The sequence below is a fragment of the Perca fluviatilis genome, chromosome 3 (genome assembly GCF_010015445.1).
Source record: "Perca fluviatilis chromosome 3, GENO_Pfluv_1.0, whole genome shotgun sequence".
Lineage (NCBI taxonomy): Eukaryota > Metazoa > Chordata > Actinopteri > Perciformes > Percidae > Perca > Perca fluviatilis.
In genome coordinates, this window is record NC_053114.1 from 36,464,046 (window position 1) to 36,536,134 (window position 72,089).

The window sequence follows — 72,089 nt, forward strand, 5'->3', positions numbered from 1 at the left end:
AAAAAACACTTTATTTTTCTCATACTGGCTGCTGCACTCTGTCTGAGACGCTCTGTTGGAGCGCCTGTATCTTTAAGCCCCCCTCCTGAAAAGCCCAGTCTGCTCTGATTGGTCAGCATTCCGCATCTCCGCATCTGTGCTCTGCTGTTGCTGTCTCTCTATAGTCCATTGCAGCAGGAGACTGACTGCAAAAATCACCAATAAAGGCTTCTAAACCAAACACTACAAAACTGGACATGTTCCAGCATAAATGTGACCCACAATTTGGTAGAAATTAAAATTAGTAGCGAAGATTACAGCTTTCCCTGGCATAGCATGTAGCTACATTTGGCAGGGTATGTAATGCAAACACTGCAGTAGATTCCTGCCTGGAGGTAAATTTACGAATCCCACTATGGACACGCCAAGACCCGCCCTACGAAGCAGCTTGATTGGTTGGAGTTAGGCATTTCACCTCGTGTGGTTAAGGTTAGGATAGCCGATTGGTCAGGGGATAGGACCTGTACAAATGGGGTTACGTTACCTTGCGTAAGCATCGACGCCTGGCTGCGATATTTATTTTCCCACTGTGGCTACGCCAAGACCCGCCCTTCAATAGCATTCACACACTACTATTGGCCAGGCGTCTATGCTTACATGTACAGGTCCTATCCCCTGACAAATCCCCTAACCCTAACCTTAACCACTCAAGGTAAAATGCCTAACCCCAACCAATCGAGCTGCTTTGTAGGGCGGGTCTTGGCTTGGCCATGGTGGGATTCGTAATTTTGCGGCCTGGCCAATAAATGCTATTGACGGGCGGGTCTTGGACCGGCTCGGTATGACATCATACGAAACCAAGATTCCTCATATCACTAACGTCACCCATCGTGGACATGCTCTTACATCCTAGCAGGTTCTTTGTGTCACATTACGTTTTTTGGCAAACATTGGTGATGCGGAACATATAAGTAAAGCCACTGTATAGCAAAGCGAAGTCAGAAGAGTGTGACTCGCTCTGAAACATCTTTTAAATGTTTTTGTAGTGTTCCCTGGACACAAACCAGTAAGAGCCATTAAAAATGAGTTCCACAATATTGCAGGTGAATGATGTAATGACTCTGAGTGAACCTACTCTGAGTTGATTGAACCAACTCAAATCAGCTGTTCTGGAACTGAAAAGTCAGAGTTTCCCATCTCAGGGTAAATCAACTCAGAGTTCAGGGTTAGACTCAGAGTTTGTTAAACCTCCTTCTTGAAACGGGCCCCTTCACATTTGAACTTTCACGAAACAGTGTGCTTGCATTACAGAGCAGGAGGTACAAAGTAATATCAAAAGCCAACTGTATCCAATTAAAAAGAAGCTGTTATTTTAAAATAACAGCTTCTTTTATATTATAGTACTATATACTTCTTTTACTATAGACCCTGGTACTTCCTGCTGACAGTGAAGAAGAGGTGACTCCGAAGCTGTTACATCACAGATTATTTTAGTGGGAGAATATAGTCTATATGATTAATCAGTATGTGGATGTTCACTTCAACGGAATGTACCGTCTTAGATTATAGCAAAAAACTTACATATTTCAAAGCAGATGTGTAATGTTAAATAAAGAAAGTCTGACATTTGCAGACAAATATGACACAACTGCAAAGCTTTGCTTATGTATTCTCAGGGCCGGTAGCATTGATTTTCATGTTTATTCTGACCTATTATTTTCTCTCTGGAGAGCTGAATGTGACATGTTAATGAAAAGACTCTTTTTGTGTGCTTACCGCACAACCAGGGGTACGGTAAGCATCAAATCCCCCAATTCTCCATTTATTCATGTCTTTATTTGTGAAATTCTGGTTTCTGGCTATTTTGTATTGATAGTACAGTTGGTGTTAGAAATCAACAGTGTGCTTTGTTATAATAATGGGCCTTTTTTATTCCATTTCATTTTGACATATAGCAGGGAAAGCACATGTGTAATTAATAGCATTATGGCTATATGTTCCATTCAAGGTTGCATGTTCCAAGGTATTGGCATTGTGCCTGCTGTTTCACTAACATGGCTAACTGGTAGAGCTGCTCGATTATGGAAAAAAATCACAATCCCAATTATTGTGGTCAATATTACAATCACTATTATTTAACATGATTACTCATTGACTTTTGGAAATATGTTACATTTATTGAACTTAAAAAACATTGAAACAGTTAAACAAATCAAAAGTGAAAACACCTTGAACTGTGAAATTTCCCTTAATACATTTCCTTTTGAACTTTTTGAATTGCTCTTCAGACACAAGACAAAATAAGAGTTTATTTGCAAAATAATTGTTTTTCTTGATTACGTTGTTTTTGTGATCATTAAGAGCCAAAATCAAAATTTGATTAATTGCAAAACCCTACTAACTGGGACCCTTTAAAAAGGTACAGTGGGTAGTTTCTGTCTCCCCATGAGGAATTCTAAGTAATTACAACAAAATTGTCAGTGCATCCACATGATACAAGCCTTCCGTGTTCGTGCACCACCACCACCCCTCATCCGTGCAGTTGCTAGTAACCAAGGAGGACACGGAGAATTAAAAAAAACATGATGGACTCTTTAGAGGAGGTAATTATCTTCGCTCGAATTTCTGCGCGCGAAAGTCGCCGTCCGACACAATTTTTTTAACAAAGCCTAAATTCAGAGAGATCTTTGTGAAGCTGATAGTCTTAATTAGCTTTGTATCAACTCATGTCCATTATTATAAAAAAAATTATGCACTAAAGCTTAAATGTAACACAGCCATTACGAATGTTATTAATTGCACATTTCCTGCTATGCAAAGTCAAAATATCTGCTGTAAAAAGAGTTATACTATAGATTTGGGGATTTTTTTTATAAGAAACATTCCCCACTTTAAAGGAGATCTGTTTAAAGTTCAACTAATCATCTCTTCTGGTATTCACACAGTATAGTGAATGTCTTATTACAATACAAACTTGTGTACTAATTAATTTAAGTACAATTTACAATAAAAACAACTTGCTATTTCTTGGTTATGTTTCTTAAAAGTAACCAGTAACATATTTCCTTCAACACTATTTCAATGTTTTTCTGCAGCCAGTTTTACTTTCTATTTTATGACTTGCTTTTTACACAAACCTTTCACCAGTAAACCATAAACTACTGTTACTTGTTTTGTTTTTTTCCCCACGCATACAATACATCTACCTATTACCTGATAAGATAGTCTTATGGTGGACTTGGATCCGCGGTGTACACCTATTCTCCCCCAGTGCTGTGAAGTAGTTCTACTCAAAAATAATATGTCTGAGTTGCTTGTCTAGAAATAATTTGCAGTCGCCGCATAAAACGTAACACTTCTACAATCTTGTTTTTGACCCAGAAACTGAGAAGAAAACGGAGAACTGTATTGGCAGAATTGTACACAGACTGCATGCACACAGTAAGCCTTTGCAGTATTAGTGGTGACGTGCACATGTATAGCAGGTGGCCAGGGATACAAAGGAGTATTTGGTATTTCCATAGACAAAATTATTGTGAGATACTCTAGGATTTGTAATATTGGGGCAGCTGACATTGGAAGGATCCCCCATTTAATCCCATTGGGACTGGTTCTGTAGCTGTCGATGGCAGTTAGGTTAACACTATGACTCAGTGTTTTTAATGCAGCATCAATACAATGCATAATGTCTCGTTCAAAACAGTCCAAATGAAAGGTTTATAAGGTAATCTTTTATTTTGGCACCAGATGTTGCCCTTATGACCAATTACTTTAGTTTGCCCAAACTTAATAATACGTTAATAATAGACCTGTTAGGTCAGAAAACACTCAGTCCATTTTGGAAATGTCATAGGCTGTTGTAAAAACACTGCTGACACAGTAAAACTGACTTGCATTTTGGTATGAGTACTTAGTAGCCTATAGTAGCATAAAACACGTGTATTATCATGAAAGTGGAAAAAAGGAAATATCGTCAAATACAATTAGGAAAACAAGAGCCGGATGTATGTTTTCTCAGTTAATTCTGAGCACCACCATCTCTGCACATTAGCTGTGGTACTTTCTCATATTTTCTTTGGTCCTCATTTTTTCATAATTACAAAATAGTTTAATGCAATAGCATAAACTATATTTTTGCATCTGACCATTATTTTTTATAGGGGGTCTGAAACAGGGCTGTAAGCAGGGGAGATTTCTAACTGATATCACGATAGAAATGGTTAAATGTTACAAATCCCTGCCATCTAGAGCACAAGGTACATAAAATTGTGAGCAACCTGTATTTCGAATGAATTTGAGATACATTATATCTGAATGATTACACTGTCCTACTGTAGAAAAAAGAAGTGCAGCTGAATATACAGAAAGAGTAGTAGAAGTGCACTACAAGTAAACATGTACAAATTGATAACTGTTGATGATTACCACTAAATAGCTTCTATCATTTGGGCTATTTAGCTACATGTAGACCTAGACATAAAGAAATGCAGAGATAAGCTGCGGAAAAAGTTAGAATGTCTTGACTTTGAGAACCTCATCTATGGTGGTGGTCTGAAAACTAAAAATGTTTTCAGGCAGAACATGAAGTGAATTTTAGAGGTGATGCAAAAGTCAAGACAAAGATGTTAGTGTCGCAAGTTTGCCTTGAGGTGAAGACGTGTCTGCCCAAGATTTACATTTTTCAATTATTCTGGGGTATTATGACTCCAATTCATGAACAGACAGAAAAAGAGAGAAAGACTGGAGGATAACAACAAAAAGGACGAGCTTGTGGTAGTTCTGGGTCAGATTCACACACAGACACACAACTGGGCTGTAGCCTACATTAATTGCTAGCTACAGCTAACATCTAGTCCGACCATGTTTGAGGTAAATAAACATATGGACTTCAGAAACATTTGAGAGGTGAAACAAAGCTGGCAGGTGTATTCCCAGGAAATTAAACGTCTTGCATCATCATATAGGCTGCTGTTAGCATTAGCGTTTGATGATGCAAGTGAAAATAGAAGAAATATAAAGTTATACTTGCATATCCGGTCACTGAATATGCAATAACAGCCATAAAACAAAGAACATATGATATAGATGAGCCTATACGTTACTTATTAAAAGCATGCTGTCATTTCCCATTGACATATCTAGAATTACTTTAAAATTGGTGCTCAGACAAAACAGAAAAGAATGATGTGGTAATGTATTCAAAGAATAAAATTCACATAAACATGCAAACAACAACAACAACAACAACAAACTCCTGTAATTGTAATTATCGTGCTAATATGTCACATGGACTTACATGCAGTGTTTTCATGGGAGTGGCTTACTGTGTTTGGGGAGTGGCTGCCGTGTTCACACATTTTGCCTTGTTCATCATCACTACGACAGGCAGAGCCGAGGGCTGAGCTCGATCACTCAGTGCACTACATCATATCCACTAATTGCACCATCTGTGGAGTTTTGTTTTTCCTTGTTTTACAAACCCTCCAATCGCTGTACTTAGCAGATGGGCTCGTGCGGCCAGCTAGCTTACTCAAACTGCTCCACCAACTAGTTTTCTAAGTTGGAGAAAAAAAAAACTCCTGCGGAGGACACGGACGCACAGAGTACGGTACTGTTTTGACGTGCGGGCTTACTTCGTGGTTATCATTACCACTTTGTTACAGTTTTCTTTTATTTTTTCTTCTTTTTTCTGCGTCTGAAGGGGGAGGAAAAGGAGGTGGACCCACACGCTCAGTCGCCGGGTCTCGTGGCTTCTTTGTATACAGGAGCAGCTGTGTGTAAATGCATGGGCAACACAGCGTCTACTGCTGCTTGACGGACAGCCTATTCGGCTCAGTCCAACCTTCATGTGGGCTTCCTCAGAGATGAAGCTGCCGAACCAGGTGTAGAAGAGGAATATCGAAACTTTACCGGAGCCTTCCCCACCCCCCCACCCCCCAAAAACGCAGTGTCTCATTCACCCCAACAAAGCTTGGGTCAGTTTTACCGCCTCTCTTTCTCCGTCTCTCTCTTTCTCCGTCTCTCTCTGTGTGCGCTGGGATTGTAATCGGCAGAAACAAATTGATCTCCGTGCAGAGTAGGCTACAGCTAACAGCTGCGCGGCTCCCTCACACACCATGGATGTACGATTTTATCCGACTGCTGGTGGGAATTCTATTCCAGGAGAACCACCAAACCTGGATTTTGCCCACTGTTTGGGCTACTATAACTTCAATAAGGTGAGAAACCCCTCTTGTGTTGTGCTGTAGTCTAGTTGTGTGACCACCCTGGTGCTGAAACCATGAGTGCGACGTAACTCCGGGCTGCTCCAGTCCTAATGACTGACAATCTATCTAAAATTAAGTTGAATTAAAACCAACGATTTTCATTGTCTTGTGAGCTGCCTCCACTTGTTTCCCTCTGACTTAAGCCACTAATGATGACTGTCTTTGTGGAGTTGCTTAATTAATACTTCCCTCTCCTGCCACAAACTTTGCTGTTGTGTGTTAATAATGGAAATGAGAGCAGTGTAGCAAGTGTAGTGGAACAGTGGTACTTTTGTCCAGCTCAGACCGGCCACACTGCACTGCTAAACTCTCACCAGAGTGATGTGATCCACAGTCATGGGCGCTGTTGGCTATACAGTTACATGTTCCTAAACATCAGTGACACATTAGAATGTGATGAAAGTATTACACAGTGTATCAAGTGTCAAATAAAATGCCCTGCGGGGCTGTGATCGTGTTACAAGACCCAAATAAAGAAGTTAAATACCACGTTTTACAAACACGTGTTTACCCTTTGGCATGTCAATTTGTTAGTGAGTTACTTTTTTTTTTTTTTTTTCCATTCCCACTCATTACAACTTTATATAACTAGCTTCAGCACATCAGGGTTGCTGTTAATAGCTCTTGGAGATAGTGCTGGAAATTAACTTTACAGCTCTGCATAGAAACACAACCATACAGAAAGAGACATAGACAGCACACTTGTTATCTGTTCAGAATGAATGCATTCATTGTCACCATTGCGCTGTTGTGCACTTATCTCAAACATGGCATCAGTAAACCCCTGACTGTCATACCCAGAGAGGCAGCCACATGTACAACGCAGTTTTATCGACTTGCTCCTAGGTTAAACAGCCCATTTTTAAGCATTGTTTCACAAGTCGATTTATTCACTTCCCCACATCTGTATACAAGCAGCCCTGTTTCTAAGCTGTGAATAAGACCATTGCTGAGGTATGACAAGTTTATTAACACTCTCTAACATGAGGCAGAGGTTATGTTAAAACACAGATGATAGTTTGTGATATTTTGTCAGTGATGTAACACTTGAACTATCTGGCCCATAATCTATCAGGAGCGTGACTCCCTTGTACCACTGCAAGAGGGAACATCACTGTGACAGACTAATGACACAACCGCAGCGTGCTGTTTTTACAAAGTTTAAACAATGGCAGCGCCTACATCCCCCATCTTTCTCTGTCTCACACACACACACACACACCCACACACACACACCACCCCCTTTCAAATTATTCAGCCCTATAGTGCTGTTTGCCCTTGCAATCTGATGCTGCTCAAAACAGTTACCAGGTTTGTCTCACTGTTTCATCAGCTCTTTGTCATGTGGCCAAGTTGTCATTTGTGCCCAATTTCATCATGTCTTCATCAGCCTTGATACATTTTAACTAGATTGCTTTGAATTGGTGTAAGAGTCGAAGTGCGATTTTATTCCTGCTCATAAATTCCCCAGGTCAGGGGAAATTTTCCATCTGTAACAGTAATTGGCCACAATGCAAAAGGAGAAAGAGGGAGGGTTGTGAGAAGGTAGTATCGCCACCAGTTATGAGAGAGAGAGAGAGAGAAGAAAAGCACATAAAGCATGCTTTTTATGCTAATTACAATGCCTTTCCATGGCGAACACTCTTTCGCATGCATCTTCCAAATAAGCCTCCAGTTTAGTTGAATCAGCTCGCTGAAAGGTAGCACAATGCAGAGCGGTTAGTCATCCATAAGATGTGGCATTTTTTCAAGTCTCACAGAACTGAGACATTACATCTTTAATCTATTTATAAGCAGTAACAGCCCCTTCTGCAAACAGCAAAACTTCCACTAGATTAAAAATCTCCAAATTGCTGGCACAGGACATGTTCAATTTTAATGACAACAGAGACAGAAGGGCCCAGAGGCACTTTGACACATCAGAGATTCTTTTAAATTTACAGAAAAATCCAAACGAGTGGCACAAACTTAATTAGGTGCTGCAGTCATGACTAATGAAGCTGCCTGTTTCTTTTGGCACGGAGATGAAGGAGAAACAGCAGTGCTGAAGAGAAACATGCCACAACTTCACACAGCTGAATAATACAAAATAAATGCAAGAAAAATCACTTGATGTAATCTGGTAGAATTAAACACAACACTATCCTTACAGCACATGTAAAGGTTTATTGGTGTGAGTTTTTTTACCATTTAAATGAAGAGTTTTCAGGTGGGGGACAGGGCTGTCACAGCAGGGTCCGCGTCTCTTAAACTAGCTTTACTTAAGCTTGAACACTTATCAGCTATGCTTAAGGGCACTGCCAAGACCCCTACTTTTTTTAAATTTGGTTAATACTTCAAGTTGCATGGTTTTTAATGTATCTGTAATTATGACTCTTGGCTTTACTGTTTTTTTGGCTCGTTTAAGAACACCTGGTTGTAGTCAGTAAAATGTATAAGAGAACAGAAAGGAAAACATCAAATGAATACATGGGCATCTAGTGCTCATTTGTCCAGTTTCTTATTTTGGTGATGCCAGTGATGCGAGACAGTTAAAGTTATGTGGTTTTTCTGGGCAAACTCCTCAAGTCATGCACAGCATCAACCAAAGACAAGGAGCTGTTTGGATTTGACTGGTTTTGGTATTTGTAAAAGTCAAATGTGATTGACTTTAATGGTTTCATGAAAGGGTCTCAGTGTTATTCTCATATTTATGACCATCTGGTCTATTTTTTTCTTTTAAGGTTTAATAATGTTTCAGATACAGTAACCATTTAGTGTGGGCTTTAATTACCTCCAGGCGCAGAGAGACTAAAATTACCAACAGATGTTAAATACAAACTCTTCACCTGCACTGGTGCTAACACTTGAGGTTTATTTGCAAAACTAATACCAGCACCACTAAGACATCAGAATTCTTTGAATTACATCAGTGTTTTAATGGCACACAATGCAGTAAGTAGACAATCGGCAAACATAGCACATTGTAGATGGAAAGGTACAAACTGAAATCATCCTGTGTGACCTACTGTATTATTGTTGATGTTAAGCGCTGTAAGTGGACATACAACTTTTGTTAAATCATTTCAACATGCAAGGACGAGTTATTGTCAAGTTTCTAATCAATGTATTATTGCAAAAAAACGTTGTGTGTGTGTGTATATATGTATGTATGTATGTATGTATGTATGTATATATATATATATATATATATATATATATAAGCCGCAAACAGGCTGCACATCACCAACCGTGCCGTGCTTTTGTTGAAAACTTCTCGTGCCATGTTCAGCAAGCAATCATGTTGTGGTTGTAATCATTATTGGCTGACTTCTTTTATTATAACAATGTTTAATAGTTTCGTTGGTTGCGTGGTAAACAAATGCACCAGTTGCTCTCCTGGGGTATTTCTGACAAAGTAGCTGCTCAAGGTGTTTTTGCATTTACCACAGTGACCACGCTTGTTGCCAAATCAACCAGGTCTAAATTTTAACGATTACAACTTCAAGCACTTTATAATAAGCCAAATCCTCTACTGCTACACATAGTTTAGCTTTTTTTTTTTTTTACTGTTTTAAACTGAACAACTTATCAGAGGATTTTATTAAGCCTGTAAAATAGGTGAAACAGAAGCCTGCTCATGTTTCACGTGGGCCCTACTGACCCATGCATATGTAGGGAAACTAAAAACAACAAAGATTTAAAGAACTGAGGGAAGGACCTTAAGTAATGTACTTCCACAACAACAAACCCCTGGGCAATAACTTGTTATTGTGTCCAAACCATGGTGGGCCAGGACTCTTTGTCTTTGCTGTCTTTTCTGCTTCATCAGGAGGGAAGGGGTTAACACTCTGCTCAACCAGGGGGGCCTTGTGCATCTCTCCAGTGTACACAGCTGGTGCCATTTCATCACACACATTCTAAACATATCCAAACACAGCTTTGTGTGTGTGTGTGTGTGTGTGTGTGTGTGTGTGTGTGTGTGTGTGTGTGTGTGTGTGTGTGTGTGTGTGTGTGTGTGTGTGTGTGTGTGTGTGTGTGTGTGTGTGTGTGTGTTGAGGGGTGGGGTGTAACCTCAGTGGCTGTCTGCTTTGTCAAACTCAGCAGTTGATGGATATGACTTCAAGGTGCGTGTTAAATGTTTAAAATGTCCACGAGGGTGAATAGCTGATGTTTTTTGTGGAGTCTTTTAATTGTAGCTTGTCAGGAGATGTAGTTCAACAGATTTATTAAACACCTAATTTTCCCACTGAGATTAGACGGTGTTATTTTTAGACCGCCTGCTTGAAGACACACTCTACTTGGAGTTCCTGCCTCCAAGAATGACTGCTCTGTCTGACAATCTGCACTACACATATGTCTCCACAGGGCAGATGTTAACATTTTGTTAATGTACAGCTCTCCACTGAACAAAGCGGATGATAGCATACACTGAGGAGGTATCAATAGAGACATATTGGTGGAAACTACATAATGTTTATAAAAACGGACTTGTAAGGGGTTCACAGGGATCATTTCTAAAGAAGCGACCCAAAGAAGAGCTATAGCAGCCTTGTATTAAACTATGAGCCTAATAGTTTCTGATTCTTGTGGCACCACATTATCACAGCTGTCACTCTCGCTTTATTTTGTTGATCACGTTGAGATGAGGACATAATGGCACACACACACACACACACACACACACACACACACACACACACACACACACACACACAAAATCCCATTGAGTTTCATTTCAACTTGTTTTACCAGTACAATCTGATGATCTGAACCAACAGTCTGAACCTGTGGGGACATAAGACCAGGTTGGCTGCTTTGTTTATGAGGTGGATATGAGAGGCTCTGAAATCTTAGACAGACATAGACCATTACCCAGATCAGAACTCGTAAAGACCTTCTGTAATCCAGCCATCACTGCTCATAAATCCACTTTATTACATCCCCATGTACATTACTCAGCGTGGCTCATTTAGGTAGACCTCACACTCTTGTAGACAAAGAACATCTCGCTGTAGTGAGTTGGCCTCAGGTTGTGATCTTATAACCAGGGACAATTTGGAGCTCCAGTGTAAAAAAAACATGCTTCAATGTTGAATCTCTTCACACAGTAGGCCAACCATGTGCATATAAGTTTATGTTTTTCCTTTAGGATTAACACTGGCAGTGAAAGTCTCCATTATTTGTAGCTGCCTGGCTGTTTCAGAAACATCTATTTTAGTGATACAAAGAGGATGAATCCACAGGAGAGGCACATTTGTTATTGGATTGTGATCTTGAACACATCACTACATCATCCATCAAACTATGTAAGTGCCTGAGGAAAAAATGTTTATGTTGACATCCAAAGTCATGAACGAGTTGTTTTTTTAGTTGTAGTGCTTTGAGCGTATAGTTATATTGTTCTTTTTGTCCTGTAAGTTTAAGAACACCTGTATGTCTATGCGAGCTATCCGCGTGTATGTCTACGCCGTACAGTGGACGGGTTGCAGACTGATATCAATAAGTGGTGTATGTATCACACGCCAATTCGTATGCCATTTTGGCGTGTTATCAAGACGCACAATCGCTTTTCGGACGGTTGGGTTTAGGAAAACAATAACGGGGTTGGGTTGAGGAAAAGAAGAAAGCGACAGTTGGGTTTAGGAAACGTGACACGCGGGACACGATCCACGGTCTCCTGGGTGAAAGTCCTGTGTTGTTTGACCCAACCACCGCCCCAACCAACCTCCCTATGCGGATTTTCGGGCTATCCTACTACTCGCTACGACGTAAATTGACATGCAATCGCAAGGTAATGTAAGTCAATGGAGACCAAACAGTGTTGATAAACACGCTAAAAAGTGATTAGGCGTCTTGATAACACGCCAATAATGGCATATGAATTGCCGTGTCATACATACCCCACTTATTGAGATCAGTGTGTCCCTATAGAAGAAGAGTGGATGACACTATTAAGGTAATTGAGGGAGTTTTAGGATTGGAGGATTTTAAGATTAGACTAAGATATCTCTTGACTCGAGTACCAAAAACACTTCAAGTTTGGCTAAACTGTATACTGTATTGACATGGAAGATGAGTAAATCTACTGTTTGTGTTAGTTTATCTTGTAAGGTCAAAGGTAAAATTAAACTCCTTTAGGAGGTTGAAAGAGTCATATTTATGTAAATACTGTGCTTCTTTGAATCAAAGCAGGCCCCCACAAGATATATTTTTTCCACCATGATAAACCTTTTTAATCTGGTTTTGGCTCACTACATCTTTGACAGCCTCAACCTTGCTGACTTATTAAAAGGAAAGAGAGAACTCCCTGCACCCCAGAAAAGTGCTTTTACCATGAATTAAGCAGTTTTCAAAAGGACCAGTCAATCATTTCTGGTTGGCTGATTCAATAAGTGTTGTGTCCCTTTAGTGGTTAGCCTCGCTGTTTAGACACATTCATTTTTAAAGCTTTCCAGAGAGGCAGCCATTCCCTGTTTCATAGATCTAATGTCCAATTCTCTTAATGGGCTCACGGACTGTATCAAAAGATTCCGCTGTTTTCCTTTGCTTTTAACTTGCTTGACTTAAGCTCTTCTCCTAAGCTCTTTTCAAGGAGCATAGGCCAATGACAAATGTCCGTCTCAAACCGTTATGGGTAATATTTGCTAGACTGGACTAGTTGAATTCATTGCTGCTATCTCTATATTAGACATCTTTCCTCCAGCTGTTCCTGCTATTTGCTTTTAAGTCCGCTTCCAATTGGGTAAATGCAGAATATAACATTTCCAAAAGTTAAATATTAGTCCTGTAACAGTAATTAGTCCTGTCAACCAAATAAGAATTATTGTCTGGGTGTAGGATTTCTCTCTATACTCCAATTTAGCTGTGACTATTATAACTAAAGCAGCCTGCTTATAGAAATATAAGTCACTGTTCCAGCAATTGTTCATGTGTCAGGTTCAATGTGAATATATTTCTCGTTAGAGGTGAATATGGGCTGCAGGTGTTTGTAGTATTACATGTTACACAGTGTGATTAATCCACCCTTTTCACCTGCCCCCTCCTATGTGACACATTCCCATAATGCATCGTGTTACCAGGTTGCACTAAAAGGACTGACAATAGTAGCAGGTGTGCAAATATCCCTCAGACCCGTTGAACAAAGCGCTTAAATAATGGGGGTAAATACAAGTTTTATTTGAATGGTCAAATAGATGGCATGTTGGACCCAATTGATGCAGAGTTCGAGAAGTACTTAAATTAAATGCAACCTGTTTTATCAGAACAAAGCTGTAAGCATCACTTTAAAACCTAACTTTAAAAAATTAGACTGATTTATTTGCTGCTTACGGGCACTGTTTCCTTTTGTGTTCATGCGTATATTCAATGAGTGTCTTCTAGATAGCTTTTTGTCTAGATTGTCGAACACTCCTCAAACAAAGTCTGTTTGTGGCAGTTGGATAATGTTAATGTCTATCTCAGCAGTTACTCTACCATAGCAATAATACCGCAGCCTATAAAGAACTGGAGAACTGCCATCACACCCTGCCACCGTTTGATTTTATATACATGCATTAGACTGATATTCTCTGGCATGTATACTTTTGTCTTTAGCCATGATGCATGTTCATGATGATGTCAAGATCTCAATACAGTGCACTGATAGAGGATTGTCTCGATGTACCGTAAAGTCCCGGAGGGGAATAAAACCGCTGTTCTTAGAAGAATAGGTTTGCCCTTTGTCTTCCCTATACTTTGTCAGAAATGTCTTTGTATCCATCGTAGAGAACAAGTTCATTTAAAGCTGTTCAACAACTACTACTCTTTTCTTTTTCTTTTTTTTCAACCATTTTAAAATGTCTCACTATAAAGAACTTTTGTCTCTGTGCAGACTGGAAACCTGACTTAAAGCATGAGACAAGAAGCACTGATCTGAATATTGATCTAAGATCATAATCTTTTCCTAGCGCTCAACCAAGTGCTTTGAGTTGCCTAAACATAACCATACAAATCGAATGATGCTTTAGTTGCCAGGACCTGATACTTTATGGAAGACCCATCAAAGAGGTTTTGTAGAGAACACAATTATTAGAAAACACTGTTGACTCATTACATCACTCTTACATCATTCGTTTGGCTATAATTGCCCAACAATTATTTTCATTTGAATGAGCAAAGCTCTCAACGTGTTACTTAGGTATCACTGCTTTGAGGATTCATAGGTCAGATTTTCAGCTGTATGAAAATCATGCAGTATTCATGAATGTCTAGTTTTTATTAGGTAACATGATCAAAAGGAACAATGGACATGACCTCATTAAAAGCTCCAGCCATATAATAAAGGTCCAGTCCTTGAAACCTCAAATGGGATCATGAATGGGGTCCATGAAATTCTTGAGCAGACTTCAGATATTTTAGGGAGTTGAAGTCGAGGCTCATTCACAGCATGTCCTTGTTTATTGTGATGTGTGTGTGTGTGTGTGTGTGTGTGTGTGTGTGTGTGTGTGTGTGTGTGTGTGTGTGTGTGTGTGTGTGTGTGTGTGTGTGTGTGTGTGTGTGTGTGTGTGTGTGTGTGTGTGTGTGTGTGTGTGTTGTGTTTTGTGTGTTTTGTTGTGTGTGTGTGTGTGTGTGTGTTTCTGTTTCTGCTGGCTCGTGGACTCTCACATGTGGTCACAGTGCGGGATGGCAGAAGTAGAAACAAGATTAAGTTCAGTGGGGCCTCAGCCTTGGCAGGGTTTTGCTCCCTGGATGGCCACTGACGATTCTTTCAAATGACAGTCCCTCCAGGATTTCGCAGCCTTTTTTTCTGATTTTTGCCGGAGCTTTTGTAAAAAATTGCGATAAAAGTTGCAATGTCTTTTGTATGTTTGTTGCAATGAAGTTGTGGGAGATGGTGAAAGTTGCAAAAAAAGTTGCTTTTTTTTTTGTTCTTTAAAAATAAAAAGGAAACTTGTTTCAGGAAGAATAAAACTACTCTGGGTTGAGTTTTCCTAGTAACCTTACCAAAAAGGCTCAGGATGCTGCAAATGTTGGTATAATATGAAAATGGCTGGTGGATTTAAGACAAAAAATAATTTATTGAATTAATCAAATTTGAACATATGTGTCAGTGGCTTGTTGATCTTTACATTGTTAATTTCCTAGCATGGCCTGGGACACACATTCATATGGTTCAATTTCGGTAACAAGCTCTCTCTCACTCCCGCTTGGTCAGTGGCACTCAGAGTCACATTATACTGAAGTAAAGTCTGCCACGTGGGACTGCTGGGATTGGTTGAAGTCGCAGGAAACTCCGGTTATTGGTCAAATTTGCGGAAAAGTTGCAGTGATTGGTCAAAATTGCGAGTCGCACCAAAGTCACGTGATTGGTTGAATTTGCGTGAATTGGTGCGATCGCGACATCGCGGAATCCTGGAGGGACTGAAATGGCCTTCCTCCCAAGGAAACTGATTTAGTTCCTCATCTTTGGAGGTTCTGACTCCCGGTGTAACTTTTCAAATACCTGCACAGCCTAGGGAAAGGGATTTCTCCCTTTTTTGCTCCACAATATTTGTGTCCCTCCTGCTGATAAACAAGAAGAGAAGCTGAATGATTACACTGTTTCAAAGGCATAACAGGCAGCTGATTAAAGTGTGAGGTCGGAGTTAGCCAAGGTTAACCGTCCATAATGAAACACTTTGAAAATAATGATACGCTGCATGGTTTTATGAGGGCCTGTGGCTGCTCAGCTCCGCAGTGGTGACCTTCAGCAGTTCCACTAGCTAATCGTAGCGATCCTGCAGCACCCCTGTAGTTTCAAGACTCCATTACCTTCTGATACTCATCTAGGTGAGCAGACCTTGTACAAGGTCTGTTTCTCTGTAACCGTTCTTGTGTCACTGAGGTGTCTAACCATCTTCACTTTCATCTTCAGCTACTGCTCTGATTTGTCTATGTGGCACAGAAGGCCAAGATGAGGTCTTACATCACTTTTTACATTGAAGTCCTTCAGCTAACACTCATCCAGAGAAACTTAAGTAAATAAAAAGTGAATGAAACTCGACACCATTACACAATAAACATCTATAGTGCTTTCCTAACCAGATTGCATTAAAAAGATGATTGTCTGAACATTATTACATCACTTGGGAGTATTTGTCATCTGTTATTGCAGGGCATGTGGCCTTTTATTACAAACAGCTGCATATTTTACACCTGGTTAGACTGGATTATACTCCTGCCAATACTTTAAAGTTTTATATTGAAAACTGGCCGCTGTCCACGCTATACGATTACTGAACAAGTAATACCTATCTACAAAGAGAAACCACAATATTAGTTTTGGCTAAGTATAATACATCTGGGATGTTATAGTACATGTATGCTACATTATGATGTTCATCTTTCTGAACTGTGTTTAGCTTCTCAATACTACACAATGTACAGTTGTGTGGTCATGTGGTTTTATGTGGTTTATTGTTTTGGTTTGTGCATTGTATGTCCAACCAGAAAATCATATTTACTTTATAAATAGAATAAAAGGGTGTGTTAATATCATACCCAGATGACTGAAAGGCATTTTTATAATTGACAAATATGTACACTTCTGCTTTAGGAATTGCTTCACAATGTTTGCTGATAATTACTCATCTAAAAGCCAGAAAATTATGTTTGAATACAATCGCTATTGAAAAGCCATCCCATATTATTGCGCAAATAGTACTCTATTTTAAGCAAATTGCTGATTTGAGCTATTTGCTGCTGTATTGAGGGGGTTAGTATGGGGGCTGCATATAAATGCATGAAGAGATTTATGATGTTAGCAGCTGAACACACTGAGGTAATATCCTATCAGCTGTTCTTTGTTTAGTTAGGGTTTGTCATCAAATTTAGCTGAACATGTATCAACCTGTACCCAGCATACTGTAAGATTCCTAATTTATCCAATCCTCTTTGATTGTTGTGAGCTGAGGAGATGACATGAGACAGCTCCATGTACAGCCTCACTATTAGCGGGTATTGATATTTTCACAAGAATACATTCCTAAAAGGAACTAATTAACAAACAAACAAAAAAAAGTGCCCAGTTCTTTCATTCATCACCACAGTCTCTCATAACAGGCAAGCTTCAAGCAGGAACAACAAAGTAGTACATAAATCAAAGCAGTTTCCTTTGCCAAGCCAGAACCCCTTGGGACATACCTTGGTGCTTAATTAAAATCCAAAAGTATCATGTTTTAGGTGAGCGAGCACTGAATAACAATGACAAATCATGCCCCAGAGCATTAGTGGTGTGTTTTAGAAAAGAATAACAGCATCTCTTTTTTTTCTGAACAATATAAATGAGATTTAATGTGGAAGAAAGCTGTTTTCAGTGCATTGTGGCACAAGGACTGTGGTAAATATAGCCTTTCCTGGCAGCAGAACCTGCCAAAACCAGCATTGACATATTAATCTCTTAATTACCCCAACAGGATTATAATGAAACAGCTCATTATTATTAGACATTATTTAATGGCTTACCCTTTTCAGTGCACTATTTATCATCCCTTTTTAAGCCTCATGTATGTGCCAGCTACAGAATATAACTATATTTTTGTCAAACTGTCACAGGTCATCACTTATCAATATATATTGAGTGTGACTTGTGAAAGGATGGCAGTAATTATTTAAAGCTATTTAAAGTGATCCTATGCAAGTTTTGTTAAACGGTTGCAACTGGGGCATCTTGTAAAAACGATAAAATAATGGTACATGTTAAAATGTAGTCTAACATTAGCAGAAGGAAAGGGTCATAAATGCAGCAAACTAACTTCAGTTAAACGTCTATCTAAGTCTTGCTAACATTAATATTGTGCAGTGATGCATTTAATTGCTTTGGTTTAACGTTTGATTTGTAAGGAGTCTTACTTTAAAATATGACTGAATATGGCATATCTATATTGCATTTTTAAGCCATCATATATTGTAATACAAATTAATTTGCATCAATCAAGTGGATTGTGGGATGTCAGGGACAACGGTGGCGTTTCTAAGGGCCATTGGTGTCCCCAATCTTTGAGTTTCTACATCTGACAGTTCAGCAGTGACCAGGCCAACTAACACTGACTGGACTCGCACTACAACCAGAGACACTTTGGTAAATCATCAGACGGAACACGATGTGGAATCCCATTTTCTAGTGACAGCAATCAAAATATGAACTGTCCTACATACTCCCGTTAATGCAAGCGTCATAATTCTGATATGCACTGGCTCTTAGGAGAGGCTAAAAAAAGAAAAGTACATTAAAAAGGAGAATGTGTATAGTTATCAGCAGAAAAAACCTCTCCCAAGTCAAATCCGCTCAATTACAGAACTCTGGAGAGCTATCCCCAAGCAACCCTTTCATTGGCTAATCAGTCACAGCAAATTGCAGTGGTGAATATTTCAGACTCGACAGATTTGAGTAAAGACATCATGATTATTTCACTGTTGTACAGTTCCCTTTAAACATTCTAGAGGCCTTCAGCTGGAGCCAGCATAAACTGCATAACTCGTGATTTAAGAAGGGGAAAAAAAGTCGAGGTAGAAAAGCCAACACAAGGGCTGTCAGTCAATGTAGCAAGCTAATTGGGTCGATCTCTTTAGCAAAGATGAATGAAGAGATTAACTTTCACTATGTGTCCAGTGAATCTCCCTCCTCTGGCTCCAGGTGAATTAGCTGACAAGTTGATGGTGGGAATTCTGTTTCTCACTTTGAGTTAAGGCTGCAGTCAGTTATTTCCAGCACGGCGCCCCCTGTTGAAATCACACATTTTGTCATTACAAGCTTTGTTTAAATGTTGATTCATTGGATCACTCGTGTATCTTGTATATGTATTTTAGACTATAAAATGTTTGGTTGTGTTAGTTACAAGTTATTTACATTTTTTTGTTCCGCACCTCTACATATAAACAACATGGTACCAGGAGATTTTAGGCTACAATATCACATGTTCTGATGTTCTCTGCAGACTATACAGTATATACTGGAGAATGGAGAAGCAGGTCAAACATGACAAGTGATGGGAGAACATGTGCACGGGAAGGTGTGAGTGCAAAGCAGACTGTGCCCTGCTGTCATTTATTTATTTTAGTGAAGAAAGTCACAGCATGGTCCTAAAATAGAGGTGAAGAGTCAAATACAGAAAAAAAAAACCACTTTGCTAACTTACCTCGTTCTCTTAAAAAAAGAATCGCTTCAATACAGAGCAGACCTCCTGGTTCCTGTGTGCCTTTGATCTCCAACCTGTCATTTCACACAGAGGAAAGGAATCATTTTTGCGTTATGACTAAAAGATGTGTAGTGTGTCTTTGTTCCGAATCTCTTTAAATGTCAGCGCAATGATATGGAATCAAAGTTGAAGCTTAGTGTTTGTAATTATTCAAAGCTGGTATCTTAAGCTCGCACTGCTTTTGAAGTAGGAAATGTTAAAGTGACATTTTGAGTTTAGATACTGTTAAAAACATTAGTGAAGCACTTAGCCTGATGGTTGCTGTCACAAGAAAAACAATGTCTGCGACTCAACAGCCGTCAGGTTTGCTAATGATGTCCTGGTGTGCTGTCAATCTACCAGATGAACGGACAATGGTATGCCAAGAAGAAAATGCATGAAATAGCTAATTGCTTTTAAGAGCCTGCTCAACCATTCTGTAACTGCTATGTGTTCACAGATGTCTTTCCCAGCTGCTGTTTCATTATGGAACTCAAAGACATTACAGGCGCAATGCACTGGCTTTCTTTATGAGCCTTTGTTGTAGCACATCAAGTCATAATGATTATAGATACATTATTGCAACCACAGGGGGAGGGGGAAGAGGCACGTGCAGAAACGGTACAAAACACAACGTCTATGTGTGCATCTTTATTTCACCTAATATGCCCCCATCATTAATCGCTAATCTCTGCCAACTTGTTGATTGTCAGTTTGGAGACACATTTCTGGAGAGGAGCACGAGAGTATTTGCAGCCGGACCTCTGTCAGTAGCGCCAAGCAACACAGCCACAAATTGGAATGTGGCACAGCTCTGGGAAAGCAGCCAAGATTTAAATTAGACAATAACCTCTGCTCTCTCTATATTGCCTCTCTTTTCCAGCTGCAGGGCTAGCCATTTGTTTAATACAGTCAGCCCTGTAGTATATAATAGACTGATATATGAGTCACCGCTCAGCAGTTTGTGTTTTTCAGATTTATAGAGATTGAACAACTGTTTGTTTAAATGCTTACTGTGGGTTTATGGTACAAATATCAGAAAAGACACACCGACTTAAAAGGTTTTGTGACTGTACACACAGGAGGGTTTTAAAATCTAGGATTGGACTTTCTGATCAACACATAACTGGAGGAGACAGAGACACTTTATATTTTAAACATCCAGATGGCTGCACACATAGCTACGGTATAGTTTTTAAGTATTTTTGTAAGGATTTCCGAAACCTGTTTTAAATGTCATAACCCCTAGGGAGAGAATATTTCATGATGAAGATTGGGTTGATATCATCAATCGTATATCATTGAACTTGAAATAAGTTAAACAGAACCAAGCTAGTCAGTAGGCCAAGTTGTCCAAAATGATGCTATACTATGCATTAAGCCTTTACTGATTTGAATATCTTGATATTGTTGCCTTAATTATTGTGATTTAAATGTTATCTTAGCAATTGTAGCCCAACTATTTCCCTTTACTGCCATCACTTGATAAGAAATAGAGGATTGTGTTGAGCCCATCACTAAAAGCTCTTGACTGTGCACATTCCCAAAGCCGGTTATAATGAGTGTATTAGCCAGTAACAGCAGTACAGGGAATAGAAAAATGCATCTGTGCTGCTAGAGCAATAAGAGAGGACTCAACTCCCTGCAGCTTTCAATAGAGCGTTATGTGAATTCAAGTACCAGAGCTCTTAGCCATCTGACAAACCAAGAGAAGTAGCGCAACCATCACCATTTGCGCCACCAAGAAGAACCTGTTTCTAGTACCAGAAAGCTGCTTTTCTCTTGTATGACATTTAACCATGTCATTTTTTGTTATTAGCTTCCTTAACCCTACAGCAGCCTCTTGCTCTTTAGTGAATAATGGAAAGCAGTGCAGAATAAGCTTGGTTAAAATCCACACCTCTGATACCATCTTGAGTTGGAGTTGCTTCAAAGCCGCTGAGAGTAAACAGCCTCAAGACATGGCTTAGCAGTAAAAGCAAGACAACCCCACCAAGCCAAGCCTTTCTCATGTTTCCCCGCTCAAGAGCTATGTGTCCATGCAACAGCAGCCATTGTGAGAAAGCTACACCATGTTTCTGAGGCCCTCTCCATTGCCTAAGCTCCTTTGTGGCTGTGGGCCAATGGCTTTGCACCCCGCCAGATCAAAGATGGAACCCCATTTAGCTTGCACTTTCTTTTAGGATTTGCTCTTGAGAGTACAGAGCAGACTCAAATGCTAGACAAAAATCTGGGATGTTGGATGTTGACCTGGATATTATTGAGACTTCTGGGCTCAGACTATGGATCCATTATGACAAATGCTAAGACCATCTTTGTTTTGGCAGCATTTGCATGTCCTAGGCCTTAGAGAAAACATAGCTATGGTGAACCTCAGTGTATTTTAGTTCCATTGTGTATGTGGCCATGCTTAAAAAGTAGATGTTTAAGTGTTACCTTATTGTCACAGTTTAGTCTTAAAATCAACATGTGTGCTCAAAACCTGATGACAGAGAAGCCTAGGATGTTAGAATTGTAAGAAAATGGGATGGCAGTGTCGGTCCACCACTTCGGTCCATCGGAAATAGCTCTATGGCCAATAACTATTAGATGGATTGCCATGAAATTTTGTACAGACATCCGTGATCAAACATTACTTGCTAAACCTCAGCGTGTTTCTATGGTGAGCATGTTAACATGCTAATGTTAGCATTTAGCTCAAAGACGCCTGTGCCCAAGTACAGCACAGCCTCACATAGCTGCTAGCAAGGCTGTAATTGTGCTTCTAAATTGGGAGACTATTATTAAATTACAACATATAGCTGAAGATCCCAAAATGACTTTGGTATTGTGTTCTCTTTCATTCAATGCACAGCTGTGGTCAAACAATGGGTGAAAGAGTGTTTTCACAATGTACAGCATGTATTTTAACGTGTTTATATAATATATGTTGATTCGACAATGTAACCTGTACCAGAAGTTGACTTTTCTGTGATTCACAGCTTTTCTGCCTGAACTAATGTATGTAAACCTAGTAATCTCAATCTCAAATATTAAAAGAAAATCAAAGATCTTACAAATGCTGATTCACGCTGTTCTGTTTGTCTCCATGTTATCACTTTTGTACACTGCGTCTGTGCTGAATATGAATTTAGCCCCAAGGAATATACTGGACGCTCCAACTATAGCTCGCCTTTTACTGTCTTTCAACACTGCCATAACAACTGGGTGGCTTGGAAAACATATAATACACATTTGTTGAGCTGTGAAATCACTTTAAGTTTTTCCTTTATTTTGATAGTTAACGTTGTCATTTTGGTTGGATATGCAAACTTAGTTTCAAGCCTCGTGACCAGTAGAGTAATTTAAAGAACAGAGGCTCTGCTTTTGCGTTTGCTCATGACAACCACCATCTATAATTTCTTGCTCACATTATTTTATAGACCTTAGTGATGACATCTTTCAAAACTTAGAGGTCCAAATTTCGATCTGCATCCTAGAGCTGATTCATTATAATTCTCGTAACACGTACCAGGAAACATGGCGTTTTGTGACAGGTTTGATATCTCCGCAAGGGTTTAAGCTGTTACTCCAGGACTATGTTTACTAAAGCAAAGGAAGCTGTGATGACACTTGTTCAGGCCACAGTGGTCAGTGTGGTGTGAGAGAGGAGATAATCAGCACACAGCCTGAACAAAACTGTCACCAGCTTGATTCAGATCCCGGACAAGACCTAGACCCAGACTTTTTCTCACACTGATCCTCTGCACTACTGCGATAGTACTCCACACTGAGAGGCAGAGGAAGAGTGAGATGCTTACAATGAACCTCCCCTCAATTCTACCATATGTAGTTGAGGACTAGTAGTCCTAATGGTGGAAGACAGTGTTGGGTTGGAGGAGTAATGATTTTAGCTTTAAACTGAATTACCAATCGATTTGGCCTGCAGATCAGAACACAGGTTGTGGCCGACTGCGTGGACATGCTGTGTTGTGGAGTCGCTTTACAAATGAACTGCTGCACACAATAGGAGGATGTATATCTACATATGTCAGCTCCGCGCTGCATGCACGACGGCCTGCTGGGCGTGAATAGGCCTTGTGATCACCAGAGAGGCAGCTGCATTGAGTGTTTATGCTGAATTGGGTTGTAAATGAGCATGTATTTGGTGAGGAGGACCTTGGGAAACAGAAGATAACTTTTCCAAAGGCTACAACAGAGCCTGGCCAGGTTTTGCAGGAAAGGAAACAGTGCTGCTCTTTTGAGTCTGCAATCCCCTTCACTACTGGTAGGTCGAGCAAGGAAATTGCATAAAATAATACATAGCAAATTACCGCGGGTTTCTCAGGATTGGAGGTTGAGTTTTAACTGTGGTGTTATTGCTGTGTTTTATGGAGACCACTGGAGAACATATTAGCACAAGTGTCATGTTCCAGAGAACACATGCTAGGCTGTGATTACTGAGCACAAGCTGAACTGTAAAATCGCTTGTCAGCAGTTGATAGGTTTCTGGAAAAGCCTGGGCTCTTGATTGAATTAGTTTGGTGGTTTTCAGTGGGGAGGAAGAATGTGTCCAATTTAGTTACCTGCTGACAGACAGCACTGCTATTGTGACTTTTTGATTGTACTTTATAACCAAGAAACATTCCTTTGAAGGTGATTTGAAAATGCTTAATTATCTAATTTACATGATTTTTTTATGGTAAAAAGCTTTGTCATCTTGCATCTTTCCCTGTCATTCTTTATGATGTAATCACCGTTGACTAAGCAGTATTCAATGTTCAGATGAGAAGGTGTAGGCTAGTGCGTGTTTATTTTCCATTTGTATGCATGCAGAGATGGCAGCTGTGCTATCAGAGGCCCTTCAGGCGTGTATTCTGTGGATCTTGGTTGTCCAGTTCATGTTTACTGATAGGATCTGTGTGGTTACTCCATCATATTGGGGATGAGATGGGTTCATGTTGGTGCAATATTGTGTTCACCCTGAGGTTGAAATAATTTTGTTAGCTATAATAGCTGTAAAACACCTTATTTCCCCCCTGGACATTCTTTCATACAAATATTCCTGCACTGGGATTTAAAATGTGGAGGGGGGGGAATCAAGCATCAAAATTACACTGGTGTCTGTCAGAAATGTTTGTTGTTTAGAATGTGATTGTAACTGTTTTGTCTGATAATGAATGACTGAAGCTTTCACAATGATTCAAAGAATATCCTTAGAGTATTATCTTGACTTGGAATAAAAAGAAAGGCGGTACTGTGCATTTATGGAAAAACCTAGAAATTCATATTCATCCCATTCACTGTGAGGTTGCTTGGTTTTCTGTCTGCCTGCGATGATGCAGACAGTGGAGCCTTTTCACGTTAGGATCAGGGCGCATGTAAGCTCTTAATTCTCTCCTGTTAAACAGTTATTGAAGAAATGTGCTGGTGGTGCAGAAGGAGAAATAAAAACACTGAGTGCCCAGTGTTTGCTCTGCCATGTAGCCATGTCTGGCTCTTAGTGCGACTCATATTACAGAGCACCTTTAACCGTAAATTCACTCTGTTAATAAAAGCCTTCTACCCCACAGCTACTTTAAAGCACTCTTTTCTACGGCTTTCCTTTGGGTCACATCTAGTAGTACATGACTTCTTTTTGGAAATTTGAAGAAGTGAGATGCTGGTTTCTTGAATGCATGTAACATCACTGCCTGAGCTGTTGCTATAGTGCTTTACTAGATATTTAAGGCCAGTTTATTGTGTTTCAGAAGCATTTATTTTGCAAAAAGTCAAGTAATTCCACTCCTGAGATTTCCCAAACTTTTCTTATATGTTACATCTGAGTCCAAAATACTTTTCTGTGCACACACACGATTGTTTGGCCCCTCACATGGCAGCTCTTGTCTAGCTCGTCACATCATTTTAATTACAGAGCCTTCATTGTCTGCGCTGACCCATTTTTGCTGCATGGTCCCTCCAATCACACTTAATTTCATCTGGCATTTGACTCAATCGTCACTGAACAAAAGCGGCGAATGGCTTTCCCCCCAAAAAATGAATCGGGAATAACAATAATAATCTCCACTCCCTGCTCTGGTCGTCCACTGGGGCCTCCGGTCCGGGCTGCACTGCGCCATGGTACAGCTTTTAATGGTAAAGATTGATACCAGTGGCTGGGGACATTTCTTGGGATGTTAGTCACAGTTCTCGGAGGAGATATGGAACTGCTCTTAAGGGCCCTGGAAGCACAATAAAACTGACTCACAGAGACTGAGCCCAGGGAGTTTCACATCACTAATTAGCACTTGGACTTAACTTGATTGTGTTTTCTCTCTAATGGAGCTAATATGATCCGCTTAATGTCTGTGCTTACAGTATGTATTTCAACCATACCTCAGTTGTGGTGTTTGTTTTAATGACACATCACTTCTTGATTTATAAACACTTAGGGCTGTACAATTAATTGAAATTGTAACCACAATTAAAACTTTGGCTTCTAACAATCACAAAAACAGAGTAATCGCGAAAAACAATAATTTGCACACTAGGGCTGGGCGATATGGAGAAAATCCCAAATCCCAACCAAATACCTCGATATCGATACCGCAACGATATTGTTGTGTTGACTATCAGTGCTTTCACAAAATATTTACACAATGCGATTTTTGATAAATAATCATCAGTAATGTGGATATAATGACTAAGTGGGTAAAGGCAAATAATAGAACAACTAGAACAGTCTGGTAAGTTCAGAAAATGACATCACTTTACTGTAATGCAGCCTTTAAAACCAGTTAAAGACAACACTTATGCCATATTACGATATCCAAAATCTAAGACGATATCTAGTCTCATATCACGATATCGATATATCATTATATTGCCCAGCTCTATTGCACATACCGTTTTCCATGTCAACTCAGATTTTTAAGGGGAAAGTATTAAGGCAAATTTCACTGTTGATGTGTTTCGCTGTTTTTTTAACTTCAATAATTGCAACAACTTTTCAAAAGACAATGAGTAATCCTGTTAAATAATCGTGATTTCAAGATTGACCAAAATAATCGTGATTATAATTTTTTCCATAATCAAGCAGCCTCGTAAACACTTGGCTAGTGAAGTTGTCATCTACATGAACCAGTGAGATGCAACATGGCAGCTAATTGAGCTAAAGATGTGTGACCAAGAAGTGGCACCAAGACGTTTGCATGGAACCTGAGACAAAGCTACTCCAAACACAGAAACATTTCGCGGCTCGTTTTCTTTCACACAACAGGCAGGAAAGTATACAAGCATCTATATTAAAAGTTTCAGTAAGATTTCTGATCGGTCTGTATTCTACTGGGGTTTTCCTGAACAAGAGAACTATTTACAAAGAAGTGCAGTTGTCTGCTCACTCTTAAAAAAAAAAAAATTGTATTCACACCCAGAGTGGTACAGAGATAGAAGAAACAGAGACAGCACTGCACGAAACCCTATCTCCCCCCACAATCGGAACAATGTTCCTAGTGCTTGAATACAGAAGGATATCTCTGAGACTTCAATTTGTTATCTAAAAGAAGAAGAGGGACGGAGTAACACTTCCAAGATAAGCCCAGCGTAAGGTTAATTACCAGCCGAGTGGCTGACGTAACCCAGCCATGTCATGTCTCAAAGTTACACACAGCTGGAAGTGAATGAGTGCTAGCTATTGACAGATGTTTCTCACTTGAGAGGTGTGTGTGTGTGTGTGTGTGTGTGTGTGTGTGTGTGTGTGTGTGTGTGTGTGTGTGTGTGTGTGTGTGTGTGTGTGTGTGTGTGTGTGTGTGTGTGTGTGTGTGTGTGTGTGTGTGTGTGTGTGTGTGTGTGTGTGTGTGTGTGTGTGTGTGTGTGTGTGTGTGTGTCTTTATACATTTGTTTGTGCATTTGAGCAAACATGTAAACCCCCCAGTGCTCCAGTCAGATATAGTTTAGTGGGGCAGCTCCAGGTAAGTCGGCACCAGAGGCCTAGACAGCACAAACCACCTGCTTCAGCAACTGCTAGCAGAGCTTGTGGCTCCCCTTCTCATTGGTGCATAACACTGTTAACATTGCTGCTGATTCCCCACTCTCTCTCCAGGGCATAGACTAATTAATGGATACCATTCGCAGTTGATTAGCAGCAGTTCTTTCGGTAATTACATTCGCATACTAACCACTCAGAAGAAAAGGAGAAGGGGAAAAAAAAAAACACAAAGGGCTCGAAAATATATTAATGCACTTCTCAGTTCGCTCTGATCTTAATTTGTTTCCACTATTGTTTGGCTTCTGCTAGAATAATAAGCAATTTTCTCTCTCTCTCTCGCTCGCTCTCTCTCGCTCTCGCTCTCTCTCTCTCTCGCTCTCTCTCTCTCCATCTATTGGAGTTCTTCATCTCATAATGTTTTAAGAGAGTGACTTTGTAATAAACACACAAAAGAGATTACTGCCGAGCTTTGTTGAAAATGTGTTCTCAGTGGAACCTCATAAAGACGCAAACGCACTGCGACTCTCCTCCATGCCGTGTAGGCTGTGTTTTGCACTCACTCACAGAGAGGTGCATTGTGCTCCTGGGCCCAGCTGCTAGCCCATAATTCTTCATTCTATGTCCCATTGTTCCTACCTGTCAGCATGGTTGTCTCCAAAGAAAGGAAGTGGCTGCCATTTTGCCAGCAGGCTATGTGTGGGTTGGGAGGGCGGGGTATGTTGTGAAAAAACATGTTGTTTCTTACCAAAGTACGGGGTTTTAATATCTTATCAACTGTCTTATATACTGATGTCTTTTTAAAGTGTGTCACTCACAATTTTATCACCACTGATGACTCTGTTATTATTCTGATATCAACTCTGATATTAACAGGTAAATGCTTGAGTATAATACATTTTATACTTTTATTTGTTGCACTAAAATATAGGATGGATCCAAAATACATTTATGTTGAAATCCCATTCTTCACAAAGATGGATGAATGTCAAAATCACGTTAGTGGGATAAATTGTAAAACCAAGCTCCTATTATTAATCAAAAATGTACTCCAGGCATATTAAAAACACTCTCCACCTCCTTATTTCCCCTCAGTATCTCCCCTCTCCCATAGTTTATTTGAAGTTAATAACCTGCCACTGCATCTTGATACTTGGCTTTGTGATGCAAACATATTCTTAATTGCCATCCCATATGAGCTGAATAGCCAGACCAGATTCTCATTACCCTGGTTTGAATTGGCCTGGGCCTCTCACATGCCTCTCGTCATGTCACAATAATGGCAGAGCAATAATGGCTCATGCACGTCGAGAAAGGGGTTAACTCAGTGTGTAAACATTCAGAGCCAAGTGTGACAATCTATTTGAGTGACAGGTGTCCATTATGAAAGGGGAGAGCTCGATTTGCACTGGATCTTATCTGGACACTATTAGGCTGAATGTGTTTTTTTTTCTTTCTCATTTGCAGTTTCAGAATAACAACAACTACATGAACATGGCGGAGGCGAACGGTGCCCTGCTTGCTGCTGGTGATGTGAGTGTACTTTTCCTTTTTTTCCCCTCAAATTCTCAACATTGGAAATTCAACCAATGCAAACTTACTCTCTAATACAAATGCAGTTAAATACAGTGGAGTTAATATATTTGTCATTTAGTTAGGCCTTTTCATAAGTGTCATCATGATTATTAATTATACTTCTCTTTTTTAAATATTTCTCTGTGGTTTGTCACTCACTATTTAAGGAAATGTAATGGCCAAAGTTGGCAACAGTAAAAGCCCATATCTAAAGCATAAGCCCTATATTTCACACTGCAAAACCCTCTACATCCATAATGATAAATTCAAATTTGAATTTATACATGTTTGTCATAGGCAACATTATTTTATTGCTTGAAAAAAAAGACAATAAGCTTACAGAAAGATGAGCTATGCTCAGCCTATATTGCCTCATAGTAACTTCTGAGAGCTGATGCTGATGTGATCTGACGGTCTTGTCTGCACTCTGTAAGATAAAACTGAGGTAAACAGCTGTTTTTTTTCCTTGTTTCAAAGACATAATGAAGGAGCCAAAATAGGTTCTATAGTTCTGTCACTTCCTATCTGCAGTCACTTACAAAAAGTGAAATGTCACCAACAGTCTGAGTGTGCGGAGCTGCTGGAATAGCTCTGTGTACTGTACTGTTACATTGAAAGAAAGAAGGGAATAGTTGTTTCTCTGGAAGTATATAACCGCCTCTCTGAGCCATAGTAGACCTAACCGTGTGCTAAATTTACCCGTTCTATTCCCCCTCCACCCACTCCGCTGCCCTGTCATTAGAGAGAAGTGTACCAAAAATACCCGTCATCCTCTGTGGTTCAAACAGGCCAATCTCATCCAGTTTAGCAGGGGAGATTGATCTGGCTTCAAAACCCACAGCAAAGCCTCATTACACAGCTCCTATATAGTGAGATAGATGTCAATGTTAACCTTATTGTTTTCATTCACAGTCACTTGGGCAGTTGGGATGCAACTGTGACATTCAAGCTCAGACAGGAGTGTTGTGTTTTGAGTGCATGACCTCATGTTCATAAAGTGGCTGCTTCACAAAGCCAGAGTGTTATGGAACAAGTTTAATTTCCCCCCACATTTACGCTGAGTGGGCGCATCCTCTGTATCCACTGGCTGCTGAGGCCCACTGCAGCGGCGAGCACGTTGACACAAACTGCTTGGAGAGCATTCAGCCCCAAGCTGTGAGGGCCCACTGTGGCAGTCAGGGAAAGGGGGGATGGGCTGGAGGGCTCCTTGGTAAAAAAAAAAAAAAAAAAAATCAGCCTAGCTAATTTGCATTTCATCAAAAGGAACAACTGTTTCCAGTGTTATGGCACAGATGGTATTGTGCTCAAGAGAGAGAGAAGAAGTCTTAAGCATAGGGTTTTCTTTTCTTGGAGTGCCCAAAGTATTGTTTGTTGCAATCTGAGCTAAATTGGGATTAATGTGACTTCCACTTTGAGGTTTCACACTATCTCCACTGGAATTCTATATACCTAATGTGTCTGCCTTGGGCTGAGGGTACACTGGGAAAGGAAGTGTCCATTATGAGGGCTCCATGATGAACCGCTTACTTTGACAGCAGCCTAAATTAATGGCATCACATTTGGTAAGCTATTGTTTTTAAATAAAACCAGAGGGCTATATCATAAACACATGCACCATCTATGCATTTTATGAAGATTCACTCCTTCTTGCATAACTACACCTCTTTCTGAAATGAGGTCTGGGAAGATTGTCATTAGCTTTATTTCACTTGTGCACAGATGCTTTAGCCTGACAAGCCAGACCCACATCAAGATGTTGGGTCTGGGAACTCACCATTGGCAGGGCTCAATCCGAGGGGCGGGATAAATGGTTGTCTTTCAAATTCCCTCTGCACGCAATAGGCTAGCGCTACAACCAACCAGAGCAACGCTAGTTGATAGATTAAACTTTTGCCGTAACCGCAGTGTGAAACTGCTGTGACATCATCTTCAATGTGACACTCGCTGAATCCTTTCATCAGCAACCAAACAGAGGAACATCTTTGTCAATTGTACAGCGTAGTTTTGTGGGGCTGCCATTTTTTTTTACAATCAGGGGCGAGAGAATAAAAGGTTGCGCTCGCTATTAACCGTAGATTGACTATGTAAAAATTGCGGGTTTGTGCATGATGTCCCGTGTTACATTAGTGACGATTATCTCTGACCAATCAGTGCTCTGCAGTGTTTTAACTGCAATTTCTAGTATCGGATCAGCTGACTTGGAACCTTGACGAAGGCGGTACTTAAAAAAGTACTAGGTACTCTCCACAACTTTTGCTAATGAAAAATCAATGAGTGAGTTGAGTAGAGGAGAGCGTACCATGCAGTGGAAACGCAGCATAAGTTAGCATCAGTGTTTAGCTTCAATCTGGGGAAATTTGACTGCTTGAACAACAGCCGACAGCTCTGCAGCCCTTATGTTTTCAAACCACCTGTTGTTTCACATGAATAAATTGCAATACGAGTGTCAAATTGTTTCACCTATCATTTAGTGAGACTATGTAACTTTTGCTAACAGCTGTCATTGCCACAAATGACAATTTTGGGATAATGATCAATGTTAAATCCTAGTGTAACAGTAACACAAGTAGAGTCATAAAGTCAGTGAACTGACCCTCAATATCTATTTAAAGTTTGCTAATATTAGCTAACTTTAGCTACCATAAGCTACGTGTCATATCAGTACCAGGCCAAGTGAGATTGTAGCTGCAACACTGTAAGTGCTTTATTGCTAATGAATTATACTTTTCTTTTATAAGAGGAAGGATGTGTTATTTATTTCTTTAAAAGTAAGAAGAATAAAATGGAACTTACGTTAAACGTTACACACGTTTTGTGCTATAAGCATTAACGCAAATGCCTTTGAACCAAAAAAACGTCCAGTTATTAGTCTGCACAACACATACTGTATATTTAAAATAACCGTATGTATTGTCCTCAAGGCAGAATGCTTCTATATCCGAACACTAGACCTGTATTTGCTGTTTAGATGGCTGGTGTATCATTTACCTCATGCACTTAGAGGATGAGATAAGATGACCTTGGTGTGCCTGGTAAAGCATACATCCTAGCAGAGAAAGCTTGACTGCTTCCCTCAGGGAAAAGGATACTGTACACTGAGATTGTGTTCCACTCAGATGTATCACTTTACTTTCCTAATCAAATTAGAGACATGTAATGAACTATAAATATGTAGAAATGGACTACAAATGATCCAAATTAGAAATAATGTTGATTAGGGGTGCCATGGTTGATGTTGTCATTTGAGTAGCTGCACTCTGCCTGTCTATATATTTGAAACTGGATCCTCAATCCTGTCTCTATTGATTCTGAGGCCTATTATATGCAGAAATTGCATGCTGCTGCCTTTAACAAGTCTTGGTTATTGCATCTATGAATTGCATTACTACGTTTATTGAAGGGCTGGGAATATTGCCCGAAAAGCTTTCTCTTGCTTTTTGTCCTGATATTTAAAAGAGCGCCATGGCAGCACGAGGATAAAATTTCAGAAGGGAAAATTCACCTACCTGCATGTTTCTATTGTTGTAACATATAATATATATTCAACAATATTTTGTAGACCCTTTGCACTACAGCCACTTTTAGCCATGCTAGTGGCCTGGCTCAAGGGATGGCAAGGTCGGTCGGTAGGTCCACTACTTTGGTCCAGGCGAAAATATCTCATTTTGTGAAGACAATAATGTTCCCCGGAGGATAAGGCATTCTTACTTTGGTGATCACCTGACTTTTCTTCTAGCCCGCAATGAGGTTCACCTATTTGGTTTTTAGTGACATCTCTTGAAAATGACAGGATGGCTTCCCCTAGAGGATGACTTTGGTAATTTCCCTGACTTTTCATCCAGTGCCTCCAGGATATTTCACAGGTGATATAACGGATACATTTTCACTTATCACTTGAAAAATGTCAACATCCGACAGATGGCTTGGCAGGAAATATACTGACAGTCATGGTCCCCAGGCGATGTATATGACTTTAGTGATCCCCCAACTTGTTTCTTCTACCGCCACCACGAGTTTAACATTTGATTACTTAAGTGAAATGTCTCTTTAACTATTAAATGGATTATACAGACGTTCATGCCCTCCTCAGGATGAATCATAAAAATGTATTATCCCCTGAATTTTCACCTAGCACCATTAGGTCCAAATTTTAACTTTGGTTTATAACTAAATACTTCCAGAATTAATTACATTCTCATCAGCCTCAGCTATACTTTGTATTTAGTGCTAATTATCAAATGTTAGCATGCTGTCATGAGCAGGTTAGCATGCCGACAGCCGCATTTAGCTCAAAGCATTGCTGTGCAAAGAGCCACTAGTGTGGCTGTAGACTTTTAGGTTTAGATTTCTGCATAATTTTGTCTCAGTATTTGGTAATATTTTACTGTGCATTTACTGTACTTTATCTACTGCTGTACATAATCAAGTAATTCTGATTATTATAAATTATTAGCTATGATTTGTTTATCACCACATACTAGATAAAACACACTATTTGATTTTTTTTTCAGGCAGAATATAATAACTGTAATAATTTGCAGAACAGTATAGTTTGGTCCAGGTTTACCACTGAGGACTGGTGATTTCACACACACACCTGCTCATGATGCTCTTGCAGGGTACATCAGGCCTCTCTGTTACAAGCCCTGCTCTGCCCTCTCACCACTGGACCCTGTGGCTGCCAATGGAAAGACACACACACACACACACACACACACACACACACTACTCTCTCTCTGTTGTACTGTCCCTTGCCCACCCTTTAACATGTACATGCCTGCACATCCCAAGCCAGTATCTGGCTTGCCACTTGGCTCTGCTTAGCCTTTCAGAACAATTTAAATGGATAATCAGGCTGGTGATGCAAAGAAAGTGGATTGTGCATCTCTTAATCTCCGATCAGAGCCCCCTAAGCTGCTCCTGGTGCAGAATTAGACTGGCTTTATGTGAAATGACACTAGACAGTGTGCAACACTGTAACACTGTGGGTTCCAGTAAAATCTGGCTTCTCTTCCCCGGGGAGAGGGCCTTTTCTTTGCAAACAGCTGACATCTTCCATACCCCCAAATGAGACACAAACGCCATGTCTCCATTATCGGTGCCCCTGGTGCAGATGTTAAATTTGTATCATCATTAACAAAGAGAGGCAATGCACTCAAGCACAGTCTTTGATACTGATCTTGCTCTAACTTCCTTACCCCACAGTATTTTCTTTTTCTATTCTCTACTTACATTCTGTTTAGCAGACACTAAACAACAGCATTCCTCTCCTCCAAGTGCATGTCTGTGTTTTGCTTAAAGGTCACAGTCATGCTTGTGCTGCTCTCCTACAAAAGTGGAGCTCTGTTAGCCAACCTTCTTCTTTGACATCTCAAATCTCTAGGTTGGCTCTGTAATTTAGGCCACAATGCAGCAGCCTATAGGATCCAGTGGCCTATTTATTTCTGCTCTGATTTACCTTACAAGGTGTAACGCCACAGGAAACCTACTTACATCAGCAAATAGTGTCCATAGTAGAGCAAGAGCAAAAAAAATGTAAGCGATATGTTTCCCTCCTCAAAAGCATTCCTGCAAGGGCTTATGTGGATAAATGTGGTCAAAGTATCACAACCTGTGCAGTGTATCTGACTGTACTGGACAAGGAAATACCCAAGACAGGGCTGATACCTTTTTAAGTCAGATAAATTATAATCGTTTGACAGTTTTTTTCAAATTGCTACATGATATGATACAGATGACACTTGGACCATAGAGCTTATGGCTGGTGAGGAGGTTGACCCTACTCCACAGGTGACGTTGAAAAAGACGAATGAAGACCGTGATGATGAACGATCTCTGATTCTTTCCATGTGCTACTGGAACTTTTTGTTCATGACTCATGGCAATTTTGTTTTATATTTTCTATAAACACATGCTGCTAACCTAAGTTCTGGAGGTTTTTGAGTGGACTGAAGCATAATATGACAGCAGAGGACTCAGAGTAAATGGTTCCTACTGAAGGTGCACAAGATTTATTCTGCACTCTGCATGCCAGAGGCCAGGGCTGTGATGAATATGACCTTCGCTCCTTTTGAAAAGAGAACTGATTCTCTAGCCGTGAAACGAGCACTGAAAAGTGAAACAGTGGTAGGGAGCAGGAAGAGAGAAAGAAACGGAAGGAATGAAAACTCTATTTGCTGCCTCTGCCACTGGAATTCATCAGTGCTTGTCAAGACAGCTGCCCTGAGCAGGCAATGAATTAGTTTCAAGTGTCTGTGTGCTAAAGCAAGCAAGGGGAACATTAATACTTCCTAATCAAGGGCTGTGTTGGCATATTCCCTCCGTTGTCTCCCTTCTGTTATTCTATGCTCTGCTGGAGACAGAAAGACAGAGTGGAGGAAGACAGGGAAGAGATGCCTGGTTAGATTTGTTGACCATAGTGAGCCCGCTGGCAGGGCATGCAACTCTTAATATCAAGTTTATAGGTTTGAGGTTAGTAGAACTTCTCCTCTATTCAGGTAGGAGTTTGATTACTATGGGACAAGCCATGCAATAATACTTTACATGTGCCTAAATGCTGTAGTGTTGTCACATTTTGTTAAGAGTGAACCAACAAAGTGTGACAAAAACCAGCTCCCCTTTCAAAGAAGCAGGGTTTATCTCAGAAAGTGAGGCATGATCATTTCCACGACTCCCAATCCCGTTGGAAATTAAATGCAGGTGTGTGACAAGGTGAAATCTGCATGCAGGAGACTCATCGAGTGCCAGTTCGATTGGTATAAATGCCCATTTATTCCCATTTTTTGTCTTCTTTGCCAATTATTTTTATGCCAGGATTTCACGGCTTGATGAGATCACTGGAGCAGGTCTTAAACCGTACCGTAAAAGTGATCCAAGGCCAAGAAAGTAGTGTTTGAGATCAAGCAGAAGCACTTAGTTTCGGGGTTTCCTAGTAGCTTCTTGATGCAAGCAGTGTGCCATAGGGCTGTGTATTGGCAAGAATCTGGCGATACGATACGTATCACGATACATGGGTCAACGATTCAATATATTGCAATATATTTCGATACTGTGCGTAAGGCGATATATTGGGATTTTTTTTAAAGTATAATTTTAGAAAAACTAATATTTAAAAAAAAAAAAATGATGTGCATAATGTCAAAGAAGTTTACTTTAGGTAAACAATTCAGTACACAGAAAATCTAACTGCCAGTTTGAGATTGTGGTTCACAGGTTCTTAGTGAGAATGTTTATATGCTAAAGTAGGCCAAAGCCATAGCTACGTTGTTAGCTTCTAGCAAAAAGTCAGGCACTGCTAGGCACTGTTAGGCAAGGACACTAGTGGTGTGTCTCAGCATAACCATCTAGCGGTTAAGGGTTTAAACACAGCATAAACGTGAACCACTGTCTTAGATGAATATTTTTGCATGTAAAAATAAAATAAAAAAACACTTAAAAAAATTAAAAAAAATCAATATTGGGTTTTTGAAAATCGATACAGTATTGCTAAATAAAATATTGCGATATTCAAGTGTATCGATTTTTTTCTTACACCCCTAGTGTGCCAAGTGCAAGCAGTTAAAATCATGTCAGCGGCTAGATAGCATGCGGTTTGGCCCTGTGTTCAGCTGCGTGTATATGGACCTGCAGTGTGGTCATTGTGGGATATAAATATATCGGCTTTCCAGAGAGTAGCTCAATGCAGTGCGCAGCTGAAAACAAGACCCAAGTAGGTGAACAGTCCCATCTCCAAGAAGGCACATAAGCAAATTAAGTGTGACCAAAAGCTTTAATTCGAAAGGCAGAAGGATTAGGCTGTTTGATGAGCAGATTTAAGGGGGCAGGCAAGGGGAACAAAAAGAAACACTTCTGGCCAAGCGTAATAATCTTTGAAAATGTTTTTAAACCCATCTCCCTGTGACGTGTATTTTCACTGCACTTCAACCCAACATCTTCCATCCCTAAGATTAAGGGCTTTTATCATGTATCCTCTCTCTCCCGTGATTGCTGCTTGATATTTTTGCTTTTGACGTCTTCCTCCTCACTCGCCTTTTTCCTTCTTTTTTCTGAAATTGGACTTTAATAGGTTTAGGAAATGTTACATCTTAGTGCACTTACAGACAAGTGTATTACCACTCAAATAAAACACTCCCTCTCTTAAACAAAGTTGTCTCATATAATCCCTGAAGGTTTCCTTCCGGCATGTTAGATAAGGCCCACCTCAGCGAATGCTTCTCGGCTGTTTTGTGTTGCTGGATTTCATGATTTTACTCTTCCTTGCAGACTTTTCATACGCCCAGCTTGGGAGACGAGGAGTTTGAGATTCCTCCCATTACACCTCCACCTGAGACGGAGTCTGGTCTGGGTCTGTCGGAAGTGGACTCACCTTTCCCAGCAATGCCGGAGCCCCCAGTTCCTCACAGGGGTCTCTTAATCCCTCAGTTCCCCCCTCAGAGCCTGGATCTGCCCTCTATTACCATCTCACGCAACATGATGGACCAGGAAGGAGTGTCTGTCAACAACGGCCAACCCGTGGTGAGCACTGCTATGCATATACACCACTAGTAAATCAAGAAGGCCATTCATTTTCTGCGACTAGAGAAATGGTATCCTCATCTGTCAACACACAAAATACTCCAATAACACTGATCCAGTATGTGTCCTACTTGTAGCTGCAGCTCCAGATGTGGTTTTTGATGGTGTATTCTAACTTAACATATGTTCTAAGATATGATTTAGTTTACACTACTGGACACCGCTGATATCAGAAACATACAGTCCAGAGCGCTTTTGCTTAACCGTAATGTCACCTTCACAGTTTCCGTACGCCTCCTGTTGTCAGTACATCTGGCACAGCATCTGGCCTTGTTTACAACACAGGAGGTATATGATCACATTGAGTAAATGTCATGATATTATGTTACTTACTGTGAAGATTTTTTTTAAAAGCACACAGAGTGTGGAAGATCCCCCTCTATAAGGTGAGCAGATGTAGATAGATCACAGGTGTTAAAGTACAAAGCACATTCAGTCCCAGAAGGACAGTGAAAATGGGACCCAAAAGTGTCACAGTTTCACATGCTCATATTTAATTCATGTTGCCTCCAGAAGCTTTTATTTTTTTTGTAAATGCTGATGCATGCTTTCTGTCCAATGTCACACGAGGTCTTCAGAAAAGACACACGCTGTGTTTGGAGTTTAGGATCAGCTTTGTCTTTGTGTTGTAGAGAATTACCCTCAACGAAAGGACTTCATGAACCTACTTTCAGCTTAATCCTCCTTCCCTCTGATACGGATGGTCAAACATGGAACAGTAGACGAAAATAAGCACTCTCTTTATGTTGATGCTGCTATGTGCTATAGATTGTGAGATAGTTGTCTTGAGGTGGAAAGGCATTTTCAAATGCCACAATCATAGAGGCATTGAGGAGGAAAAATGGAAATGTCACCGGCTGACTAGTTGTCTTACAGACCTATTACAAAAATGGAAGATTCATTTAGAAGAAAAGAAATGAAAGGACAAAGGCATGAGCGGAGAGATGATGATGTTGATGCTGAATTTGCTTTGTGAGCCACAACACACATTACATTGAGAAGAGACGCCATGATCATTATAACTTTCTCTACAACAGATTTGTTGAATCACACTATTAGTTATTTATTTACTTTACATATCGGAAGGGGGCTATCACATTTTACAGCTCTTTTTCCTGCTTCCATGCTTCTGGCATGTAAAATAATTGCGGCTTTTAAAATATCTCGGCCGCATACAGTAAGCGAGCCCCAGAAGGCTTTTGCCTGAAGAATTTTCATTTCATGGTCAGTTAAGCTTTCTACATCTGGAAGAAGCAGAACCTTGACACAATTACATTCCTGGCTGTTCTCACGACTTGCTGGAGGATTAGATTTGATTCTCAAACATTATTCCTCTTTAACACCATTTGCATGGCTCATGTCTCTGATTGTGCGGGGACTCTATTAAAAACTGAGAGGAGAATGTGGGTTTCTGCTCCTTGCCTTGTGGCTTTGTCGGCAGCACACTACTCACTCGTTATCAGTCGTCATCACACATTGTACCGCAGGAAGGCTCGTGGTGGCCCTTCATTTTTCCTGTAAATGGGATTGATCCCCAAAAGTCTTATGACAATGCCTATAGAAATTCTATTCCGTTATCTTTGCCTTGAAAAGAGAACGCGACTTTTAAATGAGATAAGTAACAGCACTGATTGCAGTGCATTCTATATACGGAGACAATGATTTACGAAGGCCCTAAGAGGGGTGTTTTGTCATTTTGTCAGCACACTGATAAAGGAATGACAACCTTATATACATGATTACATTCTGTGTTATTTGTTATGGCTGCAGGGGCAAACAAATAAACCGTGCACTATTGCAATTACATTTTTCATCAAGCCGCCATGCTCATATTTCCCCAACACTTGTCTTGGTTTTCTTTATTTATACAAGCTTACTGGTGGAGAATATTTAGTGTGTGTGGAAGCCTGTCTCTTATCACAACTTAATGAGATACCCAACCAGTGAATATACCTGGGCTATTTTCAAAAGCTTCTTCCATGTCATTGCCATTGCCAAGTGTTCTGCTAATTCCTCTCCCGATAATGTTCAGCGTATGTCTTGCAAATTGGCCACAGATGCGGAGCTTCTACAAAGAGAAATACATTTTCTCAGCTGCAATGTGCCTGGCAAGCCCTGAATCTGAAGTCATTATTTATTTAATCTGCTCTCCTAACAAGCTTCTGACTCTCATTTTTGTCTCCCAGCATGTGTCCTCCTGATTTGTGATTGAATCTCAATAGTGCCAAATAGTACTGGAGTAGAGCTGCCAGTATTGCTTTATTCGCAATTTCTTCTCAATTTTCTCCCCGCTGCACAGCAACGGTCTCTGGGTTCTATTTCAAAAGACACCTGGTGCCTTTACCACACTTTTCCTTGACACATGTAGGCATGTACTGAAATGTCCTCCACGATTGGATTTGAAACCTACAGTAGTCAACCAGTTGTATTTGATTTTAAAATCAATATTTAGGAGATTTGAGCACTGTTGTCTTATTACATTTACCACTATGTGGTGATGCATTATATATTTTTCATTACCAACTAGCTGTTTCACATGTCATTAGCTTTACAGCAGCAAAGATATGCTAATGGAGAACACAAACTAGTGTGCTTGGACCACATGCTAGATAAAAATGAGGCTGAAAAAGAGATTTACAGTTTGTTGTTCACATGATTTGAAATGCCTTGATACTGTGTAGATTGCCAGTAAGTATAATACCCTGTGTTTTGACTGGTCAAAAGCCACTCTATCCTGAATCAAAATGGAAAATGTGAGCACTGTTGCAGAAAGCATGTTTTTCTACACTTCCCTCTTATCTCCCTTCCAAGCCAAGAAACACTGACATGAGTTGTACATCAATTTAAGAGAGTGGAATTTTTTTTTTTCTCTTGCTCCGTGTCTTTTTCTCCCTCGACAGACAGCTATTGTGACATATTGGGTCAGTCAGAAATGAAAGATATTCATGCAGGCATGCAATACTTGTAATGAAGTCTCAGCTTGACCTTCTGCATGATTGATTCTGTAATTTACTTTTCTCAGGCAGCTCTCAAAATGAAATGATGTCATGTTTGACAAGTTTTAAATACCCATAATGCATCAGGAGAAATGGTGGAAAGGGGTATGGGTCAGTGGCTGTACCAGACCAAGGGGAGGGAACCTACTGGCCTTACGAGGGAGAGGGAGAGCGATTTGTTTGGGGCGATAGATGGACTGAGTTTGCACACCACAGAAAGCGAGAAGGAGAGAGAGAGAAGTGTGTTTGACTGAGACAGGGAAGGAGAAAGAAAAACAATTTATCTTCATGCTATTATAGCCTTTACCGGCATTCAAAATTCCATTTTTCTCATTTGGCTTAAGCACAGACTTCAGCAGGTTGCTGAAAATGGAGGGGAAAAAATAAAATGATGTACCCGTTTTAGAAGGCGAGTAAAGGAATATGTGCAGAGCACTGATAAACTATCTTTAATAGGACTGACCTTTCATGCTGGCGAAAGTTACTGGGGGATTCATCCTTATAATTACCATATAGATGATTTTACCCCTCTCCTGCCATGGAACATTTCCAAGAGCTCTGCCATTGATTGAATGGAAATTGAACTTGTTAACATTCTTTTCAGCCTGTTACAGCTCAGTACATGGTGCTACTGTTCATAAATTCTCCCTAAATTCTGATTTCCAATATCTTAAAGAACAGACTGGAGCCTGCTTTCATTGACATCAGTGTTGAGATTGTTTATCACTTGGTGAATGCATAATGTTGCATTTTGTGTCCAGCTGCTGTGTATTGGCCTGTGTTTATTGTGGAAAGGGTTTCACACATTGTCAATAGTGTTTTTTTCTTATCTGCTAGTTTTCCGAACGCGTTATGTGGCTCTGTGTGGAGTGTTTGCTGTGTTGAGTGTGGATGAGGCCAACAATAATGTACAAAACAAGCTATTTTTCTTCTTCTTGGAGCATATTGTTGACAGCATTATGTTGTTGCCAGCTATTTCAGATTTCACATTAAAAGCAACAAGTTTGGGAATATTACTAAATGAATTTACATAAAAAACAGCCTTTATTGATTAGGGAGTAGATTTCAGCTTGTTAGTGTTTGCACACATACACACACACACACACACACACACACACACACACACACACACACACACACACCTGACTAAGGCACATCTGGCCACTGTGTACTCAAGATAAGGACTTATTTGCAGATTTACGATGTCTATCAAAATATCTAGTTAGATGTCTGCTGTGACTGCTGACAATACTGCAATCAAAATGCAAATGAGGAGGTAGAGGGACATAAACAAACATCCTAGTACCAGATTCATATTCACAATCAAGGCAACTGTTACTTAAGATGATTTCTTTCCCTGTGTTATTAGCCATTTTCTTTTCATTCAAATCAGGCGTGCTAATGCTGGCATTTCACTGATGTAACGGTCATTGTTCTTTTGTTTCATAGAGTGACAAGCACAATTGCTGCTACTTCATTTATTGCTATAATATATGATAAAATAAGATATTTAGTAGGCTGTTAAATGTGATATGATTAAGTGTTTAACTGCAGTCATCAGTGCATATTTTGTTTTTAGAAATGCACAACATCCAAACGCCATTCAGAAGAAATCACCATTTTCCTTACAAATGGCAGAATGGACCATTGCTCTAAGTCAAAACTGCATCATTGGGATTGGGCAAAAGTGTTATTATACAGATGGCCAGGACTAATGAGCTGTGTGTGTGCGTCTTTGATTTTCGCAGAGAGCAAACTGCGAGCCATCATGCTCTCAGTAATGAAGATGACAATAGCACTTGGAACATGGCGGGTTGCAGATATGTAAATCACGGTCATTTGGTCACAGGCTTGTTTATTGCAGCTTTTATTCTCAAGAAAACTAAAAGCTTCCATATTTGAAGCATCACAACAATATGTTTTCAATTTCTCCCCCACCTTCGCCTCACCTTTTGCAGAATCTTCCTCGCACATGCAAATTGTATTTATGATAAGCAGTAGACATGGCATATGAGAAAGAAATGGATTGTAGATCCAATACGTTTCTGTCTGAAATGGTGTAATAATATTGTTTTTGAAGACGGGCATTCATAAGGTTCTTTCAATAAAGTCAGGTGTATGGGTTTTTGATTTGTTGATGTTGGGAGAGATTGAGTTTGTGCTGCTGAATACCAGATGGATGTACCCAGGGAGAACAAATCACCTTTTCTGTTGTGTTCACATCCTCTCCCCTGTTTTATGTCAGCTCTGCTGGCTCTCTGATCAGTCTTCCCTCTAGGGAGCTGGCAGTCCTTGTAATTTCATCCTCACCACAATCAATGCAAACATTTGTTGCATGCACCTTCTCTGAGACTCTTTCAAGAACCACTTTTTTTACCAGGAAAAAAGTGAAAGCGATTTTGAAAATGTTATTACATTGTACACTGGATGGAAGAAGGGAGGGGAGCTGTCCAAAGCCCTTAAGCTTCATACCTTCAGCCAGTTAATGTATGGGGTTGATTATATAGAAGTATTTCTTTTCCACTCTGGCAGTCAAACATGATCTATGAAAGGCGCCTCTTTTACAGAGTTGTAACCTTAAAAGTAACATTACATCAAAGCATATAGGCTTGTGGCCCCCTCAAACTAAACTGACATGTAGGTGCATGCATACAAACCGCGACTCGAACAGTCTTTTTATTGTGGCATTTGAAGTTATGTACCCCATCGCGAGTCCACAGTTCCCCTCCAGGGACCGGGCAGTCAAAAGCTGTGTCACAGATTTCCATACAATAGAGTTTTAAAATGAATCAACTGAGCTGTGCAGCCATCTATTACTGGCTTATAAAGTTAGCTCCTTGGGTGTCAAGATAATTTATCATGGCCTGTAATAGAGACATTTAAAACCCAGGACACAGTGACATGTGATCTGCCCATGTAACAATCCGCAGAATCCAGTGACCCGGTTTCCTCTGTGTACAGAGATACAGCTTCATGAGCTTTGTGCGCTGGGCAGTAGGGTGTCATAGTGAGTACAGAGATATCTTTGAGCTGGAGAAATGAGGTGCAAGTCTCTGTATGCAGCAAGAACCTCACAGGCAGTGTTAAAGCAGAGGGAAAGGGATCAATACAATTTTACATTTGTTTATCATTTTCTTAACAAGCCCCCTTTGCTTTTGTGTCAATTCCTTTACAGAATGTTGGAGCGGGCCATCTTCGCCAGTACCCACCCAATCCAGCCATGGTGATGAAGTCCATCATCAGCATGAACAGCCCCAACGGGATGTTATCGCGGAATCAGCTGACCACCATCAACCAATCCCAACTCAACGCACAGCTGAGCCTAAACATGGCAGGACCCAACATCACCCATACTTCCCCATCACCGCCTGCCAGCAAGTCCGCCACGCCGTCTCCCTCTAGCTCCATCAACGAAGACGATCAGGACGAAGGCAACAGGGTGAGCAAAGTTAAAAAATGATTTGGATCACTGTATTGAATGGTACTGTAATTGCAGGAAATTAGCCTGCTGATGTTAAATGCATTTTTGTAAATTTCTTTATCTCAATCATTGCAGGTCATTGGGGAGAAGCGACCAGCCCCCATAGATCCCACAAAGAAGCCCAAGACTCCTAAGAAGAAGAAGAAGAAGGATCCCAATGAGCCTCAGAAGCCGGTGTCGGCTTATGCCCTGTTCTTCAGAGACACCCAGGCCGCAATTAAGGGTCAGAATCCCAACGCCACATTTGGAGAGGTGTCCAAAATTGTGGCCTCGATGTGGGACGGTCTGGGAGAGGAGCAGAAACAGGTACTACAAAGTTTGATTATTTAGACTGGTCTAGTAACAAACAGTTACATCATCAGAGATCCAGATTCAGGCAGGAAACAAATGTATATACAGTATGGTATCTATGTAATGTACTCTATATTGTAACAGGAATTATCTCTAATTAGTAAGAAGCTTTATTTGTCCATTCACACGTACCTTTGTGTCATCACAGGTTTACAAAAGCAAAACCGAAGCTGCCAAGAAAGAATATTTAAAAGCCCTCGCCGCATACCGTGCTAGCCTGGTTTCCAAGGTGAGAAACTGTTCCTTCCTTTCACCTGAAAAATGTGTGAATTTGACAGAAAAGTTAAGAATTCCTTGTTTTAGAGGAAAAACTTTTTTTTGTAATGCCAAAAACAACTGAAGCAAAGTTATGTCTAGAAACTTTACAGTAAACCTATAGATAGATTAAATGGTATTCTTCAGAGGGGAAAACTGTGGCTTATCAACTTTTTTTTCCCATCCAGGCTGCAGCAGAATCAGCTGAGGCCCAGACTATCCGCTCAGTACAGCAGACCCTGGCCTCCACCAGCCTGTCCCCCGGCCTGGTGCTGCCTTCACCCCTCAACCAGCACCCCTCCATGTCCATGTCATCCGCTTCCCAGGCCCTGCAACAAGCCCTGCCACGGGCCATTGCCCCGAAGCCTCTGCAGATGAGACTAGGGGGCAATCAGATCGTGACCTCGGTTACAGTCTCCCATCAGAACATGTCCTCCGGGATGCCACCGCAGCTGCTCGGCCAGATGGGCGCCGGAGGGGGCATGGTGGCCGGGGCCCAGTCCACAGCGGTGTCTCAGATGAGCCCGCCGATGCAACCGGTGCAGCAGCATGCGATGCAGCAACTCCAGCAGCAGCAGCAGATGCAGCAGCACCTCCAGCACCATCAGATGCAGCAGCAGCAGATGCATCACCAGCAGATCCAGCAGCAGATGCAGCATCAGCATTTCCAACACCACCTCCAGCAACAGCTGCAGCAGCACCACATGCAGCAGCAGCAGCAGCAGCACCAACAGCAGCAACACCAACAGCAGCAACACCAACAGCAGCAACACCAACACCAACAGCAGCAGCAGCAGCAGCAGATGCAGCTGCAGCACATGCAGATGCAGCATCAGCTGCATCAGCAGCAGATTCAACATCTCCAGCAACAGCAGCAACAGCAGCAGCAGCAGCACCAGTCCCAGTGTTCCCCACCCCAGCACTCTCCCGGGACGCCCCATTCAGTGGGAGGCTCGGCATCGCTCGGCAGCCCCCAGCCGGCCCCACAGCAGCAACCACACCCCTCCCAAATCCAGGCCCACGCCCAGGTCCTGTCCCAAGTCAGCATTTACTGAGCCAAATGGAAATCCTATCTCAAAGAACAGGAATAGAATAAAAGCATCAATCCACGTTGCTTTTCGAAGTTGCACTTAAGAAGTGTGTAAGATTTAGAATGTTATACAAAGAACTTTGTCCATTGTTATAGACGGATATGCACACGCGTGTACAGGGGGTAAACATGTTAACTGGGTTTTTGTCTATAAAATAGGCTGAGCTATGATAGAAGCCTGTTAGGGCGAGCGCCCAGTGATTGTTTATTTGTTTGTTTGTGAGGTCTTTCAGTTGTCAATTTAAACTGACTGGGCACACAATATGTTGGAAGACGTGTGTCTTTCAATGTTTTATTTAACAATAAAGCTTTATTTATGAGGCCAGAGTTTTCAGTTCAGTGCAGCAAAAAGGACATTTTGAAAATGTTTCAACAAAAGGATTTCTATCAGTTCTTGCCTGGACTGAGTGACTCATAGAATCCTTGCTGGAAACCAGTAACCCCCCACTCAGTCTTTGTTCCCACACTGGCCAGTATATAGCGAGACTTTCTTTACTCCAACCTTTCTCTTTCACCCATCACTCTTGCAGATGAAACTGTTCAACAATGGCGTGGAGGAAATGTACGATCAAATCACATCACACATCAGAGGCCCGGCGATATTTGAACACATTTAAACCGTGTCACAAATGCAGACAATGTCTTGAAGAATAAGGGGAAGTGAAAATAAAAAGTCTAGGATCCCTAGATGAACGACTGAACAGACTGAGAGAGAAACTGCCATAAATCATTTATTTCATCACATCATCAAACTGTAGCTGTAATCTGCTGTACATGTTTTGTAGAGTGGGAAAAGACAAGACCTCCTGTATCCAGTAATCTACCCTCCAGATGATATATACAAAAGCGTGTAACTGGCACCTCCTCCTCCCCCCAACCCCCCAAAAAAATCTTCTTTTAATCTATTTGTTTTTACTTCAGATCTTTAACAATTAAATTATGTTTTTATTTTGTGTAACAAAGGGGATATTTTATGGTAAATACAATGATTGGATCAGGGCAGATGGTTTGGGGATTTATGTATTTTTACTCTGCTCCTTGATACGTCATTGTTTTAAAAAAGGAAAAAAAGGAAAACTAGCAGAGCCAGTTTGTTGCACTGCCAAAGCCAACTGAAAAGGCATCGGAGGTATTTTTGCCAGTTGTACAGAAGTCCCTGGGGGGAAAAAAAAGAAAATGTTGTACATTTTTCATATCACCTGTTGTAAAGTTTTAATATGTGAGGCTTTAATTAAAACATTGTTAAACGACCTGTGGATTGCTATATCACATAGTGCATTTCTGCTCTTTTATACTTTTTTATGAGTTACAATAGCAGCGATTCATTTTGTTTGTATTTTGCTTACAGACCAACTGCTTTTGAAAACTGTCAATAGAATAAATGCATATCGGTATGGAGTTCTTTTGAAGGTTGTTTTCAGCTCCCAATAGGAAAAGTAATTTAATGTTTGAGTTTTTGCTCTGCCATGAAGACGAATCCAGAGACATTCCATCACTAATATGATAGTAGCCATAATTTTGTATGAAGTATTATATATTTCTTTGTGTCTCTGTTCAGAATTAAACTATCAATCACAAATATTTATTTGGAGGAATCTGTTTATTTCAAAAGCTTTATTAGCCATCATTTCTATGAGATACTTCTTCACGCCTCCTTGTTAGCTGTTGAAAACAAATACAATTGATAATTATCCATAGCACTCAATTCTTTATAAGATAATAAAAAATACAGTTTTATGTTTTCTATGGAATAATTCTATGAGAGAAAAAATACTTTGCAGGGGTATATGAGCATTCATGTTGGCATTATTATAGTGTGTGTACAAGGTCAGCATGTAACTGGTACTTGTCTCAATAACAGTCCCCTTCTCACACACCAGTGCATTGGATTCTGCCTCTTTCTTACTCCCTTCAAAATCGCTTCATTTCCAAGACATCCCCCAGGGGTTTGCTGAGCTCCCTTGAATAAAATGGCGAGCGGGGGAGGGAAGGCAGGCAAACAATAATTATCATATCTTCACAATAGGCTGTGAATCCACTGGCCCAGAGAAGGGCCTTTTTAATCCAAAGGCAGCTGAGACATTTTAGACATGGGTTAATGTTAGTTACAAATTAGGAGAGTGAATCTGCTCCTGTGCGTCTGTGATAGCGGCTTGATAGAATTTTCAAATTTTGGTTTCTTTTCAATTAGCTAGTTTTAGGAAAGCATTTGTAATTTGGGCTGAGGCCCTGCCGTCGCTGCTGCTGCTGCCGTGATTGGCTCCTCAGCTCGGTATGGAAACGATGCCCATTTCTCTGCCGTGATTAATTGCAGCATCTGTCCTGTCAGAAGCCCCGAGTGAAGAGGTCTGCAGGAAAACTGCAAATAAGCACTGGCAACAGTCTTAAAGTGCTTATGATGAAATGAAAATTAAAAACAGCAAGTGCCGTGCATGACCTGAATCTCAACACAGGGGGAGAAGAGGAGAATGTGAGAGAGGGTGTCCATGGATACCAAACACATGCTTTAAAAACACACAGTAATGAGGCTCTGGGAAATCGCCGTTATTATTCTGAGCAGATTCACAGCAGAGCCCATTAATAATGCATGGAGCTCCTTGTTATTCCATAACCCTTCAGTACTGCGGTCACTGTGTGTACAAATATCTCACAGCTAGGGTTGGAGTTATGGGACTTTGCAATAAAAAGGTTACAGACATTTTCAAAACACTGCTATTCACACACCCATAATTTACAAGGATAATACACTGTTCCTCCTTTAATGGGGATTGGTTTAATTTGAGTAGGTGAATAAATAAATTTCACCTGCTGTATGCTGTAGACTTTTATTTGTATCTGCAAGATAACTATTTATTTACAGAGTTGCAATACGATATGATCATAGCAGCATGAAGCAATCAATATCAGCCCTGCTCTTCTTTCTTTCTCCTCATCATTAACTAACGCTGATGAAATGCATGAAGGGCACTATGACATTAATATGTCATTTGAGTAATGCAATCATGAGGTGACCTAATTGTCCCCCTCCTCCCCACTGAGGTCAGTCGCTCGGCACTGTGCCGAGGATGACTAAGAAGTCAGATGTGGAAGCTAAGGGATTCTGTATTTTAATGATTTATTTGGCTCTTTTGTTGTTTTCCCGTTCGTCGCACAGATACAATGTGAGCATAACAAAAGCCCTGCTGACACTGACCATCTGACCATCAGACCCACGCTGCAGCCAATCTCACAGTCTGGACTCAGGTCGCAGATGTAGGACCTGCCACTCTGCTCACTAAACTTTGTCTCTTTAACAAAAAATCTTTTTTAAATGCAACCTTATTTCAGCCAATGTTAGTGTCTGATGTGGGTGTGCTGCCAATTATCCTCTTTTTGCACACTGAAGTAGTATTATTTCCTCGCATTAAACCTTTCAGTTTTTGCTTTAAGGAACAGCGTGTCTTGGCCAAGTTTACTGCAGCAATATTGATGACAATATCAAAATCAGACAGAATACTAAGGTTGATCTTATCATGTTGTTGTGGCTCATTAACTCAAGGAGGTTAATAGTAGCTACAGCTACAGTCACACCACTGTGTAACTTACGAACTGCACAAAGTAACTGTTGAATTGTTGACGTCTGGAAAACACAAAAGCTAAACTGTGTCTGTGAGAAGTGAATCGCTAATACTTTTATACTTTTTAAATAAGAGCTATGTTAAAGACTTGTTACTCTCACACAGGTGTTTTCAATTATTCTGGCTGGTTAGGACTGGGCTCGGGTTGCAGTCGGGTGGAGTAATTCTATGAATTACTTCAGCTCACCAAACTCCATGTACAAATAACAATAGTAAAGGTGTAAGCTGTCCTAACAGGTGCAACAAAACTAACAAGCGAGGGAACGAGATGCCAATCAAACTAACTCAGTAGCCTACACACCCCCAGTGTCCTGATCAGAGGTCCAATCAGGCTGTGTGCCTGGGCCAGAACTGTACCGGGACTTTGAGCTAAATTAACAGCAAGTTGGTTAAACTACTGTAAATCAACTTTACGATAAGTAGCTAATTTCTCTCACCACCTCGACATTACAATTATAGGTAAGTCACCTAAAGGCCAGGCCTGGTAACAGCACTGAAGCTAAACTGTATCTGTAAAAAGTGAATCTCTAATACTTTGATACTTTTTAAATAAGAGCTATGTTAAAAACAAAACCAAAAAAAAAAAACAGGCTAGGGAAGTGCAGAGACAGCTGACCCCACAAGTCCAATGCCAATCCTTGTTTCCAGGGAGGGGCTAGGCCTCCAGTCAAATGGCTGACTCTGTTTAAGGAATTCTTGCCCTTGTGATGATGAGCTTTGTAAAGAAAACTATTGACCTCTGAGATGAATAGTGAACTTTGTTTGGGGGGGCTCTGTTGGCTGGCTGGACTGTTGACATCCCTGACCAATGGTAACGTTTGTTTAGAGAACTTTTGACTTGCCAGACTAAAGGAGCGCCATAGACGATGCCTCCGAGCAGAGTTAATGGTATATTCAGGGGGGGCTAGTATACATATTATGATACCCTTGCACAACCTTCCTGATGATCATATCTAAATCTTTTAATTCAATTTGGTTTTTATTGTTAATTTGGTGAATTGATTTTGCACATTAATTCTAATTAAACAATTTTTAAAAAATTAGGAATTATTAAGGAAAGAAATATCAACAATAAATACAAATTTGCTATTCTGCAGAAGATATGAGCCCACGCATGAATAACCACATATGCACTCTCCTCTCCATCTCTTTCATCTCTCACAGCCACATGCATGCACACGCAACATGCAAACTGACACATACACACATTTTCCACCCTGGGATTTCTGCTCAGTGATGTTGCCTTGGTGATGCAGTGATTCAGCCATTAGGCTCAGCCCCCTCTTTTGTAGAGTTCTGTTATGGTAAGTCTGATCTGTCTTTTGACCTGTGTCAGCCTGTGCACCGCTACACTATCACAACTCTGATACGACCGTTCTCATATACTGCAAGGAGTGATGCCGCAGTTAAACATTTAATATTGCCAGAGGAAGTGGTGCGGCTGTTAATGACTGTAAATAAGCCTATTTCCTGTAAATGATTAACAGTATGTAATTATACTCAGAGGATTGACGTGTATCTACTGTATGTTAAAGCAGCGCACCTGGATTTTGCAATGAAGGAAAGAACTGCTGTAGATTTTGATGTTAGCAAAGAAAGTCGTTGAGATGAAACTACCTGCCTTATGATTGTTTTCAAGAGCCATTAGAGACCTGCAATCACAAACTGAAATAATAGGGTTTTTTTTCACGCTAATGCTTATTCCTTTTATACCTATTTGAGTGTGTATTGTGCAGTTGATCACAAGCTATAATGTAGGCAGATAAGCTAACCACCATCATCTTCCTGCTGTCAGCGTCATAAAGGTCATGGAATAAACATCTAAAGCCAGAAGAAACACTGTTTATTGGAAGCAATTGTCACCGTAACAATAGCAGCAGTGAGCATGAGGAGCTGTTTGTTTCAGAGCATTATGGTTCACTCAGAATACCATTGTCACTATTTTGCAGACAAAATACATCTGGAGCATTTATTCTCTGTTGAGTTGTACAATCGCGCTAAAAGAAATGCACAGCATGCTGTCAGTGATTTGAGAAAGCTTTCTTTATTGTGACAGATCATCATGCCCCAGAGGTTGACAGATGCCCCTGCACTGTATGGAAACGATAGCTGTCTGTTTTTATTTGGACTTGCTTGGTTTTAGAATGTAAACTCCAGCTCGCTCTCCCCCCACTGCCTCCGATTTATTTCATCAGTATTTTATAGGCTTTGTGTTCAGCAGAGGATCCCAACTCTGAAATTGCCTTTTATTGCAACTTACTTAGCCTGTTAATATACGTAGGCTATTACAGAGTCAACATGTTTCTATGGCAACAAAACGGATAAAGTGTACCAGGAGACTAGAGTGATAGATTACACGTGCACGCTGTGTCACATCCAATTAACTCAAACTGACTGTACACCACATTATGCCACGACTTGCAGGAAAATCAATAAATATGGATGGTACCCAACAAGGTTCCCCCTCTGTTTCTTTCTTTCATCCTTTACCGATGGCAGCGAAGCCAAGACAGATCATGCCACTAGGATGTCCCTGCTGCTACAAGAGGCAGGTGCTGTGTAGACACCATTCAAAACTTGGCCTATTCAGTCCCAACTCCTCTAACGCTCCATTCATGCATAGCAAAACACCATCTGCTCCTGTTTTGCCCGGAGCAATCACAGCTGACCAGAGAAAAAAAAAAAAAAAGGAAAAAAAGAAAATCCATGATAACAGCTGTTGCTAAACAAAAGCCAAACAAAAGGGGGTAGGAAAAGGTTAGAGACAAGTTCGACACCAGAAATTACTCATTGGAGAGGACGAAAGAAAACATTTACTCTTGGTAATAGTCAGGGAAATGGGATGCCATCCAGCAGAGCGACGGGGAGAGGGTTAAACGCGAGGCATTCAGTCTGTGGGCCTTGGCACACTTGAAACAGTACAGGATCAGGTGATAATAGATTCTAGCTGAGGATGATTCTTTTACAGCAGTCAATTCTCAGGGTGCAGAAGCAGAGGCAAATGAGCCATAGAGTCTCCTCTCAGTGTATGACTGCTGTCTGAAGTACATGCAGATGCAGGTATAGATACACACAGCATATACGTACTATTCTTTATACTGTACACACCTGTCTGCATGAGAGGGTTACTATATTATTTTACTTACGTTTATTTTATAACCAATTAATCTGCAGATTATTTTCTCAAGTATTATTTGGTCTTTGAAATGTCAGAAAATAGTGATATAACGCCCATCACAATCTCAGAGCCCAGATTAATTTATTTACATCGCTTACTACAGTGGTAGAAGAAGTGCCTGCAGTACCTTCACTTATGTACTGTAGATGTAGTAATACCATATAAACATTACATAATTGGGCTATTATCAGTGATGCATTTACACATAAACAGTGTTAAAGAATTGTAAGAATAAAATGCATCACATGTTATGAATTGATCATATGTTTGGTATGTACAGTGTTAATGTGCAAAGTCAGGAATAGCTGTGAAATAGATAAAAAAAATATATAAAATTTAAATACACAAGAAAAGTACAAGTACCTCTAAAGTACAGGTACTTTCCACCGCTGGTTTTCTATCATAGACGACTAAGAAAGCCAGCCAATATTTACTTTTAAGGAAGCTGTAACCAATCAATTTTACTCAATGAATTGGTTGCCAATCAATTTTCTAACAAGTGGATGATCTATTTATCGACTAATTATTACAGCTAGACTGTTTTTTATGCTTGAGTATGTTGACGGCAGACAGTTTATAAAGTCCACAAATGCATGCGAGCAATAATACAAAGTAGGACCTCAGTGCATGTAGGCTAAGTAATTAAATCAAAGCAGATTATACACATAATCTGAAATAATCACTTGAAAACAGAACAAACTGATTAATTATTAATTAACTGAATCATTTCCAACAACTACAGCCAATATTAGAAACAAATACATTGAAATAGAAATACATGTGGCATTGCTTCAGCAAGGCTTATAGTTTCCGCCCACCCCTGCTTTTTGCTACATTGTGATGTGATTGGCACCGGTCCCTCGACCCTGTGAGGCCTAGCTTGATCTAATGTATGGCCGCTGACCTGGGGGAGGGGCTGCGAGCGAAGGTGAAAGACCGAACAGCTTGCATGCCTCCAGACCTCAGCTGCCCATACACACGCTGAGCTGTAAAACCACTGTTTGAGCCACATAGAAGGGTCCCGACATACCATACAAAGCCGGCAGGAAGTCAAATGCACCTGATATCCAACGCTTAGTGGTTAAACAGCGGTCTGAGGAGAAACCAAATAAAAGTAGAGGAAGAGGAAGAGGGATAGATCAGTAAACAGTGATGATGATCTTACGCATTGTCCCCATGGGGATAATTAACTTTTATCTTATCGTACCTTATGCTGACTATAAACAGACCTGGATCTAATTGCATTTTGGCATAATTCATTACATTAAAATAATTCCTTAACCTCACAGTACCAGATGGTTGTGTGTGTTTTGCAGGAATTAAACAAGTGGATCTGCACGATAAGCTTCAGACAATCGCAGGGAAAGCAGTGGAAAATAAATTCTTCATGTTTTCGTGATGTGATTGAAACCCTGAGTGACATTACCGGAATTTCCAGATGCTATGACACTCCAGGAAGGAGCTGTATAATAAATGCTGAAGATGATTTGCAAATGTATTTTTTTAAACCAATTTGACTATGAAGCATGCAAATCTCTGGGTTGGACCTTGACGCTGTGAGAGATTTCATAGGGGGAGCTTTTAATTATAAACAGAAGCTCCTGTGGCAGTTGATCAGTCAATTTGCCTAACAAATAACTCACCAACACATTTTCAGTTGGCTGCACACGATGGCCTCTTTGTTTGTGACACCTTTTTATTTTATATATTTTTTTGAGATAATTTTTTGGGCATTTTAAGGCCTTTATTTGTGACAGGACAACTTAGACATGAAAGGGGAGAGAGAGGGGGAATAACATGCAGCAAAGGGCCGCAGGTCGTAATCGAACGCACGGCCGTTGCGTCGCCGACTGAGCCTCTGTACATCGGCGTGCTCTCTACAAGGTGAGCTACCCAGGCGCCCCATTTCAAACAATCTTGAGCCAAAACAAGAAAAGAAAAAATGAGCAATGCTTGGAGAAAGAGCGGACAGCTGCTCTTTAAGGTCATGTCCTAAGCTATGAACTCTGTTGAGCAGCTTAACATGGCTGTGTGGATGCCTGGACAGTGTACAGTAGACTTGTAATGAAGAGGGGAGAGACAGGACAGAAGACAGGCTCCAGCCTCACGCCATTAGAGGTGATTTGTCTGCCAAACTGATCCCAGTCCCAGTAGTTTTATCAGTTTAATGCCCAGGCAGCGTTCATTATGTCTTTGCCGGGAGGGTCAGCCTCTCTTCAGCAGAAAAAGTGTGGGTTGTGTTTCTGTCAAAGAGGGAGGGGGGGTTAGTGCTTGACCCGCAAAGCCATTCAGCTCTCAGAGTGATCCATTGTTTGGGTCCTCTCTTTGTTCAATGCCTGCAGAGAGAGAAGGGGCCAGCTAAAGGGGAGTGAAGGAGCAGAGCTGGGGTCTTGCTGGGTGCAAGGGGTCTGCACTTGCCCTCAACACATTCTCACCTACAGTCCTTTTAGTCCTAAAAGGCCATGAAACCTTATTTGTATGTATGTGTACCAGTGTTTTGGCACATACTGAAGACACTGCACTTTAGACTTACACTACAGGTCAGGGTTTGCTATATGCAGCTGAAATATTTAAAATAATGTGCATCCAGGCAGGCATGATAGAAAAGAACAGGTCAGCTTTGTGTTGTTTTTCTTATTGTGAGTGTAAAAGCAGGCTAGTGTCACTGATGGAAAAGCTTCATATAAAAAGCTAGAAAATAACACAGAGTAAAGAATACCACACAACCAAACAGTAGATTAAAAAGCTGAATCTGCAGAGAGCAAAAGGTAACTTCTCAGCGATCAGTGTGATGAATTAAAGGATGATCCGATGTTTACAAGCTTTGGGAGTTTTCAACTCATCTGGCATCGGGTGTTTTTAGTCCATATGCAATATGCGTGAAGCACTGAGAGGTTGCATGGTGACTCAGTGGAGAAACCGTTTTCACAGTGGCCCCTTCTCCTGGTGTTAATGTAGGTTTGCTTCCACATACATAACCCATGAACCTGAATTTTTTTTATGCACATTTTCAATTTGCGCATTAAAAGCACCTGAGTGGAAACACAGGAAATGTTTGTGTAAAGTGTAAATATTGCAAAGTTTGTACACTTGGCTGAAGTGGTAATGTTGGTGTATGGATTAACACAAAATGTGACGATGCAATGGAGACCGCAACGTTATTTCAGCCAATGTCAGTGTCTGATGTGGGTATGCAGCAAATTATCCTCTTTTTGCACACTGAAGTAGTATTATGTCCTCTCGTAAAACCTTTTGCTTTAAGGAACAGCGTGTCTCGGCCAAGTTTACTGCATCAATATTGATGACAATATCAAAATCAGACAGAATACTAAGGTTCATCATACCATGTTGTTGTGGCTCATTAACTCAAGGAGGTTAATAGTAGCTACAGCTACAGTCACACCACTGTGTAACTTACGAACTGCACAAAATAACTGTTGAATTGTTGACGTCTGGAAAACACAAAAGCTAAACTGTGTCTGTGAGAAGTGAATCGCTAATACTTTTATACTTTTTAAATAAGAGCTATGTTAAAGACTTGTTACTCTCACACAGGTGTTTTCAATTATTCTGGCTGGTTAGGACTGGGCCCGGGTTGCAGTCGGGTGGAGTAATTCTATGAATTACTTCAGCTCACCAAACTCCATGTACAAATAACAATAGTAAAGGTGTAAGCTGTCCTAACAGGTGCTACAAAACTAACAGGCGAGGGAACGTGATGTCAATCAAACTAACTCAGTAGCCTACACACCCCCAGTGTCCTGATCAGAGATCAAATCAGGCTGTGTGCATGGGCCAGAACTGTACTGGGACTTTGAGCTAAATTAACAGCAAGTTGGTTAAACTACTGTAAATCAACTTGTAAGACAAGTATCTCGTTTCTCTCACCACCTCGACATTACAATTATAAGTAAATCACCTAAAGGCCAGGCCTGTTAACAGCATTGTAGCTTTGGAGCTAACGGTTAACACGCTAGCCAGCTAGGAAATGATAGAGCTAATATTCACAATAGATCTCAGAGCATTTTCTCTGTACTTGTTTTGTTGATAAGTAGTCTATTGGATTAATTATTTTGTCCATTATTTGAGTATTGTAAAGTTCTTCTCTCTGTATCATTGTCTTTCATGCTCTAAGATTTTGTAACATTAAAGTCTACTGCTGGGATTAGTAAAGTACTCCATCTATCTAATCTAATCTAATTTTACCCGATTACTCCCCTCTGCCATTTTGTTCTCGGGATTGTACTTCATAATATTCAATAAAGAGTTTTACTGAAGAGAGAAACTGCATTAAAGCTGCTATAAAATTGCTAATTGCTTGCTAACTGTCAGTTAGCAAACTTGTTAGCTCAGTTACTAATGGAACAATAAGTTCATGCAGTTTATTCAAAAGATGTATTTGTACCAGAGCTTTCTGTCACATACCTTACAGTAAACAATTATGCTTTTGTAAGAGTGTATACTTAGAGAGAGGAGGGTTAAATAAAAGTGGTACAACACAGCTAATAAGTTCGCTTTCTTAATTTTGAAATCTCCGGCTATCTGTTCGCTAAAAGGTCAGCATTGTCAATATGGCTAAAAATGAACTTAAAAAAACTTGCATGAATTTACTTTGCCCCCTCTAATCACGAATCGCGGCCACTGTCACCAGCCATATAGATTAATATTGTATGCAGTTAGGTGAATCTAATTCCTTACCTTTGACTCTGCAGACAGTTGGGCAACCCTGATAGCTGAGCTAGAGATTCTATGCAAACACACGCTGCTGAAATTAGCTTTAGCGGTGGGTGCGGTCAACCTGTCTAGCTGCTCTTTTCCGTGATTTGGGGACTGACTAGTGGTTAGTCTATTTATCATACAAGTCCTAATGTGCTAATTCTGTGTTCATAATCTGAGGCAGCATCATCGATCAACATAGCTTTGACAGGCCCCAACCCCCGCCTCCTCTCTGTTCTCATGCGTAAAGAGGTCATTTCTTCACAGTGTCCTAAATTCACAATTTCACTCAGGAACAATACAAATGAGCTTGCTCTGCCATTATTGATTAATGGAAAATCACATCCCCCTCAACCTTTTTTTGTTATTAAAAGACACATCTGTGGTTTTGCATAGATGCACCTCTCTGTAGTTCTTGTATGTCTATTATACCAACTGAAAGAAGTGGATTGTGATACAGAATTAAGTTTTGAGGGGGAATATAAGTATGAAATTAAGATATTTTGGTATTATTCATATTCTTAAATACAGCACAATCACATGTAATACCGCATGAATACTGAACACATGCTATAATCAAATGAGACTCGGCAAAGTGGTGAGGTCTGATTCTGGAGAAATTAAAGGTGACACAGCTAATTCAGCAGACAGACATCAGACATGAGTTATTTCTTTGACCTTTTCTATGACTATGAGAACAGAGTAACTCACAAGGGGAAGTGTATTAGAAAATAAATGAAAGGTCTTGGTGGAAAGGTCGGGACACATGTTTCTGTGATGTGGAATAAAGTCTGTTCATGCGATGTTTTGGCTGACTCCACCTCAATACAAAAATCCTCAACAAATCAAGTCTTTTTCAGCCTCATTGAAATATTTGCATATTATTTATGTGATTGACAAGTTAAGGTTGAAAATATTGTCTTACTTAGCTGAAATATAAGCATTTACTCTTGACTTTATTTTATATTTCCTCAGATACGTCCAACATCATGGATTTATAATCATCAAAGATGGCAGAACAGATGGGATCCTACTGTTTACCTGCATGCTTTACATTTCACTTACCAAGGAAGTTCCTCATAGACAACAATTAGAGCAGCTAAAACCAGATGTTAGCCTGTGTGTGTATGCTTTGCTCCAGTAAGGCTGTAATCAGTGGTGGAACTTAGACCTTTTACTTAAAAGTCCTGCATTCAAACTCTTAATCAAGTAAAAGTGCATAAGTATTAGCATTACTATATACTGAAAGTACCAAAAATAAAATCTGTCAATATGCAGAATGGCCCATTTCAGAATAATATTGTTACTGGATTCTATTACATCACTTTTTTTTTGTAGCCGGTAAAGGTGAAACTAATTTGAATTAATTTGTATACGGCTGGGTAGCTTAATCTATGATAATACATATATATATATATATATATATAGTACAGGCCAAACGTTTGGACACACCTTCTCATTCAATGCGTTTCCTTTTTATTTTCATGACTATTTACATTGTAGATTCTCACTGAAGGCATCAAAACTATGAATAAACACATATGGAATTATGTACTTAACAAAAAAGTGTGAAATAACTGAAAACATGTCTTATATTTTAGATTCTTCAAAGTAGCCACCTTTTGCTTTTTTATTAATAAGGGAAAAAATTCCACTAATTAACCCTGACAAAGCACACCTGTGAAGTGAAAACCATTTCAGGTGACTACCTCATGAAGCTCATTGAGAGAACACCAAGGGTTTGCAGAGTTATCAAAAAAGCAAAGGGTGGCTACTTTGAAGAATCTAAAATATAAGACATGTTTTCAGTTATTTCACACTTTTTGTTATAGTAGTCCATATTGTTCATTATGTATTATAGTTTTGATGCCTTCAGTGAAATGTACATGTAAAGAGTCATAAAAATAAAACTGTACTGTATATATATATATATATATATATATATATATATATATATTTATTTATTTTTTTTATTTTTTATTATTATTTATAATCCAAATCTGCAATGTATCTAAAGGTGTCAGATTACAGAAGAGGATTAGGGCCACATGTGAAAAATGTATTTGAGTGATGAGTTTAAAGTCAAAATTTTGAGAACAAAGTCAGAATTCTGACTTTAAACTCAGAACTCACGACAATTTTTTCACATGTGGCCCTTATCCTCCTCCGTATCAGATAGATGTAGTGGAGTAAAAAGTACTATACTTACCTCTGAGATGTAGTGAAGTAGAAGTAGCAGAAAATGGAAATACTCAAGTAAAGTAGAAGCACCTCAAAACTGTTCTTAAGTAGACTACAGTAGGCTACTTGAGTAAATGTACTTAGACATATTCCACCACAGGCTGTAATACTATCTAGTGAAAACATTATAAGGCAATAGGCAATAGATGGGCCAGGAAATATTTAAATAAATGTGTCTGCAAAAAACATGCTTATTTAGTGTGAGATGATAAAACAGTACAGATAAAACAGATTATGCCCAGCACAACAATCAGGGTATATCATGCTAATATCAGACACACAGAAAAGGCACACACAGAGGCATTATAATATGCAGCAATGTGTTTGTCTAACATGATTTGTCATAAGGAAACTGAGCTATCAATAATGACTGTGCATCCTCACACAGGGAAGGACAGTGCAGACATCCCTTGGTGGAGAGAAGCCTGATTATTTCAACCTACTGTAACTCAGACAGAACAAAATTGATTCAGGACCGGTTCATTTGATTCATCTTTTTATAAATGTCAATGTTGCAGCCTACAGCTAGCCCTAACAGCAACATCATCATAGAACAAGATGAATAGTGTAGTTGCTATGTTTTGTTGTAGAACAAAACATTTATTTTCAGCATCTCTCTGTAAAATGATTGTGTAGCTTGACATTTATTTTTCAACCTAGACAATGTAAAATAGTCATGACAGCGTGTGTTTTAGGGTCAGGTAAGCCTTGTTAAGATACAAATACTATGTGTAATCAACTGCAATGAGAGGAACACATGGTCAGATCTTTATTGAATCATATCAAAATTATTTGTGAGGATTGAGGTGTCTAGATTAGCTGTACCCCAAAAAAACTGAGACCCATGAAAGAAGACACCATATGCCTGTCGAATGTGGGTTTGTGTTGTAACTGTTGCAGTAGTTCACACCACTGCGGCACAGTGTTTGGCACAAATGGAAATGGGGCCTGTCTTATGTACTGATAGCCGAGGGAAGGGGATAAAAATATCAGCCAAGGTTTCCTGCCTTTGATCAATCGTGTTCCAAAATTATAGATGTACCATTTTCAATAAGTTGACACCTATTTTACACAGTTGTTTACTGCATATTAAAAACCTATTTTTGGCAGTAGAACAAGTTGTAAACACAGCTATGATATAGTATAGCCTATGAAGAACTTGTTTGCAAACAGTGCCTAATTTACTCATCGAGCAGAGACAAAGAAACATTTGCATGAATTTGAAGGTGTTTTTCTGGCCACGTGATGAAAGTCCAATATTCGCTTTCTCTGTTTTGGTCTCCACCAACTCATGTGGAAATGATCAGCTTCACAGAGAAGCTGAAGTCTATCGTAGCATAGAGGAGAGACCCCTACACATTTCACACAATTATTGTTATGTTATTATAATAATTATAATTATTATTATGTTTTATTATACAAATAATATTTACAGCAGCATTATCTGATAACAAACAAATCAAGTACTCAGTGCTTATATCAAGAATATTTTTCTTGAACATTTGCGCCTTGAATTTTGCAAATATGTTTCTATTCCTTTTCTCCTATTGATCATCTCATGTAGGTTCATATTTGTCGGTCTTGCTTTGGGATTTATTACCTAGTGTTCTTTTCTGCAATCTGTCTGGTCCCCTGACAATATGTAACAGTTACATAGAGGTGGTTTTGTTGGGATTATAATGGCTGAAGGTAAACTACGTGTTATGATGAGTTATGATGATGTGGAAATACATTCAATTGCATTCGAAAATCTCTTAGAACACAAATGGAAATATCTTTTAGCCGGTCATGAAAAAAAACGGTCATACTGTTATAATGTCATCACTAAAACCCATTCTTCAACTTGCCAAAATCTACTCACTAACTGAATGGAAACTATTCACTAACCTACTGCACCTACCTGCCAAATTAGAAAAACGATGGACGACTGCATAGCAACAAATCTCTGAAGAAGGAAAGGTCATGCGGGCTATATATCCACTGCCTCAGTAAAATGAGATTCCTTCAATTGTTGTCCAGTCTTTAATATTTTTTTTCTCTCTCTCTCTGCCTCTTTCTCTCTCTCTCTCTCAGTCGTGAATAGTGATTCACTGCTCTGATTCTGACCAAGCTGATGATTTTAATTTTCTGTTTTCAGAGTAATAAACACTGACATGAGAATGAGCCTCAGGCAGAGACTTCTAATGAGAAAATGAAATTAGTTTTTCAGCTGACTGATCAGAAACATTTCATACATTATAATCAAGCATTTATTTGACATGATTTGTTTGGTGTGTGCGTGCACGCATGCGTGTACTGTAATGTGTGTGTGTGTGTGTGTGTGTGTGTGTGTGTGTGTGTGTGTGTGTGTGTGTGTGTGTGTGAGGGGCATATGTGCACACATGTAAATACATTATTCTTGCTGTGCTACTGCTTGTTATTGCTACACCAAGACGCAGCTTATGACATTTTCCAACCTTTTGTACCAGAACTAGCTGGCTGGCTGTCTCGGTATATGTAATTTTATGCCTCATCTTTCACAGTTGCATCCATCACAGTCCATCTCAGGTATACTACAGCGGTCAAATAACCAATTACACCTGGCTCTCCTGTTACAGGGACTGTGGTGGGAGGCAGGGGTGGTCAAGTCCCTATAATAATGGACAAAACTCTGACACTTGACATCATGTCAGAAAACAAGGTGGATAAATAAGAAACAGTACTTAGTCACAGTCTTTTAATGCACTGATTAAAAGACATTCTTTTACACATCCACGATTGATTTGTTGATGCAACACATTTGTATTTTCTATTTATTTAAATGTATTTATTTATATTTCTATCTAGTTTCACAAGACTAAAGACAAAGGATCATGTAGTGATCATTAGAAACCCATTAGTTTATGTCCTTGATGGGAATTCATGGGGAAAATAAACTCATTGACAGAGTGCTTGAGACCTTAAATCTATTTCCTTTTGTCTCTATTCACTGATTGACCTCAAAAGCATAATTTCATGCCGGAATACTATATTTATTTTACATATTTACTGAAATTCATTATTGTGAAAAAAGTTATTAAGGAAAATAATTTTTTTGGTTATACTAACCCGGCCAAATATGAATCATCATCAGTACAGTATTTTCGGTGTTTGTCCTTGCTCGTATGGATATCTTATTCTCCACACTTCCCTTTTTAAATGTTTGAATCCTGTTGCCAGAGGCCTGTACTAGAACATCATGTTCATTAGCATCTGTTTTGTGTTCCTGCAGAGTTCAAAGTGATTCATTTCCCCCTCCTTACATGTGGATAAGAGCTTGAATTACAGCAACACAACCTCTAGTCTCCCTAGGTGCCATTTGACAAAAGTAGGGCAGCAAGAAAAACAAAGGTTAGATGAGGCAATGTCTTTTTTGTCATGTTACATCACTCATTTGATCCTTTGCAAGAATGTTCTGTTGTGATCTGGTAAGTTTGATGAAGACTGAGCTCGATACAGAGCCATTTAATTGACACAGACAAACACAATGCCAATTTACACGTAGACAGTCCTGTAGGACATCCTGGCATGTTAATAAAACCCTCATTTTGTGAGATTAAATAACCCCTGTTGATAAGTTTTATTATCTGTACATCCTCAAGTGAAAATGTTGATGTTTGATCAAATTTAAAGGACAAATCTGGCGCAAAACCCCTAGGGTTAATACCTAGGGGTTAATAACACATGTGCAGAGTTCACCGTTCTCTGTAATTTGTTTTCGTGCTAATCGAATGTGACCAGTTTTATCGCAAACCGCTAATTACCTTATAACGCTAGTCATTGGGGCACTGGTACAAAGAAATTGCTATTTACATGCAAACGTGAGCTGAATGTATGTTGCACGGCGTTCGTCGTTCGACTGGTCGTGACTGTTTTCCCAAGATGGTGTCCGCCTGTATACGTGAATGGTACTGGGGTTTGGGGCAGTGGTGGCCTAAAGGTTAGAGACGCAAGCTTGTGACCGGGAGGTCATCGGTTCAATCCCCAGACCGACTGGGTGGAGAAAGTGAAAGAGCAGCGCTTGTCCCTCATTAACACCACTGAGGTGTCCTTGCGCAAGGCCCTTAACCTCCAACCGCTCCAGTGGAGCTGCTCAGTGGCCAGCAGATCAGACTGTGGTTGTACCGGGCAGCTTCCAGGTATGAATGTGGAACTGTGTGAATGTGATCAGGGCGTTCCTGCAAAAGAGAGGCTGCCTCTCAGTGAACCTTCCCTGAATAAATAAAGGTTTAAAAATAAAAAAAGATGATGCCTGCCTGTGAACAGTACGGTCTTTATAAACTTCTTCTTTTTAATAAACTGCCTGTACAGTTACAAAGTTCTCAATGCTTCGGTTTACATGCAGGGATCCTCATTATGCTACCGTGGAAGTGTGATGCTATTTTGAGCCTTGTTAGTGGTATAGAAATAGCGATTTCTTTTTACTTTACCCGTGCCCCGACAACTAGCGTTATAAGCTAATTAGCAGTTTGCAATAAAACTGGTGACATTCGATTAGCATGAAAACATATCCCAGAGAACGGTGAACTCGGTACACATGTGTTATTAACCCCTAGGTTAATTTTGCATGGGATTTGTCCTTTAAAGTTACTATCTTTAAGATTTTCATTAAATCAAACCCCATCTTTGATGCTACTTATGGTCAGCAGTTTTCAGTGTATTTAAATTATGTAAAAAACTCTCTAAAAAGTGGAATTCAGTGTTAGTTCGCCATTCCTGCGCCAGATTCAAATCGTCTACTTACGCACAAGGGATTCACAGGAAATAATGCATGTATGTAATTCAGTGTTACTGTTTTAAAATTCATCGATATCAGCATCACAGATTACTTTTCACTCGCCCTAGCAACGTTATAGAGCTATATTAAGTAAATTTGAATGGAAGCACAACATTCAATGGGGAGGCTTTTACTGTAAAGGCTTCACAGGAAACTCAATGTACCTGTCACAGAGGTCAGCGCTGACAAGGATCGTTCACAAAATGCATCTACGAAACTAGAAGTCTCTACCATCTCCTCAGGGAAATATCTGGCTCTTTAGCTGCTTATGCTTCACTAGCAGCTAGTCGCTAACTTTGTCTGTCTGCTGTTGTTTGGTTGGCGACTAGTGTAAAGTGGGTTTATCACAGCTTTTTTTGTTCGGGACAGCTGCCTGCTCAGGAGAAAACACCCCCCTTACATTATATGTGTTTGTTGTCCACCGATTTATCATTTCACTATAACGTTGTTTGACTCACAATGGACATAAAACAAAAAAAAAGAAAGAAGGATCAAAATCATTGCAGCAGAACCAGAGATGTAAGTCTTTTTTATTCCACACATTCATCCTTCAAAGGTGTTCTTGCTGGACATTTCTGTCTGTTGCACCTGCAACAGCGCCGCGGGGTCAGCTGCAGGGTCATTAGATGTCTTGCTCCTTTAAGACTGGTACATCTCCTGTAATAATACTAAGGATTACTCTAAAATACAATTACTCAAACCTTGGTAGAATATGGGCAACTAGAAGGAAAGATTGATTAGACATTGTAACCTTTGGTCTATGAACATTGCCCACAGACCTCTCACAGAGATACACTTCATTACTCTCATCTCATTTTGTCATGTCATGCACTCTAATCTCATCTCATTTTACGTCACATAATCTCATCTCATCTACGTTAATCTCATCAAATCTTATTTCAACTCATTCAATCTAAATATCACTGCATCTCACTTAAGTTCATCTCATCTAATGAAGCTAAGCGAAAGTCTTTACGCCCTCATTCTTTCACAATCTCTCTGTCTCCCACTGTCAGGCTTCTACTGATCAGCTAGTCTATATCCACGATGCTCCACTTCCAGGATTGTTCAGATGCCGCTGGAAATTCCACTGGATGTCCCTCTTTTTAGGCCGGATGTCCGTCACCTTCCACTTTCTTTGTGTTGGCCGGTGGATTTATGAGGACTATGGTTAACTGCTCCTCAGATCTCTGCAGGGTAAATCCAGACAGCTAGATAGACTATCTGTCCAATCTGAGTTTGCTGTTGGACGACTAAAACAACTTTTGAACATACACATGTTCCAACGGCACCACCACCAGTGTCTAGGGGCGGGGAATATTTGTGAATTAATCATATCATCACTACCCCCGTAAATATACTATGTCATGATTGGGGTCTAATTGCCAAAGACTCTTCTCAATTCACTTTATTGTGCACCATGTAATACATTTATTTTTTATTCTAACTATAGAAATGTTATTTTATCTCTCTGCTGACACACTAAACAGTCCCTCCAGACAAACGTGATTATGCGATCGCATAATTCAATCCATAATCAGCCAAAGTCCGCATATTTGTGCGGGGGCCGCATTTTTTCAAATACGTTGCACTTTCGCCGCATTAATTGCAGATTTCCGCGCAAAATATGTGGGGCTGGCATGATTTCATAATCCCTGCATTTTCGTTCCAAAAAAGTCACATATATCTTTACTTCACACAAGAGCAGCCATTTTCCCCTGTTGTCATGGGAACGTTATGAAGTGACGTAATTACGCGACATGAACATCATTGAAAAGCAGAGTGTTGGGGAAATCACTTTTTTTTTTCTTTTTCATCAAACTGCAGTTTTTGCAAGTTTCCGCAATTTCATCGCATAAAATTGCATAAATATCCCGCATATTCCATCGCAGTTTTTAAGAAAACGTGCCGCATAATCAAGGATTTTTGCCCACAACAATCACAAAAAAACTCTGGAAGGATTGACTATAGCCTATAACTTTCCATGTACAAAAAAGTGCAGAATTGTCAGGTCAACATGATGTGACGTGCAAAAGTTGTCACAAGACTTGAGGAAAGCTAAAGGTCACAATGGTAGTAATAATAAAAAAAAAAAACTGACAAAAAGAAAATGGAAACACTAAAAAATGCAGCATTGAGCTGAGATTCCATATTGACCTGAACTGTGGTGATAAACAGCAGTTTTTTTTTGTTGAGAACAAATGGAAGCCTTGTTGTTCTAACACAGAGGCTTTAGGTAAAATGCTGAAAGAGCAAGACTGCACATCTGGAGCAGAGAATAGCAGAACACATGCTGAACCTGAGCCCTCTATGCTCCTCTTTCTCTCGGCTGCATGTTCTACTGTATCATGAGGCCTGCGTCCTGCATCCTTCACTGGCTCTCTGTGGGCTCACTGTCCATCTGCTGTGGGGAAATGGCAGAACCCATGACGCTGGCTGATTATTCCTTGATATTAATAAATATTATTTATACACAAAAAGTAGGGTTGTTAAGGGTTAACAGCTGACGGTATAGTAAGTGCCAGCATGTGTTGCATTTAAAGCTGAGAAGACTGTTAGTGTCTAAAGTGTCCCTCTGGGTCTAACATGTAAAAACCTGATGTGAGCATGCCGTTACATTATTTGTTCTTTTCTCACATCTTATTGGTTTCTGGATAGATGACATAGCATTTTTAGGACTTTGAATTGACACCTTGAAACACTATGCTCATACCTTCCACTTACATAGCCAACTATAACCAATGTTTATGGAAAGAGCTTATTTTCATTGCTTCTAACACGGAACAAATTTAGCTCTCACCGCACCATAACTCTGAGTCTAAAATCAAATGTTTAGCCTGTGGACTGCAAGTCTAAAAGTGACAGATCAATTAGCCTGAGAAGCAATTTGGTTTCACTCACCCTTTCTCCTAGAAAATACAGATTTACAGATACTTTTTTTTAATCAACATCACAGGGAAACCACATAAGGACACTAAACGAGGTAGATAAGAAAAGTAAAACAATAAAAAAATAAGCTGTCAGCATTAACGCTTTTATCGCGATACCATTAAGGGCCGAGCATAACGCGTTTATTTTTTTTAATCACATTAATTTATTTTCACTTTACTCGGCTGTGCCTAACAGGCTACTATTTTGACCCTTTGCCGCACTTTTCCATTCTTCCTCGTAACATATCCTGCTGCTGCAGGCTGCAGGCATGAGGGAGAAAGACAGCAGCAACACAATTCTGAATGGCACTTTTTATTTTCCAAAACTCCTGGGCGGGTTGACAGGGTTGGGTACCGAAATCCGGTGCTTATACGGCACCGGTGCCTTAACGACCGGTATCTACTGGACCGAATAGCAATGCGGATTTCGGTGCCTCATTCCAGTGCCACTGATATGCCTGCGCTTCTCTCTGATGCTCTGAAACAGACGTTACAGGCAACAGAAACATCGCTGCACGTGACGCTAGTTAACACTACACTCGACAGCAGCTAACGTTAGCATACCGCTGGCTAGTAGCTGGATTAAACACTGTTACAATGCTGACAGCTAACGCTAAACGGTGTAAAGTTTGTCTGTATTTCAGTGTAGAGGATTCTGATACCGGGATGTATCAATCTGCAGCTGCCGTTGTCGGAAAAACACAGACCAATGTTCAATGAAACTGGTAACCTACAGCCTCGTGGTGCGTTCTAAGTTATTATTAAATGCCCTTTTCCCATCTGCTATTTATTAGTGAAATAACTTATTGTTATAGTTATTACATTATTATTAAATCATTTAATTTTGACCATATGGCCTTAGCAATAAACGAGCCATTCTTTAAAGTGCCCATATTATGAAAAATACACTTTTTCTGGGATTTGGGGTGTTATTTTGTGTCTATGGTGCTTCCACACATACAAACTTTGAAAAAAATCCATCCATGCTGTTTTGAGTGAGATACGGTTTCTGAATGTGTCCTGCCTTCAGTCTCCTAGTGAGCTGTTCAAAATCGGCCCGGACTGTGACTTCACAATCCGAAACGAGCTGGCTAACCACAACCGTTAGCTCGTAGCGTTAGCATGCTAACGCTAATGCTAACGCTAGCATGCTACCTCATTCTCAATAGCAAAGCACTGCTACAACACACACAAGTTCACCATAATCTACAAAAGAACTACTTACATGTGCACCCTCATTTAGAAGTCTCCCAGCTAATCCTGCCTTGTAACTGACCAAAGTTGAAGAAACAGCCTTTCTTTTACTGTCTCTAGAGTTAGCTAGCTGATATGATCTACATCTGAGCTACTGTGCATGTGCGAGTGCAATCAAAGATAGTACAGAAGAAGAAGAAAAGAGGTCTCACTCTGTAGCTAAAATAGAAACCAGGTGAAAAGAGGATCTGCAGCAGTGAGAGAGAGCTGTGCAGTACAACAAAAATATGGTGTTTTTTGAAAATTAATAAGGTAAACCTATTCTGATACAACCTTAAAATACAGTTATGAACCTGAAAATGAGCATAATATGGGCACTTTAATGTCGCCAACTGTTGTTTAGTACCCTTCTTTTTTTTAACATTCTTAAAAAGTATCGATTCAGGAACCGTTAAGGCACCGGTACCGTTTTAAAAGTACCGCTTTAGCACCGGTATCGAAAAAAACAAAAACAATACCCAACCCTAATATTGACTCTAGATTCAAATGTGTGACTAGATTCACACATTTTTCTTTTGTTTACAGTAAATAAATAAATAATAAACAAATACAAATCTTAAAATCAAGTTCATAAAGTCACTTTCTTTGCATTAATTTGATTCCCTATCAATGTAAACTGGTAATAATTGCTTTCCATTGTTAATATGTACTTAAAAACAGTTCTGAAATGCAAAATAATAAAATTTTAATCATGTGATAAAACATGAGATTAATCGCGATTAACTATAGAATTTCAGCGATTAATCGCAATTAAAAAAAATAATTGTTTGACAGCCCTAATAAATACCAAAATCTTAACAACAAGATGTAAAAGACTAGGCCCATACTCTGACTTTATTATAAGCAATGGTGCCTGGTGATATGCTGTACATGGTAAGTGCATATCACACCTGTTCCACGTAATATATAATTTGGGTTTTCAATCTCCACTTGAATTCATCCATATAGTAATTATTTTGCTTCATGTACTTGATATTTGGCAACCATATTTGGTGGTAACAATACAATAGATAATAGATCATAACTCATGGTTTTATCCAGATCTCCCCTTGTGTGAAGGTACAGTATGTGCATGAATTACACTGTATAACAGGTTTCTTCTGGCTTGGGTTATTTTAAGCTGCAGTTTCTATGCACTTATGTAAAATCTTGGCAAATTATACTTGAGCCAATCTGACAACTGAAGCCCAAACTATAGCAGTATCATTATGTTTCCTTTTTTGTTTATATGAGAAATACCTTTTCGATTAATTCATTCGGCCTCTCTCTGCCCTAACAGCATTCCTGTTAAACTGCATAGTGCTTAATGTCACAACAACATGTTTCAAGCCCCTTGGCCGGACTTGTACTTAAGAAATCTAACTTGCTTGCTCTTGAGGGAATTACTGTAATTGTTGGGGTTTTGGAATTTATAGAGTGTGGTCTAGACCTACTCTATCTGTAAAGTGTCTCGAGATAACTCTGTTATGATTTGATACTATTAATAAAATTGAATTGAATTGAATTAACTGAAGGCTCTACTGCATGAAAAGCAGATTTAACTTAAACTTTTATTTTTGCACAAAGTGTATCAGTGTGCCATTTAGATGTTAAATGATGTCTGGAGTAGGAAAAGCAAGTACAAATCATTTTGATTATAGGTCCTGACCCTGTCTCTGACTTTTTCATGAGTCTCTGTTACAATCACAGCTGGTCATATTAGATTTACTGGGACAAGTGGAGAAAATAAGAGAGGCACGTAATGAAACCACAGCACATAACTTCAGAGGACAAAAGCATTCTGGCCATTCTTCCACATAGGTCACTGAGTTGCTACACTCATGGTTAATACACATTATATTTGTCTTGATGTTTTTCCTATACATCTATTAAAGTGTATTAGATTGTGAAACTTGAGCGAGTGAACATTTCCACTGCAGTTGCACACAAAATGCAAATGTGTTGCCCCGAGGTGTAAACAGAGAGATGAGCACACTACAGTACATAACACCCTATTCCAAATACATTTTGCTGTGCCTGCTCTGCTTAAGGAAAGAACTTAAGGATATAGCACTGGGAACCGTCGTGAGCTCATGTCATGCCAAACAAGTCCCTCCATTTATAATAGTGTGTCTGGGTATGCTTAAATCCATTGATACATTTGTCTGTTGCCTGGCAACACAGACCATGTTTGTTAACATTTTAGGACCAGAGCTGATGCTCTTTAACAGTTAGGAAAGCTTAAATCTGCAGCAACCCAACCATTAACTAGCATAGTAATAGTACAGTAACTAATATAAAAAATAATTACATGCCTACTGTGCCTGGGGTTTATTCATATCATTAATATGTCCTGTATGATAAGGGGAAATATTTGTCCTGCAAGCATTACAATTCTGAAAGCATTATTACATGACGGACCAAGGGTCTGCTATACCATCACAGTGAATGAAAAATGAAAAGGTTTCAACCTCTGGGGAATTAATACGTTTTTTAATTAACAGAGCAATCTGCACATTAGATTTTGATATTTCTGTGAAACGTTCGGCCTCGTGCAAAACAATTGTTTTATGGAAATCCAGCCTTTAGTTTTCTCATTGTTAGCCACGGGGACATTTTGACCTGACAGTGGTTCTAAAGGTCAGTGTTCACAAAAAAGATTCGTAATTATCCCCGGGACAACATGAATACCCCCAGTGATTTGATGGATATTCTGGCTAGCAATCCTAAAATGTCTTGCTTAGACCATCGGACCAACCTCCCCAAACTATGCATGGTCCAGACAATATTGTGAATGAATAAATTAAAATGCTTTACATGTAACATCTTCACTTCAGCTCACTTCTTTCCTTTGATTTTGTATGCATTTGTCACACTTCAAAATTTGGGTTCCTGTTACCTTTAGAAAGTTACATACAGCTATTGTTCCTACTCGCTCCAAGGGACACACAAAAACAAAGTGATTCAGAATGAATAAATGACAGCAAGGTGATTGTCATGCGTAATAAATAAATTCAAACACCACAAAAGATAAAGGGCAGATTAATAAGCCTCTATACTAACAGCACTATACTACTAGGCTCATTAAGTTGCTCTTTATCTTTTGTTTCAACCAGAACAATACATGTGTGGCACAGAATTGTACTTTATCTTTAGCCTGTTGAAAGGCATAACCACAGAAGCCATTTCTTGACATTTAGTGCCAAGCACAGAGACTATACAGTATATCTCAACTGGGATTGAAGCTCCAACATACCAGTGTTAGAGCAGATAAACAGAAGGACACTGAACCCTCTGGTCTCTGGTATGTATGTCCGGCCGACACAGTGATAGTGTATACAGTGTTTCAGCCACACAGCCCATTGTTTTCACCTGTTTAAGCTGAAACCACCTGCCTTGCAACAAGATGCTCAGCAGAAAAGAGCTCATTTAATTCACAGAGTAATCCCATTTTTTTGCATTAGTAATTTTATTACTACAAGACATTTCCACAAAACATGATTGCTGATGCAAAATAGTTGCAAAGTCATTTGTAGGAGATGTGCATTGCCGGAGATACATGTGTAACAATTAGTAATTAGGCCTATTTACAGTAGCAGAGCAATTGTGTGGGAGCACATTATTTACTGTGTGAGAAAGTGCTGTAGGGCAAGTTGATACAAGGAAACTGTGCGGTATAAGAGTTAGAGAGAATA

At 39.9% G+C, this 72,089-nt stretch overlaps 1 protein-coding gene across 1 annotated transcript; it reads left to right on the plus strand.

Annotated features, from left to right (window-relative positions):
* The first annotated feature begins 6,095 nt into the window (after window positions 1–6,095).
* Window positions 6,096–47,265, plus strand: tox3 (TOX high mobility group box family member 3). The gene is made up of 7 exons (XM_039795879.1): window positions 6,096–6,197; window positions 28,830–28,895; window positions 37,200–37,451; window positions 43,683–43,946; window positions 44,064–44,294; window positions 44,488–44,568; window positions 44,783–47,265. The coding sequence occupies exons 1-7, from the start codon at window positions 6,096–6,098 to the stop codon at window positions 45,647–45,649; spliced, it is 1,863 nt and encodes a 620-aa protein (XP_039651813.1). The 3' UTR covers window positions 45,650–47,265.
* The last annotated feature ends 24,824 nt before the right edge of the window (window positions 47,266–72,089 follow it).

What these genes read in the sequence shown, in the direction of transcription:
- tox3 (XM_039795879.1), top strand. Translation starts at nt 6,096, where the DNA reads ATGGATGTACGATTTTATCCGACTGCTGGTGGGAATTCTATTCCAGGA. An exon ending in TCAACAACGGCCAACCCGTG is followed by an intron (nt 37,452 to 43,682) that starts GTGAGCACTGCT and finishes ATTCCTTTACAG; the next exon opens with AATGTTGGAGCGGGCCATCT. An exon ending in TGGGAGAGGAGCAGAAACAG is followed by an intron (nt 44,295 to 44,487) that starts GTACTACAAAGT and finishes GTGTCATCACAG; the next exon opens with GTTTACAAAAGCAAAACCGA.